This window comes from Quercus robur, chromosome 5 (genome assembly GCF_932294415.1).
Source record: "Quercus robur chromosome 5, dhQueRobu3.1, whole genome shotgun sequence".
Lineage (NCBI taxonomy): Eukaryota > Viridiplantae > Streptophyta > Magnoliopsida > Fagales > Fagaceae > Quercus > Quercus robur.
Genome location: NC_065538.1, coordinates 85,196,134 through 85,268,222, shown reverse-complemented (window position 1 = coordinate 85,268,222; position 72,089 = coordinate 85,196,134). Strand labels below are relative to the sequence as shown.

The 72,089-nt window shown below is 32.0% G+C and overlaps 2 protein-coding genes and 1 non-coding gene across 4 annotated transcripts; 1 reads left to right on the top strand and 2 right to left on the bottom strand.

Moving 5' to 3' along the window:
- The first annotated feature begins 26,323 nt into the window (after positions 1-26,323).
- Positions 26,324-53,387, top strand: LOC126727509 (calcium-transporting ATPase 9, plasma membrane-type-like). 2 transcript variants are annotated; one of them, XM_050433188.1, is made up of 33 exons: positions 26,326-27,090; positions 33,337-33,453; positions 33,538-33,577; positions 34,355-34,470; positions 34,560-34,691; positions 34,791-34,880; positions 35,733-35,802; positions 36,131-36,201; positions 36,344-36,427; positions 36,510-36,587; positions 36,667-36,738; positions 37,026-37,109; positions 37,233-37,315; positions 37,402-37,510; positions 37,596-37,651; positions 37,776-37,818; positions 37,929-38,012; positions 39,032-39,169; positions 39,333-39,398; positions 39,508-39,606; positions 40,578-40,688; positions 41,351-41,518; positions 43,324-43,383; positions 44,849-45,013; positions 45,177-45,293; positions 45,504-45,602; positions 47,677-47,814; positions 48,648-48,748; positions 51,020-51,065; positions 51,172-51,306; positions 52,088-52,195; positions 52,289-52,380; positions 52,945-53,387. In XM_050433188.1, exons 1-33 carry the CDS (start codon positions 26,902-26,904, stop codon positions 53,060-53,062), a joined length of 3,279 nt encoding a protein of 1,092 aa, XP_050289145.1. In that variant the 5' UTR covers positions 26,326-26,901; the 3' UTR covers positions 53,063-53,387. The 2 variants fall into 2 exon arrangements, with proteins under 2 accessions (XP_050289146.1, XP_050289145.1); XM_050433189.1 differs by lacking the exon at positions 41,351-41,518 and having other exon boundaries at positions 26,324-27,090.
- Positions 53,388-62,931: 9,544 nt separating this feature from the next.
- On the bottom strand, positions 62,932-64,622 carry LOC126728880 (LOB domain-containing protein 24-like). The gene is made up of 2 exons (XM_050434634.1): positions 64,467-64,622; positions 62,932-63,288 (listed from the first exon to the last, which is right to left on the bottom strand). The coding sequence occupies exons 1-2, from the start codon at positions 64,620-64,622 to the stop codon at positions 62,932-62,934; spliced, it is 513 nt and encodes a 170-aa protein (XP_050290591.1).
- A 4,197-nt stretch (positions 64,623-68,819) lies between these two features.
- Positions 68,820-68,891, bottom strand: TRNAK-UUU (transfer RNA lysine (anticodon UUU)). Its single transcript has one exon. It is a non-coding gene; the product is annotated as a tRNA-Lys (tRNA).
- Between the last annotated feature and the right edge of the window lie 3,198 nt (positions 68,892-72,089).

Below are 72,089 nucleotides of genomic sequence, written 5' to 3'. Positions count from 1 at the left end.
TTTTAAACGAATTGCATGAGATTGATTACATCTTCAAGTAAAATAAATAAATAAATTATATATATATATATATATATATGGGGGAATGGGTTCAAGTTATACCTAATATAACTTAATTAGAGTTAACCTTTTTTCAACCATCCATTCCTATTAGATCCAACAGTTAGCAATCACTTTTTACCTATCATAAATAAGTCAAAACTTTTTTTTTTCTCAAAACTCTCTCTCTCTCTCTCTCTCTCTCTCTCTCTCTCTCTCTCTCTCTTTGACATTGTCATGTTGAGGAAAAAAAATTAAAATAAAATTTTTGAAACATGTCTCCCCTACTCTTTTCTACAACTTTCGATCATAAATATTCTTATACATATCACAATAAAAGACTAAGAAAAAAAAATGAAAACTAAATTGAGATGAAAATCAGTATGTTCAATGCTTGAAATTGAATTGTTTGTTTTGTGTCAATAATTTCTAGATTATGAATTTTATGATTCTTTATTATTATTATTATTATTATTATTATTATTATTATTATTATTATTATTATTATTGGCCTTTTGTAAGTTTTAAGAACTTTTATATTTGAAAACGTCTGGCAGATTTAACCAGCTAGAGCCATAGATTTTATAATATATTATATTAGTTAGGATTGAACTAATTAAAAAAAAAGCGCTCACATTAAAAGAAAATGTATGTGAAAGGTTTTAGTGGTCACAACCTCACAGGTAAGGGATGATTTTAGTATTTGGATGTAATGGTTTGAAAAAGTAATTTGAGTTTGGAAATATTGAATTTTGAGGGCAAATAATGAGTTTAACCACACAATATGTACATTTATTGTGCATAACCTTCTTTTAAGTCCTAGAGCATGATTTCATATTAGTAGGCTGTGGACTTTTGGTTTTCTATTTTGAGGTTTGTAAGATTTGGTAATGAAGTTTGTAAAAGTTTCTAAAATATGGTGTTTTTTTTTTTAATAAACTTTTGGTATGTAGAAGAAGAAAAGGTATGTTAAGAGGCATGAATTGGATCTCTGTAGATTTAATTTTGATTTAAATCATGAAATATGCTATTAGTAATTCCTTTTTTTGTTAACTATAGTCTTGAAGTGAGTTATGATTAATTGATTGATAATCAATGTGATTGACCAATAATTTAGCTTTATTTGTTCTCAATTCATTAATATCAAACATGCTCTATCTCTCTCTCTCTCTCTCTGAAAAATTGGTTAATTTGGTTTGATTTTTAGACAATTTCTTATTGATATAAATTGTGCTTAAGAATGCAGAATACATGCTATATATGTCCTATGAAGTTAGATATGAAACTATTATTTCAAGGTAATAGATGGACTTAACTGAAATTTTACATGATCAATAATATATTTTATAATGGATCATGGCAACATGGTTGAGATTCTTTACAAACTACAAATGAACTAAATGCTAAAAGAAAGCTATATGTAATAGATGCCACCAAAGTATATTGATATTTTTATTATCATATTTGACACCAAAGTATCTTTATATACTAAATGCTTCAGAGACACTTATACCAATTTTGCTCAAGCTTAGTAGAAAATATGTATATGTAAATGTGAATTATATATGTTTCCTTATAAAATTTGATGTCTAACATGTCATAAGTATGTTGTTTTTATGTCTTTCCTGATATTGTAAATGTTTATCAATTGTTTTTATGGAAATAAATAGCATGGTAGAAACATAAGTAGTGTGCATTTGTTTCATCTAATAAAAAGTCTTTATTTTGAACTCTAATTATTAATTATTAATTTGTTTTTTAATTCATTGTAGTAATTTTTTTTACAAACAAGGGTATCAGACCTTTTTAAGTATTTGACTATTCTCTTGAGTATATACAGTTCCTCAATCTTACACACACTAGGTTTTTACAGAAAATAATCCATTGGGGTGACCCCAAGATATTGGCAAGAGGTAATCCAAAACCTCATAGATATCATGTGGTTTTAGGAATCACTAAGCCATCTCAAAAGGTTACTCACTATAGCATTGAACAAAGTGAAGATATTTAATATTTGCTAACTAACTAGTGTATTGCATAAATTAGCGACTAATTATTTTAAAAATGATTAGAGAAGGGCCACGTGCCACACTTGAGGGCAAGTATAGCCTCCTTTGGGCCTCTAGTTTGGGCCACCCTACTCTAGTTGAGGGCAGCCCATTGGTATACAGCTTGTGGCCTTTTAGCACGAAAATTTTATTTGTTTGGGTAATTAATTTGAAATTAAGAAAAGGTTACAAAAAATCATAGAAATTTGTTGGAACTACTCACACATCCATCAAGATCAAGCGAACAGTCTCGCATTATCAGTATGGATGGAAAATTGATTACACTTTTTTTAAAGAAATTATTAGACATTATATTTGGCCATATTTTTTGGAGGACTTTTCAACATTGTTAATAAATTTAATTGGTCATCGAGACAAGTATTTGAATGTCACAACTCACGACCAATCCTCTATTTTTTTTTTATATAGAAAATCCGTCTAAGTCAACAACCAATCTGCTACAGATATTACTAATGACTTTTTTGTTTATAGATATCTTGGAGTTCAATTCATTGAATATGTGAGATTCTTTTTTTTTTTTTGAGAAAGAAATATGTGAGATTCTTAGTGAAGGGAATACACTTGAAATTTCCAAATATATGAGAAGCAATAATAGAGAAAAAAAAATATGCGTCAAAGAAAAACAGTCACGCAAGATAATATTTATATGGTTTGGCAATTTTCCTACATTCGCAGAGTTGTAAAAATTTCACTATTCATAGAGAAAAATGTAAGATGTGACAGTACAGTTTTTTCTTTAAAAAACAACATACAAAATCCTAATCTCCAAAACAACAGTTTTTTATCTTGCACATAGGATTCACAATAGGCTACAAAATAGGCCAAAAAATTTTCCTGGGGGCGTTGCCCTCTAGACCCCCAAGGAAGCTTTTCCATGAGCTCTCCACTACATGGACTAAGCTTCAAAAAATCTCTCATTAAAAACCGTAGCAATATTATTTTGGGTCGGATCATAATCCGAATCAAACATAACTAAGCTCTACAAAGTTCAATACATAGAATTGTAGGTTTTAAATTTTGTTTAATATTTTAATAGTAATAATAATGGGGAAATGAGATTTGAACTCTAATTTACATCATAAAGAAAAGCAAAGAATGTAACCAAGTTACAAAACTCTTAAGAGATTTTCGATGGTTTGATTAAAATAGAAAAAAGAATAATTCATCCTTTAGGCCCCCAGAGGAAAACAAATAAAATTTTTAAAGCTAATGGATTTGTGGACTTCAAATAATAATAATACTATAATAATGTTCAGATTAAAATCAAAATAATATTAGCAATAATAAACTTGACCTTTAGCTATAGTCGATCTCATAAAGTTAGAGATATGCATTGAACCCATCAACCCATGATCCAATTTGTCTTGATGTCTTAGGTTGGTGCGTTATGTTGGTTTCTAGATTTTTTTTTTTTTTTTTTTTAAAATCTTGGATTAGGTCAAGTTTGTGTTGATAAAATTTTCAAACAAAGTATCCCGACCTAACTCACACTATTAATAGTTTAAAATATATATGTATTTTAAATTTGTTAGTTTGGATTTTGGGGTTTGGTTTAAATTTACCAATTTGATTTTTCTTTTTGTTGGTATTTTGATGCTTAATTTTGATGAAATAGAAATATTATACCAATCATGTAATTTGCAATAAATTATCTAATAATGAACTTAAATAGTTGAATGAAAACCATTTTTTTAACGATTTTAGGAACATAAAAAAATTTCACAACTTCTGAGATGGTAGGTTGTGATTGGTACAACAACTTTCACATTAGCCCATTAGTGACACTACTTTTATTAAGCACCAGTCACATGAAAGTATGAAACCTCAACAGTTCTAAAATCTTTCATGTCACTAGACTTATTGCTATTTTTTTGATAGGCCTAACAAAATAATCTCAACCAAATCCCAACATGTTGGGTTGGGTTGGGTTGAGTTGATACATAGAGCTATCATAGTTTAGGTTTTAGCTTAAAGAATTTTGATTCCGAAAACAAGTAGTGACATGTTAAAAATAAAAAAAAAACCCTCAAATCCAACCAAATTGATCCGTGACTTTTGTCCAATGCTCTAATGTACTAAACAAGACACGAGAATGACATCTAATAAGTTTTAGACACATATCTATATTGTGTCCAATGCGCTAAAATGCTGGATACAAGCCAAACTACCCCAAATAGATGTATATAAATATTTATATTTCCAAAAACGTTCATTTACCGATCCTTTTCATTGCAATGATAAAGCCCAACTCATCTGCCCATTTAGGTAAAGAATAATACTAGGGCCAAACTTTGTCACAACTTATCCACACGGCGCCAGTTGGGTCGAATATTGTGGTCCTAGCTAGTATTTTTGTTTGAGTAAATAATGGTCCAACATTACCCGGATAAAGGGAGCCTATTTATTTTAACCATTGCGGTGCAATGAAGCAAGCGCGTTGGGACCGTTGGGCTGCTTTGCGTTCTTAATCGGCAACCGCGTGAATAAAGGCTTGTGTCGTGGTACCCGCTGGATGGCCGGGTTAAAGTTAAAGCTTTGCGGTCTAAAAGAGGGAAGCGCGTAAGAATAAAGGGTGGAAGACTTTTATTTTATTTTAGACTTCATGTACAAGAGAATATGATCACTACTTTCTTTGTAGGTTTTCTTTTTTTATTTTATTTTATTAAATTAAAGTTTCTTCACTTTAAAAATGTTGTTGTCAATTGGGTGTTTAAAATAAACATCAATGGAAAGAAAAGTTTAGATATTTATTATTTAAATAATTGTATATGAGAGCTTTATATAGTCTAAAGGCCAATGTTTTAAAAATCGGATGGTTAAAAAAAAAAAGAAAAAAAGAGAGAGAGGTTAAAAGTTTTTAACTTTTAAGATCGGATCAAAGTTCGATTAGAAGTTGAACCGTGATACCTTAATAATTAATAATATGATCGAATAAAATAAACATATATAAATTTATCATTTTTACTAAAAAAATGTTTTAAGAGGTTCAAGTATATAAAGGTTAAGGATAAGATGAGATATTGTGAAGATGTTATGCAAGGTATGAGTTGAGTTCCATATAAGGTGTTTACTAGGTTCCACGTAAGATGAGATATTGTGAAGATATTGTAATACTTATACTAATACCTTGAATTTTTTGGATTTTTGTGTGGATTTGGATTGTGAAGATGTTATGCAAGGTATGTGTTGAGTTTCAATTGGGTATTTACTAGGATAATCTGGGATACATAAGATTTTATTAGGAGCCCTATTTGCAACTTAACTAGTCATTCTGGGATAATATAGACTCTTATAACGTAGGTGTGATTAGCGTATCCATGATTCTTTAGAAATGATATTAGAGTCAACCTAATAACTAGTAATGTCATGTGGCTCAGAGCTACTATAACAAGATGTGAATCCTACGAGGACATTTGGGATTTAAGCGGGAGGTGGTCCAAATAGAGGACAATTAATTCTCCTTGTTTGAAATTACAATACATTCATTGTAATTTCAAACAAGGATGGCTCAGAGCTACTATAACAAGATGTGAATCCTACGAGGACATTTGGGATTTAAGTGGGAGGTGGTCCAAATAGAGGACAATTAATTCTCCTTGTTTGAAATTACAATGCATTCATTGTAATTTCAAACAAGGATAATTAATGGTCATATGTTCAGAAGAGGAAAATTTATTAAACTTAAGAGTCGCACTCTAAAATAGGGGTCGGCGCAACCCAGCCAATGGTGCAAAAATGTTTATAACAAGTAGTATGGCCAGTGAGGATGTTTGACATATGTCGAAACGAGTAATATTATAACCACAAACTTTTTTACAAACTATTGAAGTGACAAATTTTTACTAATTTTTATATGAGCCCATCACTTATATCATTTTTTTACTTACCAATAACTACTTATCACATCAATGGTTTTTAAAAAAATTATAAAAAAAAGTTTTTAACTCTTTAACATTTTTTTATGTTGACACCCCGTTATGCCCCCTGATGGCTATTTTTGAACGGTACACGAATAACTTTAAAAATATTGTTTTATCTTTATTAGTGCTTAGTCTTCTGGGGAAAAATAAGTATACCAAGTTCATATATGTCAATCGGATATAAAATCACAAATTTTAAGAAAATATTGAAAAATAATGCCGTTCAATCTAAGTAAATGCTTCTCCATCATGAAGAGTGAAATTTCCTTCAATTTTCTTCTTCTTCTTCTTCGTTTATTTCTCCTCCTCCAATACCTATTTTAATAGATTCTTAAATGAGGAGCTTACACTTTTCACATTAATTAGTAATAACTTAAAGAGATACCAAACCGGTATTAATTAATATTTGTTTAAAAATCAATAATGTAACAAAATATATTCAAGCATATATTTTGTTACATTATTGATATTTAAACAATATATTATTGATCTCTAAATTCCTATAAATGATTCTAATTTATAAGCTTCGTTTGGTTGGGAGAGTAAAAAAGTAGAGGGATAGAAATTAGGGAGAGATAAAGAAGTGAAAGGGTAGAAGATATTTTAGTTTTCCTTCATGGTATTTGGTTGGTGGTGAAAAGTGGAGGGATGAAAAACTTTTTTATTTGATTGAGAAGATGGAAAACGAAGTTTGTATAAATTTACCCTCATGCCCATATTAGATTAAAAAAAAAACATTATTTTTTTATTAAAAAATTGTGTATGGATGAACACTTCATTAAAAAAAATCAAACAAAGGAAAAAACTAAAAGAGAAGTAATAGAAGAAGAAAATACAACAAAAGAAACGACAAAAGCAAAAAAAAAAAAGTCGCTCTGGGGGAAAATTTTGTCCAAAGTGGTTGGACTTATTGTCCCTCGTTTTCTCCCCAATTTTCTCCCCATTTTGGAGAGATTGCATTTTGGTGGGTCTAGGGAGAAAGTATTCGAACCCCGCCAATTTTCTCTCACATTTTCTCCTCGAACCAAACACTTCAAAATATGATTTTCTTTCCACTTTTCTCTCCTCCTTTTCCATCCCTCCCAAAACCACCCTAGCCAAACGGGCCTTAATGTTTAAAGTGATTGCTTTTAGATTTTTAGATGAAGTGACCAATTTTTAAAGTGACATGTCATCACTTCATAGAAACTAAAAACAATCACTTTAAGTTTAGAGTAATGCTATGTCAACAATATTTTTACAACAAATCTTTGGTAATAAGTTGTTACTACAAGTTCTAATTTAAGTCTATCATTGAAATTATTTTTTTGCCCATCAATAACAAATATTAATAACTTACCTCCTAATATTAATTGTGAAATTGTTGTGGATGTATCATTTGTCTTAAGTTTCATAGGGACATTTATTATTATTATTATTATTGGATTAATTAAAAACGGTCACTTTAAGTTTATTAGGGACTAAATTAAAATCAATTACTTTAAAAGTTAGGAACTAAAATTACTCATGAGCTAAACTTCAGGAACCAACGATATATTTTAGCCTAAAATATATAACTTTAATTTAATAATAAAATCATTAAGATTTTAAGGATTTTGCCGAGAGTCAATAGAGACATGTAGGGTTCAAATCTCCAACTTCATTGCAACTATTGAATAATTTAAATAAAAAAAGATTTAAAGAATTTTATGATGATGCTATTTCAATCCTTTCATGATGGGCTCCATAAGGATATATTGTTTCAAAAGAAGCTACAAAAGTTGAAATCAATTGGTTTTCACTCGTATCATTTGACTATGTTAATCAAATTATTGCATTATATTCCATAAAGAAATGTATATTGCCTTCCTTTTAATGTTCTAGAAAAGACTTTTTGAAAACTTGTGAAGCATATTTGAAGAGATTAATTATACATGTGATAATATTGTGTGGTCAGAGGAAGATTACATGTATTCAATATATAAGATAATTATCATTCTATTAAAGGGATCCTATTTTTCAAATGAGAAGAAAGCAAATCTGAATGGGTGGACGATTGTCATCCTTTCAATGTTGTTCTCAAAAAGACCTTTCAAAAGTATGTGAAGTGTATATGAGGAGACGAATAATATTTGATATAACTGCATGGTGAGAGAGAAAAGACATACATCCAATACATAAGATAAATTATAATTAGAGGGATCATATTTTTCAAATGTGAAGAAAGAAAATTTGAAGAGGTTGACGATTTCTCTCCTTTCAATGTTGTTCTATAAAAGACTTTTTTAAAAACGTGTGAAGTGTATATGAAGAGACTAATAATGTTTGATATATTGGTATGGTGATAGAGAAAAGATATGCATATCCAATACATAAGATAATTATTATTCTACTATTATTAGAAATTTCATATCATAGTCATCAATGACAAGAAAGCGAATTTGAAGTGTTGGATTGAGATTGCAGTGGTGGGGAGGAGAGATGGAAATATTGATGGCACGATTGGTGGCAACGAGTGGCCACGCTGCTAGTGCTGATAGTGTGTCTCGGTAGTGGGCTGGTGGCATCACATGATATGGCCACGGGGATGGGATGAATTTTCAAAGTGATAGTGGAAATTGAAATGAATCATAAACAACTACTTCCATATTACTGTTGACAATGTAAGTGAAAAGTGAAATCTGTATGTAATATTTTTTCATTGATCTACTGAGTTGCCATTAGCTCAACTGAATTATTATTATTATTATTATTATTTTGGTCGAATAAGTGATTTAGAGTCTAAACTTCAGTCTAATGATAAGGAACAATTATCAGGAATAAATACTATAGGTAAAAATTCGATCATATCGATAAAATAAAATAAATAAATCAGTAACACAATCTTATAAAATCTTTATAAAATAATTTTATGGTGCTCCACTTCATTCGTGCCACTTTTTTATTTGTTATTGCTGCTGTTTCCTCCTCTATAGCAAGTGCTGCGCAATTTCTTCAAACGGGATATATTCATGTTCATCCTCCTTTTCTGACACATTCAACTGGTTTACATTATCTTTGTGGAATCTGAATAAAGTTTATATTCTAGATCCGGGAATGTTTTTACTTCTACGTACGTGTTCATATTTTCCACACTGTATTCAGCTTTTCCTTGGTCAATTACTTTTGAAGTGGATTTGAGGTGTATCCTTGTAAGCTTTATCAAGCACCAACACACACTCAAAATAAAATTTCAACCTATAGTATCCTTTCCATAATGATATGATGATCTACTGCTGATTGCTCTTTATCATTAGAGCAAAGACACTAATTAATTTTTAATGTAAAAGTAGTTCGAATGAGATTTAGATGTTCTATTCAACAATAAAAGCATTTTTTAATTGAACTAACTAGAACCTGCTCTTTCATTTAGTTTTTGATCAAACAATTTAATCAAGAAAAGGAAAAAATGGGCCACATCACAGGTTCTTGACAACAAATAAAAGTTGTAAAAAGCTTTATAATTCTATTGACATTTCCTAACATTTCCAACAAAGATATTCAATGTTCAATTACGTTTCCCCTCTCCTATATTGTATTTATCGAATTAAAAAAAGAAAAAAAAGCATTAATATGTCCATTAGATATTGCAATAGAAAAGAAATTTAACTTTAGTGGTAGAACTTTAACATAAAGCTCTTTTTGGTGGATTATCAACACTAGCATTTGTTCTTAAAAGAGCTTTTTAGCTCTAAAAGCTCTTTAGTTATAGAACTTTTGCATAAAGCTCTTTTTAGCTCTTGGTTTGAAAAACTTTGCTCAATTGATACACATAAATTTATATTTTATAAATTATTATTAATTATAGGGTATACAACCTAATTAATTTTATTAAATTAATATTTTATAAATTTCTTGGATTACCTATTTTGTATGTTTTAATACATACCAAACTTCTTGTCAATTGGGTTTTATTTACTTTCTAAACCATAAGTCATATTTTTGAATATATAATTTTAAAGCCGAAAAAACTCAAAACTTAAACATTTTATAATTATAATAACACATTTATTAATATCGGATTGTCTTAATATTTTGTATGCATCTAAAGTATAAGATGATTACATAATTTAATGGTGGATTTGTTGAAAAATCAAAATCCCATAGAAAGTTGTTGAATGTTGTGATATTGATAAAAGTGACTTGAAGCTAATATTATTAATGTGTGTATATATATATATATATATATATATATATATAATACTTTAATTAATGGTGTTTTGAGAAATTTTATTAATATTCACTATCAGAATTAAAAATTACTAATTTTTTCTGCATGTTAATGAATATTTTTACACTTTTAGTTTAGCATCTAGCATTAGGAGTGACAAAAGTAAGAATATGTTTTTTTTAGTCTTACCCTAACATGTATTCAACAATAGTCCTACCAAAAATAAAAAATGAGGACAAATAATAAAAATAAAAGTAAGGATAATAAAGTTTATAAAAACACAGGCAATTATGATTTCATAAAATGAAGACACACCTTATTTCCCTTAAAATCAGTATATTATCTCTCTAGAGTGTACGTAATTGATTGGAGTTACAGACAGTTTTATTTTCGGAATGATTTGATTTTTTCTTATGTTTGAATATTTATATACTTTTTGTTTTGTAATATTTAATCTAAATTATCATTTTTTTTTTTAAAATCTAAATTATCAAATGGATCTATTTTAAATGAAAAGGATTCTAATATACCACATAAGAAATTATCCTAATCACTCACTTTTGTGGAATCTGAATAAATTATATTCTAGATCCGGGAATGTTTTTACTTCTACGTACGTGTTCATATTTTCCAAATTGTATTCAGCTTTTCCTTGGTCAATTACTTTCGAAGTGGATTTGAGGTGTATCCTTGTAAGCTTACAAGCTTTATCAAGCACCAACACACCTTCAAAATAAAATTTCAACCTATAGTATCATTTTCACGATGATACGATGATTTACTAATTGCTCTTGATTTACTAATTGCTCTTTATCATTAGAGTAAAGATATTAATTAGTTTTTAGTATAAAAGTAGTTCGAACGAACTTTAGATTTTTTATTCAACAACAAAAGACTTTTCTAATTGAACTAACCAAAACCTACTATTTCATTTAGTTTCTCAGTAAACAATTTAGTCAAGAAAAGGAAAAAAGACAAAGGAAAAAATGGCCGGGCCACATTACACTTTTTCTGTTTAGCTGAGGAGTAAAAAAGTGGGAAGATAGAAAATGGTGGGAGGGTGGAAAAGTGGGAGAATATAAAATATTTTAATTTCCCTCATTTTTGTTTGGTTGGAAGTCAAAAAAGTTGAGGGATAGAAAAAATGTGTTTGTATAAATTTACTCATATACCATTGTTAAAAATTATGCCCAATTATAACAAAAAAAAAAAGGAACAAAAATAAAAAAGCAATCACCCAAATTTATTAAAAAATAAAAATCATGTCTAGAAAAAAAAAAATCACGTCTAAACAAAAACAAAAACAAAAAAAGCACAAAAGAAAGCAAAAGGAAAAAAAAAAAAGGTAAGAGGCAACATCCATACCAGAAGAAAAAAGGAAAGAAGGAAGAGGCAACATACAAATCAAACCAAAAAAAAAACAACAACAACAACACACTAGACAAGCCCATGTGCACTGCACATGGGCATTTTCATCATTTACCTATCAAACTCTCTCACTCAGTTTTCTCCCCATTTTGGAGAGAAAACTTTTTGGTTAGTTCAGAGAGAAAACACCCAAGCCCCACCATCATTTTCTTTTCTTCCCCTCCCAACCAAACACTTTCCAAAGAGTTTTCTCTCCTCCCTAAAATTAGGGGTGTGCATGGGTCGGGTTGAGGGGATTTTTTGACCCAACCCACCATGGTGGGTCAAAAAAAATTCAACCCGACCCAATCCATCATATAAGTTCAACCCAACCCAACCCAACCCACATGGGTCGGGTTGGGTCGGGTTGAACCCATGGGTTTGACAAATTTTTTTAGTATTATTATTAAATTGAGTAGAAAAAAAAATATATATATTAATATATTAAAAAAACCTAAATATTAGTATCAATGTAACTCTTTAAAGGCAAACAATACTAATAACAAAACAACAATAGTAATTTATTAGGATTTGTGTGAACTAATTGACTTTTATATAAGATAGGAAGAACTGGCTATTTGAAAAAAATTTATTAATTATATAATATATTTTATATATATATTAAATTAGTATTAGTAGGAGGAATTGAGGAAATGCTGCTCTACAGCTGTTTTTTTTTAATTATTAAATATAATATATATATTAATATATATATATATATATATATATATATATATAAGTGCCCTACAATTGATTTAAAAAAAATTATTAAATATAAAATATATTTTAAATATATATTAAATATGGGTGGGTGGGTCGGGTCGGGTTTGGCGGGTTTGTAATTTTATGACCCAAACCCAACCCGACCCGTCATAAAAAAAAAATTTGTAACCCAACCCAACCCACCAAGCCTTAAAAACCGACCCAACCCGGCGGGTCGGGTTGGGTTGGGTCGGGTTTGGCGGGTCAGTGGGTTTTCTGCACACCCCTACCTAAAATCCACTCTACCAAACACACCCTTCGAAGTGATAAAAAGCTTTATAATTCTATTGACATCTCCTAACATTTCCAATAGAAACATTCAATGTTCAATTAAGTTTCCCCTCTCCTCCATTGTATTTATCAAATTAAATAAATAAACATTAATGTGTCTATTAGATATTGCAACAGAAAAAAGTTTAACTTTAGTTGTAGAACTTTTGCATAAAGTTCTTTTCTGTGGATTATCAACGCTGGCATTTATTCTTAAAAGAGCTTTTTAGCTCTAAAAGCTCTTTAGTTATAGAACTTTTGCATAAAGCTCTTTTTAGCTCTTGGTCAAAAACTTTGCTCAATTGATACACATAAATTTATATTTTATAAATTATTATTAATTATAGGGTATACAACCTAATAATTTCTATTAAATTAATATTTTATAAATTTCAACGTTGAATTACTTGTTTGTATGTTTTTAACATATACCAAACTTCATGTCAATTGAGTTTTACTTACTTTCTGAACCATAAGTCATATTTTTGAATATATAATTTTAAAGCTCAAAAAACTTAAGACTTAAACATTTTATAATTATAGTAACATATTTATTAATATCAAATTGTCTTATTATTTTGCATGCATCTAAAGTATAAGATGACTATATAACCTAATGGTAGATTTGTTAAGAAACAAAATCCCATAGAAAGTTGTTGAATGGTGTAACATTGATAAAAGGGACTTTAAGCTAATATTATTAGTGTGTGGGTATAAAATGCTTTAATTAATGGTGTTTTGAGAAATTTTATTAATATTCACTATAAGAATTAAAAATTACTAATTTTTTCTGCATGTTAAAGAATTTTTTTCACACTTTTACATTAGCATTTAGCATTAAGAGTGACAAAAATAAGAATATGTTTTTTTTAGTCTTACCCTAACATGTATTCAACAATAGTCCTATCAAAAATAAAAAATGGGGACAAATAATAAAAATAAAAGTAAGGACAATAAAGTTTAAAAAAACACAGGCAATTATGATTTCATAAAATGAAGCCACACCTTATTTCCCTTAAAATCAGTATATTATCTCTCTAGAGTGTAATTGGTTGGAGTTACAGAAATTTTTTTTTTTTTTTCCCTGGTATGATTTAATTTTTTCTTATGTTTGAATCATTATATTCTTTTTGATTTGTAATATTGAATATAAATCATCAAAAATGGATCTATTTTGAATGAAAGGATTCTAATACCACAAAAGAAATCCTAGTCACTCACTTTTCTCACTCATCCTTAACCTCTCTTTTGTTCTAGGGTCCCATCACTAAGAAACCCTGGTATTTGTATTTGATTTAATTTCTGGACTACTAGGCTCTTTTAACACGAAGTTTTTACGTGCAACCAAATCCCCAAGAGTTCAAATTGGATCAACACCTTAATTAACACAGGAATATACAGTACCCTAAGCTAGCGAAAACTAAGAAATACAATAAATAAATAATAATAATAATCAGCCAGAGTATATGTTCTTTGCTTAGAAAGTGAGTTTCTATTTATATTGGAAAGTTGATACGGTTTTTGACTGTTATTATGTTATTCTCTATTAACACCTTTGATAAGAGATTGCTACTTCATTCATCATGTGTTAATCATGTGCTATTTTGTCATCTTTGTAGTCTTTTGTTGCACTTGTTGCATCCACAAGGTGCCATGTGTCAGTAGTTTTTATTTTATTTTTAATTATAGAACTAACAAAATGATACTATGCCATACTGGTCCCCATGTTTATCGATTCGATCCACCAAAGAAGACAAGAAAATGACAGAGCAACTCTTGGCACGTGTATATATATATATATATGTGTGTGTGTATCAGCAGGGCTAGTTATTATAATAATGGTGTTCTCTCATCTATCTTATCTAGAGCTTTACTTATTATGAGTATGGCCCTATCTCAAACTTTATAAAACTCATCGTCCCCTACACGCATTTGCTTCTTCTTCTCGCTAAAGAACATGCTACCCATAAAGTCTCTTTACTACCAACTCGTAGCTTCTTTATATCTTTGTTTAACTTTACGCTTCGATGGCAGTTGGCAAACTATACGTCGCCCATCACAAACATTGAGTAGGCTTAGGGGAGGAATAAAAAGAGAAAGGTGAAAATTCATTTAATGCGATCAATTTACTCTAACCTAATTTAGTAATTAATAATCAAATAAAAGGAAAAATAATTAATAATTAATAAAAGGAAAAACGTAGAAAGATCCCTTGATGTTTTAGGTCAACAATTGTGGATGGAAAGTTGTCTTATACACTGATTTTCCTCAAAATGCATTGAAGAATAAGAATTGACTAGACATTTAAGGATAAAATATTATTTAGGTGCATGCACTTGGAGAAGTACAAATTCTAACATGACCTCATCAAAATAACAAGGGTTAGTGAGGGTTAGTGAGATGATGAATGATAAGTATCATCATTGAAGGGAAGCAACCTGAATTGCCATGGTAAGTCCCCTTATGATGTAGAACAAACCGCTATGACCTTCATGGAACATAAACGGTGCCTAAAATCGTGCAAGGTAAAAAAACACTAGTAGAAATTATTTGAGCGACAGAGTTAGAATTGCATGAAATTTGGTCTTCTGATCAGTAGTCGTTGCTCTGTCACCATGTGCACCCTGATTTGGGCGAATTTCTTCATTTAGGCTTTGAAAACAGTAATTTTGCATTTTTTAGTAATTTTTGTTTTCTTAATAATTTTTTGCTCAAAAGTTAGAATAAATGCCCACTTGTTTTGAGATGACCCTTAAGGTCAATAATTTATGATTTTGTGAATTAGGGTTTCAAACGGTTTCCTAATTGTCCAAGAGTTTTACTTCTTTAAGTATTTATATATTTTGTAGCCTTCAAAGACAAACAAATTATTATTAATAAAAATTCAAACATTTGTTTATTGTTTTCTCAAGTAGATTCCAGACCTATTGCATTTTGTATTGAAGGAACCCCTCATGGATTTGATATTTATAACCAGAACAAACAGTTTAATTTCTATTCCATCAAATAGGGCATCACTTGTGCTTTCTTCAAGCTTTCGCGATAGCACCTTATTTGATTGCTTAGCGATAAAGAGGATAGGGGACTGTCGAGATAGCTATTAGGTTTATCATTGTCTTTTTGTCCATGAAGTAAACAGATTCATTTGACATATCATTGTCTTCTTTGCTGCAATAGTACTTGTCAAATGTGGAAAATTTGGGATGACAATGAGACAAGGTAGGGTATGTGCACTAATTTTCCTCTAAATGCACTGAGGTATAACAATTGACTAGAAATTTGAGGATAAAATATTATTTATTTAGTGCACGCAATCAGAGGTTCAAAATTGAGGCAAATCTTGAATCCTAGATATTTAAAATAATAAGAATTAAGATGGGCCAATGAGATGGTAAAAGATAAGCTTTCATCATTGAACGACAAGCAACCTGGATCACCAGGGTAAGGTCCCATAAGATTCATCATTGAACGACAAGCAACCTGGATCACCAGGGTAAGGTCCCATAAGATTCATCATTTAATGGGAAGCAACCATACTTGATCGCTTATTGATAAATGTGGTAAAGGTGTCGAAATAGCTGGAAGGTTTATTATTATCTTAATTGTCCTATTGAGAGCAATCGTATTAGTACTTGTATATAATAGAAAAATAATCAAATTTTAGCCAATCAAATACAAACTTTACACACATCAGGCCATGCAAAATTGTGTGAACAAAGATAAACAATTTTAAAAATTAAAAAAAAATTGATAATTTAATTAAATGTAATGTAAAAATAAATAATCTAAAAAGTGAATATATATATATATATATAAATAGAAAAATTAGGTTTTTAATTATGATAAAATAGACAGAAATTTTTGCACAGTTGATGCGAAAGAGATTGATTTAATATATCGCTGTCTTTTTTGTTGTAGTACTTGTCAGATGTGGAAATTTGTGTCTACATATTGATAAAACTTAAATTCATTCATGACTTTTGTAAAAGATTTTATTTTGGGTCTTTGTGTACTTTTTTTCTTCTTCAAATAATTAAAACTAAAAACTAAAATCTAAATAATCATTTCAAAATATATAGTTACCTCCACCACATTAACCAATAAAGGAATTTGCAAAGTAAGGGAGAAAGTGAAAAGAGAGTCCATTGTACATCTTAAACAATATAGTTGACTTTGTTAAAGGAAGAAGAGGGAGCAATGCTCTCAGAGAATGTAATAAATTTCCTTTATGGAATGCATGAAGCCACTCACTCATGACAAAATATATTAAAGCTGTGGATTCCATTTATGTAAAAGTCAAAAGGAGGGAGCAATGCTCCCGGAGAATGTAATAATTTTCCTTCATGGAATGCATGAAGCCACTCACTCATGACATAATATATTAAAGTCGTGGATTCCATATATGTAAAAGTGGTTTCATAATATAATCTTTTTCACTAATCCAAAGAAAGTTAACTTGTATATTCCAATCATGAGAGAAAGTGTAATTCATATATATAAAAGTGGTTCCATAACATAATCTTTTTCACTAATTCAATGAAAGTTAACTTGTATATTCTAATCACAAGAGAAAGTATCTTATAAACCAAATATGAAACAACTGTTTCATAATATATAAGGTTTACATTTATGCAATAATGTAAGTCTCACATTATTTTTTTGTTGGTGTATATCATTGTTGGCATCAATTTGTTAAATTACTCATGCACCCATGCTAGCATTTGCATGCACACACATGCAGCAGCAGGGCAACTTCGTAGAAATTTCCTGTACCTAATTTCTTGTTTTTCGCAGTTGAAAGCCTAACTTCTTGTCTTCGCACTGTAAAACTCTGTTTGCAAATCAGGGCTTCTTTTTCCCTTATCTTTGCATATTCTTCCTTACCTTTTCTGTCTTTTGACTCTTTTCTTCTCTTTCTCTATCAGATTCGGTAAATGATATTACAAAACTGCTTTCACTTTTGACTCAGGAGCTTAGTTTGGTTCATTTCCATGGGCATAGAATTATAATCCTTCTCCTTCTGCTTCACAAGATGCAAACCCCACAAAAGCTTTTCCTTTTCCTTTTTTCTTTCTTTCTCTGTGCTCTCTAGTCCCACCTATCTTCAAAAACATAAGCAACCCATTATTTTCATAGCCAGATGAAAACGAAACGCACCGACACTTGTTTTATTTTCTTAAAGCAACATTTGTGTTTTTCTCGTTATTGTACTCTCCGTCTCTGTCGACTACTGCTTCCGTTGTTTTCAAAGAGAGTGGTGGATCCACCAACCAACCATATATGACTTTTTTTTTTGTTTTTTTTTTTTAACCCTAAAATTTGTACTTTCCTTCTTTTTTCACATGATCACGTGTTTATTTTTCTTTAGATAATAAGAGGCTATTTGGTTAACTGAAAAAAGTGCAATATTTTGTATTCAGTTTTTTGTGGGATCCAGTATTAAAAGAGTGGTTTGGTTTTAATATTTGTACTTAGTTTTCATTTTCAGTATCTGAAAAGTTGGATTTGAATACAAAAAATGAAAACAACTTTTCAGCGTTTTCATTTTCTATGAATACGAATATAGTGGCATATTTGTAAATATTATGAAAACACAAATCTACCTTTTTTGAGTGATGTGAGTGTGTGTAAGTGAGGAAAATTATTATTATTTTAAATAGAAAACAATGACCAAACCTGGGTATAACGCATTCTATATTCAAACTATGTATTCAAAACTACTTTCCTAACACTATTAAAAATGAAAATAAGTGTTTTTTTTCTTTCTATATTTAGATTTAAGATTTGAATATAAAATATTAGAAATGAAAAGTGGATACACCACTTTTTGAAACCAAACAGGCGAAGCATTTCAAAAGTTTTGTTTTGGTTTTTGTTTTTAATTTGCATAAAATATAAAAACTACTCTCTAGAGGTTTGAGCAATTAGGTCGTACCAAAACTTTCCAAAAATATCTAATTTTGCTCTCTAAGCACAAATTAATACCATTTGAAAATTTACTTGTTCCTCCGAATTCCTTCTCCATTTCTAGCTGTTACTTATTTACAATTGGCTACCAAACCTTTCTTCATGCATATAATTGCCATAATATAATCAAGACAAGTTATTGGAAAGAAGTAGAAAATTTAGAGGAACAAGGAACTTTAAAATTGTATTAAGTGATATTCATGCCTAGGGAGAAAATTTAATATTTTTGAAAATTCTTGGTATTAACTTAAACCTTATGAGTGATTTTTGTATTTTACTTATTTATTTTTATAATTCAATAATTATGATAGGGAATGATGATTTGAGCTCAAGACATATTCGTTGAAAATATAAAAAAAATGTTAATTCAACTACAAAACTCTTGCATCAATTAAAGTTAAATATGATGATAATTAGGAGAGTTTTAATAGCAAAAATATTTTTATTAATTACATACAAAAAAAGAAGCAGATTAGATTGTACTTTTGACTCCTAAAGTTTGAGATTATTTTTATTTTAATTCATCAAGATTGATTTTGTTTCCAAAGTAATCGTTCCATTCATCTCTGTGATTGATCTGACATTAAGTACCAACAAAACAACCTTATTTATTTATTTTTGTTTTCTATAAAATTCGTCTTGACAAGGTTGAAAGGATCATCCTGAAAACAAAATCAAACCTAGTGAATCAAAATGAAAAACACCAATTTCAAGGTTCAAAATAAAAACACTCCAAAAACTTTAATGATTAAACAACAACTACAACAATCATTAATAACAAATTTTTGGGGTCAACTATAGGTGCGTTTAGATACCGCTTATTTTATTGAAAACTGAAAATAATAAAAAGTTACTGTTCACGCGTGGGGTATTGTTCATATATCTTGATGCATTGTTCATGTCCCATGAACAGGACACCAAGCGCTGGTCAATTAAAAAAATAAAAAATAAAAAAGGGAGGGGCTGAAATGCAAAACGTCCAAACGTGGACGTGATCCAAACGCTCACTATGAATGATCGATAAATTAGTTAAAGTCTGTCACAGATATTCTTTACCTCCTTAATATTTTACTTGAAGTCACATTCTCTTTACTCTCTTTAGTCATTTGAGTCTTTTTTTACCTTTCTTTATTCTTTCAACTTGGATCACCTCACCTATTCTGACTCATACTTCAATAGTTCTTCTTTAAATATGATTGAACAATCTGGAATAACTCACCATCATCTCTTAATCAACAGTAGTTACCTCAATCTTTAAGCATATTTAATTCAATAAAATAAAGCATATAAACAAACTTTCTAGAAATGAATATGAAAAGAACATAGTGGTTCCCTATCTTTTTTTTTTTTTTTGAGAAACAAACACTTAAAAATGCTCTTTCATTTTCAATAATAATATCACTAATAATTCCTCTTGTCTTATCTTCCTCTCACTTTACAAAACAATCGCCATGATCGGCAGTACAACTCTTGGCAAATCGTTTGCTTCATTTCTATACACATAGATTCTCATTCTCTCCTTCTGCTTCGCAATATCCACACCGGCCCCCACAAAGCCACTGGTTCTCTTTTCTCCTTTCGTTCTTTTCTCTGTGTTCTCCTCCTTAACCCATTGCTTTCACAGCCAAATGGAAACGAAACGCACCGCTATCCTGTTGTTTTGTTTTCTCCTCTCGTTCTTTCTCTGTGTTTTTTTTTGATTTGTTGTAGGGTTCCGTTTCCGTTTTTCTCTCTTATGTTGACTGTAGTGCATCCGCTGTTTTTCTGATAGATTGGTTCCAGCAAGGCACCAACTTTTTTTTTTTTTTTTTTTTTTTTTGGAGAATACCAAGGCACCACTATGAGTTTTCTTAATGTTATTTTATTATTTTTAGGGTGGTATTTCTATATTTCTTTCCAACCGACGGTGTAAAAGATTGTTTCCCCAAGATTTTAAATTTACTTTTTTCAGTTTATCACGTGTTTATTTTTCTTTACCTAATAAGCATGTCAATTTTTTTTTTTTTTTTTTTAATTTTTAAAAGGTTAATGTTAGTTGCACACATTCATACATTAATACAACCTTGAAAATCACATGTTTAGGACACCATTTATGTTATAATTTTGAAAAAAAGGGAAATTGTGTCTCGAAAACACAATTTTATAATTTAACTAAAAATCATGTCTTGAACACACGATTTCAATTGACATGGGGAAATTAGCCCACATAACAACACTTGTGCATAATTTAACATTACAATTTATATAATTCGATAGTTATGATAAGAGAAAAGAACATGAACATTTTATGTCTTGTTGAAAACATAAATAAGTGTTCGTTTAATTACAAGACTCCCACATTAAATCAAAGTTAAATATATCAAGAATCAGACAATTGCAACAATATAAATTAAGCCATTATATATATATATATATATATTAAAAAAACAAAAGATTAGATAGTACTCTTGATCTCTAAAGTTTGGGATCATTTTCATTTTAATCTATCAAGTTTAATTCTATTATCGGAGTGATCCCTAAAACAACTTATAATTGTTTTTTTTTTTTTTTTAAATATAAGATAGAAATTCTAATTTAGAATAATTTAAATGTATATGTGTGTAAAGTTCCTTTCTAAAAACTTGAACTTAGGCCTTTACCCCTACACCCTATACCCCACAAGTGCTTATACTTGTAAAGTGACCATCGCACTAAGGATGTGCGGTGGTTAATTTTTCTCTATTAAACTAATACAATATACTTTTCTAAAATAAAACAAATAAGAATAAAAATTTTAATAAAATAAAGCTTGTAACATTTCTCAAAAAAAAAAAAAAAAAAAAAAAAAAAAGCTTGTAACAACTTACTAAAAATGAAAATGAAAGTTTATAAAAAAAAAATGAAAATGAAAAGAAAAGAATATATGTGGGCCCCATAAAAGATATAATAAGGCGGGAAGGAAGTTTCTGCGAAATTTCGCAGAAAAGACTTTATTGTTGAGAGGAAACTTCCTCTTAAATTTCCCATACCACTTACTTCTTGTCCTCTTATCCTCTCCCCCTCTCTACAAATAATCTCCATGATCAACCTGTTCGGCTTTTTTAGCAAATCGTTCTCTCCATCTCTGTGTCCCTTATCTTTTTTCCTTATCTTTGCATATTCTTCCTAGCTTTTTCTGTCTTTTGACTCTTTTCTTCTGTTTCTCTATCAGATTCGGTGAATGATATTCCAAAACTGCTTTCACTTTTGACTCAGGAGCTTAGTTTGGTTCATTTCCATGGACATAGAATTATAATCCTTCTCCCTCTGCTTCACAAGATGCAAACCCCACAAAAACTTTTCCTTTTCCTTTTTTCTTTCTTTCTCTGTGCTCTCTAGTCCCACCTATCTTCAAAAACAGAAGCAACCCATTATTTTCATAGCCAGATGAAAACGAAACGCACCGACACTTGTTTTATTTTCTTAAAGCAACATTTGTGTTTTTCTCGTTATTTTACTTTCCCTCTCTGCCGACTACTGCTTCCGCTGTTTTCAAAGAGAGTGATGGATCCACCAACCAACCATATATGACTTTTTTTTGTTGTTGTTTTTTTTTTTTTTAACCCTAAATTTTGTACTTTCCTTCTTTTTTCACATGATCACGTGTTTTTTTTCTTTAGATAATAAGTGGCTATTTGGTTAGATGAAAAAAGTGCAATTATTCGTATTTATAGTGTATGTTTGGTTTCCACTTAAAGCTGCGTTGCGTTTCTGAATCGCGTTTTTGTTCTTTTTTTTTTTTTTTTTTTTTCACGCGTTTTGTTTTGGAGTAATGCGGTTACTGTTCATTGAACAGTAACCGCAATTGTTGAATTTCTGCCGTGAACAGTGTATATATGTACTGTTTACGGACCCACAAATTACACTTTTCAGCAACTTTTTCATTAAAAATGGGTCTCACGGTACTATTCACACATTTAAAATTTATTTTGCTACAGTGTTTTCAGTTTTCAGTTTTCAGTTTCAGCAAAATAAGTTCTATCCAAACACACCCTAATATTTTCAATTTTACTTGGGATCCACTATTAAAAGATTGGTTTGGTTTGAACATTTGTACTCAGTTTTTATTTTTAATATCTTAAAAGTTAGATTTGAATACAAAAAATGAAAACAACTTTTCAGCATTTTCATTTTTTATGATTATTTTCAGTTTTACTTGGGATCCACTATTAAAAGATTGGTTTGGTTTGAACATTTGTACTCAGTTTTTATTTTTAATATCTTAAAAGTTAGATTTGAATACAAAAAATGAAAACAACTTTTCAGCATTTTCATTTTTTATGATTATGAATATAATGACATATTTGTAAATATTGTGAAAACACAAATCTACTTTTTTTTGAGTGATGTGAGTGTGTGTAAGTGAGGAAAATTATTATTATTTTAAATAGAAAACAATGACCAAACCCGAGTATGATGTATTCTATATTCAAATTATGCATTCAAAACTACTTACCAAACACTATTAAATATGAAAATAAGTTTTTTTTTTTTTTTTTTTTTTTAATATATTTAGATTTAAGATTTGAATATAAAATACTAGAAATGAAAAGTGGATACACCATTTTTTGAAACCAAGCAGACATAGCATTTCAAAAGTTTTTGTTTTGGTTCTTGTTTTTAATTTGCATAAAATATAAAAACTACTCTCCAAAGGTTTGAGCAATTAGGTCGTACCAAAACTTTTCAAAAATATCTAATTTTGCTTTCTAAGCACAAATTAATACAATTTGAAAATTCACTTGTTCCTCCGAATTCCTTCTCCATTTCTAGTTGTTACTTATTTTCAATTGGCAACCAAACCTTTCTTCATGCATATAATTGCCATAAATATAATCAAGACAAGTTATTGGAAAGAAGTAGAAAATTTAGAGGAACAAGGAACTTTCAAATTGTATTAAGTGATATTCGGGCCTAGGGAGAAAATTTAATATTTTTGAAAATTCTTGGTATTAACTTAAACCTTATGAGTGATTTTTGTATTTTACTTATTTATTTTTATAATTCAATAATTATAATAGGGAATGATGATTGAGCTCAAGACATATTCGTTGAAGATATAAAAAAAAAATGTTAATTCAACTACAAAACTCTTGCATCAATTAAAGTTAAATATGATGATAATTAGGAGATTTTAATAGCAAAAATATTTTCATTAATTACATACAAAAAAAGAAGCAGATTAGATTGTACTTTTGACTTCTAAAGTTTGAGATTATTTTTATTTTAATTCGTCAAGATTGATTTTGTTTCCAAAGTAATTATTCCATTCATCTCTGTGATTGATCTGACCATTAAGTACCAACAAAACAACCTTATTTATTTATTTATTTTTGTTTTCTATAAAATTCATCTTGACAAGGTTGAAAGGATCATCTTGAAAACAAAATCAAACCTAGTGAATCAAAACGAAAAACACCAATTTCAAGGTTCAAAATAAAAACACTCCAAAAACTTTAATGATTAAACAACAACTACAACAATCATTAATAACAAATTTTTGGGATCGACTATGAATGATCGATAAATTAGTTAAAGTCCATCACAAATATTCTTTACCTCCTTTATATTTTACTTGAAGTCACATTCTCTTTACTCTGTTTAGTCATTTGAGTCTCTTTTTACCTTTCTTTATTCTTTCAACTCGGAGTACCTCACCTATTCTGACTCGTACGTCAATAGTTCTTCTTTAAATATGATTGAACAATCTGGAATAACTCACCATCATCTCTTAATCAAAAGTAGTTACCTCAATCTTTAAGCATATTTAATTCAATAAAATAAAGCATATAAACAAACTTTCTAATAATGAATATGAAAAGAACATAATGGTTCCCTATCAGAAGGGAAGCTTCTGTGAAATTTCACTAGGGCATATACTAATAATATCACTAATAATTCTTGTTGTCTTATCTTCCTCTCACTTTACAAAACAATCGCCATGATCGGCAGTCCAACTCTTGGCAAATCGTTTACTTCATCATTTCTATACACATAGATTCTCATTCTCTCCTTTTCTCCTTCTGCTTCGCAATATCCACAACGGCCCCCACAAAGACACTGGTTCTCTTTTCTCCTTTCGTTCTTTTCTCTGTGTTGTCCTCCTTAACCCATTGTTTTCACAGGCAAATGGAAACGAAACGCACCGCTATCCTGTTGTTTTGTTTTCTCCTCTCGTTCTTTCTGTGTGTTTTTCTTTGTTTTGTTGTAGGTTCCGTTTCCGTTTTTCTCTCTTATGTTGACTGTAGTGCTTCCGCTGTTTTTCTCATAGATTGGTTCCACCAAGGCACCAACTATGAGTTTTCTTAGTGTGGGTTTGGATCCATCAAGTCTACGTTTTCCCTTCTTCATCTTCGTCTTCTTCTTTTTTTTTTTTTTTTTTCAAGCAGCAGTTGTTAACCAAGTCAGTAGTGAAAAGTGCATCTGGTTCACGGGTCCCATAAACTTCACTTTTTAACAACTTTTTTATTAAAAATGGGTCCCACGATACTATTTACGCATTTAAAAATAAAAAAATTATTTTACTACAATGTTTTCAATTTTCAATTTTAGTAAAATAAGTTTTATCCAAACAGACCTTTAGAGTTATTTCATTTTATTTTTAGGGTGGTATTTCTTTCCAACCGACAGTGTAAAAGATTTTTTCCCCAAAATTTTAAATTTACTTTTTCACTTTATCACATGTTTATTTTTCTTTACATAATAAGCATGTTAAATAAATCTTTCTTTTTATTTTTTTTTATTTTTTTTTAAAGGTTAATGTTTATTGCACATATTTGTACATTGATACAACTTTGAAAATCATGTGTTACATTAATATAGCCTTGAAAATCATGTGTACAAGACACGATTTCAGTTATAATTTTGAAAAAGTGAAATCGTGTCTCGAAAACACAATTTCATAATTTAACTGAAATCATGTCTTGAACACACGACTTCAATTGATATGGCACAAACTCACAGTACAACACTTGTGTATAATTTAAAATTACAATTTATATAATTCGATAGTTACAATAAAAAAGAAGGACATGAACATTTTATGTCATGTGTTAAAAATATGAAGTAGTGTTGGTTTAATTACAAGACTTCGGCATTAAATAAAAGTTAAATATATCAAGAATCAAACAATTTCAACAATATAAATAAGTCATTAATTATATATATATATATATATATATATATATATATATATATATTTGTATGTAAACAAAAGATTAAAAAGTACTCTTGACCTCTAAAGTTTGGGATTGTTTTCATTTTAATCCGTCAGGTTTAATTGTATTATCAAAGTGATCCTTCCATCCATTTTTCGTGATAGATCAAACTGTTAAAGGTCTGTTTGGTAATATTGTTTTAGTAACGCTGTTTAAGTGTTGTGAAAATACGTATTGTGTTGTTTAAACAACGAAAATTGTAATTTAAATACCTCTACCAAACACCCCTTAAGTAACAACAAAACAACCTATAATTGTTTTTTTTAATAGAAAAACAACCAATAATTGTTCTCTATTAAATTAATATAATAAATTAATTTTTTTTTAATAAAATAAAGCTTATAACAAGTTACTAAAAATAATATGAGAAGAAAAGAATATGTGGTCCCCAATGGTAATGTCAATTATAAGGCGGGAAGTTTCTGGGAAATTTCGCGGGGGTTGAGGCCGATAGACTATATTGTTGAGGGGAAACTTCCTCCTAAATTTCCCATACCACTCTTTTTGTCATCTTATCCCCTCTCTCTTTCTACAAATAATCTTCACGATCTAACTGTTTAGCTTTTTTGGCAAATCCTTCTCCCGATCTCTAATGTCCACAGAATCTTTTTTTTTTTTCCGTCGGTTGCGGCTGATTAGTTAGTCACGCCTTTTTTTTTTTTTTTTTTAATTTTTTTTTTCGAATTTTATCAACCAAGTAATACACTACAACAGCGCTTTCATTTCGCCACAAAAACAGCTGTGTAATTGTTCATCGTCGTTTGTATCAAAAAAAAAAAAAAAAAAAAAAAAATCATCGGTTTACTGTTTCTGTTTTCCGTTTTCCGTTCTTATTTTCGATCCCTCAGCTTCCGCTGTTTCCAAATCTCTTAACAGAATACCTTTCTCTTCGGTCGGCGCGGTGGGCCCCCCTATTAATTTCTCTCTTCTCTTTCTTTCATTTCTTTTTTTCTCTAGGGATACAGCTCGCTGCTACGAGGAAATTTGCGTAGCAGTGTGCCATCTCTCTTGCGACAGGAAAAAGACACGTTTTATTTACCATTATGGCCTCAAGTGATTCAAATAATGGCAACCACCGCCACCGCCACCACCACCACAATCACCACTATCAGGACGAGGAGGCTGGCAACGGCCCTGGCTCCGCCAAGTTTGCGGACTATGAATCGTCGGGCGATCCCTTCGACATTCCGCAAACCAAGAATGCCTCTCTGGAGACTCTCAAGCGATGGAGGGTAATTACATTACAATGCCATTGTTGCCTTTTTATCGTTTTATATTTATTTATTTATCTATCTATCTATATATGCATTTAGCAATGTACTTTTTTAGGGATTTATTAATGCACATGTTTAAAACCGCGTTCACACTCGGTCTTTTTAACCCGATGATAAAGAACAATCATCATGGAGTTTGGACACCATAGGTTAATGAGTATGGATTTGAATCCTGCCTACGCGTATCTTGACCTGGTGATAAAGAGATGTTATTATTGAGTGATTCCATAAGTTAATTGTGGATTCGCGTATCTTAGCTTGATGATTAAAGAGAAATCATAGGTTACCTGTGGGTTTGACTTTTGTTTACGCATGTTTTGACTCGATCATAAGGAGTAATTATTAGGGAGTGAAGCTATAGGTTCAAATCTTACTGTATCTATCAAAAAGGGGAATGTGGAAATTCAGTTGGGATTTGTGTATCTTAAATCATAGGTCAACTGTGGGCTCGACTTCAGTCTACGCTTGTTTTGATTTGACGATAAAGAGGAATTATCAGGGAGTGAAGTTATAGGTTCAAATCCTATTGTATCTATAAAAAAAAAAGGGAATGTGGAAATTGAGTTGGTAGATTGCATGGGCTTCGAATCAAATGAAATTTGTGCATTTGAATTAGATTTTTTTGATGAAAGTGGGGCATGAGTATGGTTGTGCTTAGAAAAATTAAGGCGTTAAAAAACAGTATGTAAGGTCGTATCCATATTTTTTCAATGAGAAATGATGGAGAATAAGGTTGTGAGTTTGAAATCCACTGGCGTGTATGTAACTTATGAATAATAATAATGACCACTTGCATTTAATAAATCAAACAAGTACTTGGTGAGAGATATGCAGGCAATGAGAGTAAGGATTATAGGATGTCACATATATTTCATCATTAAATTGTTGATATGTATGCATGTAATATTTTATGTTAGTATGCAAGTATGCATGCATTTTTATATTAATCACTTAAAGATGAATTTGGTTTTCTTCAAATTTAATGTGCAAGGTCTCTGAATTTGCGATTTGTATTTGTGGCTAAAAAATTTGGCTTAATTTTACAAATACAAAATAGACCAATAGGTTCCAGTCTAGAATGCTGCTGCCTTTAACAACTGCAGTGTCTACTCCTGCTATTAGCTTAGCACTTGGTAGTTGTAGAAAATGGTACTATCTAGTTATTTAGAAAGGTAGATAAATGTTCAACTGTTTTATGTTCAAGGTTAAGCGTGACCTAGAGAATCATCGAAATATGGAGTTTTCTAAAAGTTAGAAGATAAGGTACATGTGAACTGGACACGAGTCAAAAAGGAGATAAATTGTACGGTTATGCTATGTAATTTTGTTCACTTTCTTAGATGTGTTGGAACATTGTAATTTGAGGTCTTGATTGTATTGCTTCCTAAGTACACCCCCAGTGTACTTGGGTTTATTTTCTTTCAATAAAATTTTCTCATTACTTATATAAAAAAAAGTAATTTACTTCACATATGATATTCATCTTCTTTCTATTTTAGTCCTTGAAATTTAAAAGTTTCCTATTGTTCTTAAAAAATTTAAACATGTCAAGTTAATCCTTTTGTTCCTTTCCCATTAAGGGCTTCTGAATAATGTGCTAGACTTAGCAATAGGCACTCAAATTATTTCTGTACATTGCTAGAGGGCTCAAGCAAAGGAGAAGCCTGGCCGCCTCTACATTTTTTTTTATTTTTTATTTTATACATCAATAGTTGGGGGGTGGGGAGATCTGAACTCTGGATTTCTCCATTGGATACACCATTAGGTGCCAATTGAGCTACAAGGCTCTTGGCAGCAGCCTCAACAATTCCAGCAGAGACTGTAATATAGATTCAGTATCATGTGCTTGTAGCATGGCTTGCCTTGTGTTGCAGATGTAATCAAGTTTTTGGGAGCAATGACTGCAGGGATTTTGGTTGGTTCAAACTTGATTAATTTGATCATCTAAACTGGTTCATTTGGGATTCTATGAATGCAGTTTTCTCTGCTTAAATTTGGATTAGATGTAGTCCTGATGGTTAAAAAGTATCTTTATGATATGGACCCTAAATAATTGATGTTTGATGCGGAAAAGCATTTAGAAAGGCTGGATCACTTACTAATTCATTGACCATTCATTTGTATGTTGGGCTTCCTTCCAAGCTTTGACACATCTTAGGGTATGCTAGGATTTTTCTTAAGCTTGCTAGCTTTGGGCACAAAAGGGTTCATTGACAAAAATATTCATGTAGTGCTGGCATACCTTGAGGTGTTGCTAAGGATTGCCTTTATGGAGTCATAAAAATGATTACCTGTATTGACAGAGCCACATTTTTTTATTTTCTCTTACATTCACTGTTTTTTTTATAAGTAATTTTCTCTTCTCTCTTAGATTCACAGAGCCACATATGTTATTTTTTTATATATTCTTCAAGTGTTTGAGTTGCAAAGATTTTTTTTTCATGTTGATAACAGTTGTCAATAGTCATCTTTATGGAGACTAAGCTTGATCACTAAATATGTGGGAGTTAGTACCTCTAAATGACAAGCATCATAGCGGTTTTCATATGAAGATCATAGGTGATTTTTTGAGGTTGATGAAAACTTTCATTGGTGATTTTCTAAGCCCTTTTTTTAAAGATAGACAAGTGGAAATATATGGACAAATAAGATACAAAATGAAAAAAAATGTTTAAACATAGGGTTGGAGCATTTGTGAGAGAGTGATCTGATTCAAGTCTAGGGAAGGAGTGAAAGAGGTAGAGGAAGACTTAAAACAACACTAGTCGGATTATTAAATAAGGACATGTAAATTAAGTAATATAGAGTATAATTTTGGATAGGATATAAATAGCTGAGAAGAATACATGTGGCTGATTAAGATTAGTTTGTTGGGGATCCATAGTAGATCCCAAAGTTTTGGGACTAAGGCGCACATTTGCTTTTCAATTGGTCTTCTATCTTGGTTCTTCACATAAAGTAGATATTCCTTTGGATGTCAGCCTATAGCGTAAACTCCTTGGAAAATGACTAATATTTGTATTGAGTTGTAAATTAAAGGCTTCTGTGAAGTTTGATGTGATAATAAAGAATGAAGATTTTCAGCATCTACAATTGGGTGAATTTGGGGTGGCATTGGCATAACGCGGCATGGATATGTCCAGGTGATGATGGGTTAAACAATATCTTAATGATGAAGTAAATGTTATGCTAAGATGTCTCTGAACCTATGTCTAGATTAAGACACATTAAAAAGTAATAGAATTTCACCTGAGGGAGAATCTATTAGAATTAAGGTTAAGTATTAAATTAACCTTTTCCTAATAGCTTAAGCTTTTGGGACAAATGGTAATTTAACATGGTATTAGAGTAAGAGATTCTAAGTTTGATCCCTAGCTTTACTCCTTCCCACTTAAAATATTAAGAATCTCACATGTTGGGCCCCACTTATTAAAGGGGGAGTCTGGGTTCACACGTGAGGGAGAGTACTAGAATTAAGGTCAAGTGAGTATTAGAATTATGGTTAAGGGATTAAATTCACATTTCTTAATAGTTTAAATTTTTGGAACAATTAGTAATTTCACAGCATGATGGACAACATTTTTGATGTTCCTCTCTCTCTCATATATATATATATATATATATATTATCAACTTACATGCTCACAGAAATAAAAGGGTGTTTGTTAGAGAGCATTATAGCATGTCTCTTATGTTGAAGAAAGATTTGTCCCTCTAGACTAGTCTTTCTTAGATAGGAGTTTTGTGTTACTCCTATCAAGGGGTTTCCATCTATTTTCCAGCTATAGAAATATTTCTTGACTCTTAGATCAGTGATGTATGATCCTTGAGCCTTGATTGAAATGTTTGAGTGCTGCCCATATCCTGCGGAGTATTTTAATCTCTGCCTAGCCCGGGCTAGGCTAGCATCCACATTTAATTCTTGATTTTATGGGATGGGAATAACAAAGCTTTAAAGGAGGCCGAGGAGTGGGGGTTGAATGAGGTTCCCTTTGATTTCATACTTTATATTTGTGACAGAGCTATTTGCATGGGCATTCTGGAAGAGAGATGATTAAATTTCTCAAATTGTGTTGGTTGAGGCTACCTACCAATCACTTCTCCCAAACTCCATAGAAGTGGGAGTTTTGTGCATTGGGAACAAACTTTATGTATTAATTAAAATATCAGAAAAAGTGGTAGATTTGAAATATGGAAGTGGCTGGTGTGGTTGGTGCTTAGATGTTAGGAGGGTCTCTAATGGTGTGAGCCTGTTGAAGCATATTTGGCATGGGGACTACCTTATATTCTGATTCGAGGCGGGGGATGGCATAAGGGTCTATTTTTGGCATGATTGTTATTGTGGGGATGATACTTTTAAGAGCAGATACTTGGAGCTTTTCATGATAGCTGGAAATAAAGATGCTACAGTTGTGGATTACATAGATGTTTCAAATGGCACTGTGTATTGGGTTCTGTTTTTTCCTACATGCAGTTCATTACTTGGAATCAGAATCTGTTAATCTTTTCTTTGAACGTATTGTTTCAATGAAGGTTTACCAGGGTTTTGCAGACCAGGAAATTTAGGCATTTTCTAAAAATCGTGGATTTAAAGTCAAATTTTATTATAAGATTTTAAGAAAAGGGGATGAAACATATTTTCCCTGGAAATCAGTTTGGCATGTTCACTGTGCTCCTCATGTGGCATTCTTTGCTTGGTCAGCAGAAAATGGTGAAATCCTAACAACTGGTAACTTGAGGAAATGAGGTATCATTATTATAGATTGGTATTGTATGTGTAAATATGATGGGAGTTGGTTATCCTTCTCTTCACTGGGAAATTGCTAGGGAATTTTGTTGTCTTATTTTGTGCTTGTTTGGGGTGTGTTGGGTAACGCTGATGACTGTTCTTGAAGTTATGGCTTGCTGGAAAGGTGTGTTTGCCTATTTGGTAAAAAAGAAAGATTTGAGGGATCATTCCACAGGTGAAGGTTTACAAAGAATTAATGCCTTTTTACTGGAATATTTGCTCCACCCTGACATCATGTCTTAGAATTTTATTTCTGCACTATTTTGTTTTCCAATACGTTCATATATTGCTCAAACACTGATGTCTGTTTTGTATTCTAGTTCTCATTATCTTTGGGCATTGGTGTAGCTTGTGGTACTTGGTCTTTTTTTATTTATTTTAGGCAATAAGACTTTTATTGAGAAAAAATTAAACATCATGTTCACAATGGTGAACACTTTGAACAGGAAAACAAATACAAAAAGATCAAGAGCTAAAGGAAATAGAAACTAAAAAATCAGATGCAGCAGTATAGTTCGTACACCCCCAAACACGAGCCCAAAGAAACAGAGTACGAAAAAGGAGACATTTTAGATGTTCTAATGTTCTTGCATTGTCTTCAAAAATGTGGGCATTACATTCCTGCCAAACTAACCACATTAAACATGCGGGGAACATATTCCAAATGGTTAAAAGATGCTTTCCAAACCAGTTTCTCCAAATAAAGAAAAAAAGCTGATTGACCTTGGCATTACCCACTGGATCCTAAACACTGCAAAAACTTCACACCATAAGGCGTGAGTGAACTTACAATGAAGAAGAATGTGGTCCACTGATTTCCCATTGCAGCAATATAAGCAACACCTATTAGCCATAGACTGACCTTTCTTAATAAGATTATCAATGGTGAGTATCCCATCATTAGCTGCTGTCCATAAGAAGAAAGACCCCCGTTTAGGCACCTTAGTACGCCAAATACGCTCCCAAGGAAAGGTATCAGTGTTAGGACTAGATAATAGCTTATAAAAAGAGCGCACATCAAAAACACCAGACTTAGTCAATCTCCAGACCAGCTGATCATCCCCCTCACCCCTAGGCAAAGAGGAATAAATAAACTCAAAAAAGGAATAGACAGTGGCTGCCTGCCAATCCTGAGGACCATGATAGAACAGCAAATTCCAGCTCCTACCTCCTTCTGAAGTAGATACAACCAAGTCAGAGACCCATGCTTCTTTAGATAAAGAGCAAGCATACATAGTAGGAAAGAGTTCCTTCAAAGGAGTAGGCCCACATCATTGGTCTTATTCCAACTGCATATGCGAAATATATATTTTCTTTTACATGCTGTGGTTTGTTTAACTGTAGCTTTTAGGTTATAGAAACATTACGTTATTTTCTGCTTGGAATTTGGACTAAGAGTGTTTTGGTCCTTTACAGCAAGCGGCATTGGTGCTAAATGCTTCCCGCCGATTTCGTTACACTTTGGACTTAAAAAGGGAAGAAGAGAAAGAGCAAAGAAGAAGAATGATTAGATCCCATGCACAAGTCATAAGAGTAATGTTTTTAGTGCTAACAAACATTTTAATTTATTGTTTTGGACTCTTATTATTTCTAATCAATGAATACTTCTTGTTTTAGGCAGCAGTACTTTTCAAACAAGCTGGAGAAAATCAAATTGGTATATCACTCTCTGGAAGTTCTTCAGCAAACTTCAATTTTTTTTTTCTTCTTTGGCTAATATTTTCTTGATGGTAGTTGTTAATTTATATGCTTCTAGTTGGAAAAATGATTTGTGGTTTGCCTTTCTTGTTCTTTTCTCCTATCATTTCTTATTGATGTACGGTATATTATAACATATGGAATTTACGAGAACTGTGGAACAGAAATCTTTTGCATTTATGCATCGAGCAGACAGAGATAGAACTAGGGTTTGATGAAATATATGGGACAGATGCAAGAAGAATTAATTACTTGCTGCTTCTTGTGCTGCATACATTTATCAATCCTTTTTATTGGTAGTGCTATCTACAAAATTGTCAATCATACTTGAACTTCCTGTGTGTAATTTGTGTGACTATTTTAATGTCTTCGCATTTGATACACTGATACATTATTTATGGTAGCTTTTAAATGAGAATGCCGATGTTAGAACCTTTATCTGTAAAGACCACTATCCACAAACGAACTATTGCTAATTTATGTAACTGATGCATTTCTGAAATTATCCAGACTCTATTCTACCTTCACTTTATTGTACTACTATTGGAATTAAGATTAATAATCAAGTGGTAATTTCTTCTTTGTGCTTAGGTGGTTTTACAAATTAATTTGTGTGCTATTATGTAATACAGTTGACCTAAGGTTGTTATAACCCTAGATTTATATTTGATTTTCTTTTTATTCATATGATTCAAGTTTCTTATTCTAATTCTGAACTTGTGTTTGAATCATTTAGTAATAGGTCCCTCGGCTACACCCTTAACTCCAAGTGGTGATTATGGAATTGGTCTTGAGCAACTTGTTTCAATTACCAGGGATCACAATATATCTGCTCTACAGGACTATGGAGGGGTAATTTGTTTATGAATTGATTTTGCTTTGTTTATATGATTCACTCTTGTAATAAGCTTACATCAAGCAACGGTCACATCCTTCATCAGGTTAAAGGTGTATCACAATTGCTAAAATCAAATCTAGAGAAAGGGATTACTGAGGATGAAACTGACTTGATAAAACGGAAGAACTCATTTGGATCAAATACTTATCCTCGGAAAAAGGGGCGGAGTTTCTTGGTATATTATATTACCAGAGTTTGCTTCTCTTATTTATTGGCTAGATTTTCCAGTTAGTAATATGTAGCTATTCCTTTAATCCTGTGCTTTTTCCTGCAGAGGTTCCTTTGGGAAGCTTGGCAAGATTTAACCCTTATCATCTTGATTGTAGCTGCTGTGGTGTCATTGGCACTTGGAATTAAAACAGAGGTGTGTTTGGTGTTTTTATATATATTTTTATAGATATTTTCATTGTAAGGAGTGTCAATTCATGGCATTTGTTTTTTGAAGCATCCTTATATAGGTTCTGGGCTGTTGTGATTTATATTTCATATCATGTGGAGTATGACCGTGTCTCTAGATGCAAGCAAGGTCTTAAACTTTTGGGGGAATCTATCTGGATCTGTGTGATTTGGAATTGATGATACTCTTTGGTATGCTATGATACTGTATGAAGCCACTAAGGTGAAACACAAATTTACCACATCAATACACAGTTTGACTTCATGTGATCATTAATCTGAAAGGCAATAAAGATGCAACTGCATATTTACCTTGTTAATGCCCCAAAGTTAGTTTTGTTCATCTTACCCTAGAACTACATATGCTTCTTTATGAAAAATGTTGGAGGTCTCTAAAGAGTTTGTTGTGCAAACAGATAAAAAATGTTCAAGTTTAGCATCTACTGGGATGTTCAGATAAGCACCCAGCATTTTAAATTTCCAGTTAAATCTTCAATTTGAGGAATGTATAAATTTCAAGATGCAGCATTTCTATGCAAATAAGGTGATACCTAAAACCCAACTTGCACAATAGGAAAAACTTGTTGGACCTCTTCCACTGGAAAAGAATGCTTATTTTATAATATTATTTTATATTTTGTCACAATCAAACTCTAATAGTTTGTTCTTCCCCCTCTCCTACCTCTATTCACTTGTCTTAATGGTGCTTGTTCATCTGGTTATCTTGCTATGTTTTTATCTCCATTTTTTTTTTCCGTTTGTTTTATTACTATTTTTTAACTGAGGTATTCTCTATCTTGTATTTTAAAATTCTTCACAGGGTGTGAAAGAAGGATGGTATGATGGGGGAAGCATTGCCTTTGCTGTATTTCTTGTTATAATAGTCACCGGTATGGAATTTGATCTTATCATTGTTTCCCTACTTGAATTTGTCCGTTGCTGTATTTCTTGTTATAATACTTTGTTCTTTTTTTTTCTTTCTTTTTTTTTTTTGGGGGGGGGGGGAGCATATGCATATAATATTTTCAGATTGACTTGACTGGTAGGTCCTCTTTGTGTCGGTTACAGTACACAAATTTGTAATAAGAGTTGCAGGCTTGCCTGAACCTGTCAGTGTAGTTTGGAGCTCTTCCTATTTTAAAAATGAAGAAATTTTGGGTTTTCCTTTATATCATTTTTTACCAGGCTACTGATCCTTTTTCCTCTTTTGGTAGCCAGCTGTTAGTGATTATCGACAATCGCTTCAGTTTCAGAATCTAAATGATGAAAAGCGAAATATACAAGTGGAGGTGTGTACTGTTATAGTGTGAGATTATTGATATCCTTTTTCAGATGCTTAATTAATTATATATATATATATATATATTTTTTTTTTTTGATAAGTTAATTAATTATATATATATATATATATATATTCAAAACTATGTGTAGGTTATTAGAGGTGGTAGAACAGTAAAGATCTCGATATTTGATATTGTTGTTGGTGATGTTGTCCCTCTAAAAATAGGCGATCAGGTGAGTCACTTAATGATTTAGTTATTCTTCCGGAACATCAAATTGTCTCTATTACTCAAATTACTTGTTTGGGTTTACATAGGTTGCTGCTGATGGCATCTTAATTACTGGTCATTCTTTGGCGATCGATGAATCTAGCATGACAGGCGAAAGCAAGACTGTGAGTGATTTTCAAATTCTTGTGGTTCATTTATTTAATTTCTCATCCTTAATATTCTCAAGTACAACTTCTCTTTCAGGTTCATAAGGATCATAAAGCACCCTTTTTGATGGCGGGTTGCAAAGTAGCAGATGGTTTTGGTACCATGCTGGTAAAATATGTTGTGTTAATTCATTTTGACTAATGTCCTCACAATTTGATGATTTTCATATGGTTTTAATTAAAGCATCTCACATGTATGAATAATATCATACAATTGATTTTATCCTATGTACTAAATATTTTATATTGTTGTGTACTTGTATATTATAAATCAATTCCTTATTTTACTAACAAAAAGAATTTCCTGCACTTCATGTCTCAAGAATTGACACATGTAGTTTCAATAACAAATTTCACCTTTACAAATGAAGCTTCACCTTTTTAAAACTATTGTAGGTAACTGGTGTTGGGATCAATACAGAATGGGGATTGTTGATGGCAAGTATCTCAGAGGATACTGGTGAAGAGACGCCCTTACAGGTGTCCACCTCAACCCCCCCTTTCCCTCCTTTCCTGAAGCCCCTAAAAGATATTACTTTGTCAATACCTTACAGAAATTGGTGTTTTACAGCCTAACAATATCTTAAGGTGACCTGTATATAGGTGCGCTTGAATGGAGTTGCAACTTTTATAGGCATAGTTGGGCTTTCTGTAGCTGTTTTTGTGCTTATTATCCTTTTGGTGAGGTAAAATTGTTGTCATTAAATGGTTCATATCCTGTTATTAGAATTGAATGCCATCTCACCAGCTACAATATGATCTGGAATTTCAGATACTTTACTGGACATTCAAAAAATCCAGATGGAAGTACCCAATATGTCCGTGGTGTGACTAGTGCCAGTAAAGTAGTAGATGGAGTCATTAAAATTTTTACTGTTGCAGTAAGTTCATTTTCTGGATATTTGTTGTGGTATTTAATTTTTTTTGTTTTTGGTTGTCTTTTGTTACTAATTATGGAATCATTAGGTCACCATTGTGGTTGTTGCTGTGCCTGAAGGGCTTCCTTTGGCTGTTACCTTGACGTAAGAACAAGCTACCATTCTGTTTCATACTGTAACCATAATGGAGATGAGGCTAATCTGTTAATATTCTTATTCTCTTTGATTCTCTTTGTAATATTGTTTCTGTACTTCAATTCTATAACAGCCTAGCATACTCAATGCGGAAAATGATGGCAGATAAGGCCTTGGTAAGTAGCTCTTTAAAAGTTGTATTTATGTAACTATTTCTTTTATTCTTTATTGTTTAAATCAAATTTTATGATTGTAGTGCCTTTTATTTACACCTTTAGATATGCAGGTGCGTAGGCTTTCAGCCTGTGAAACTATGGGCTCTGCAACAACAATTTGCAGTGATAAGACAGGAACATTGACACTTAATGAGGTGTGCTTTCACTCGCAAGCATTAATACCCCATAGGAATGGTGACCATATTTAACATGTCTCCTTTGGATATAGCTTGGTTTTGTATATCTTTTAATAACCCCTGGAAAGATTTTTCAAACCTGTCTTGGATATGCCAGGATACGCTGCTTATACATTAGTGATTTGGAAAAATGGACTTTGTATTTTCTAAAATCTAAATCTTGGTTAGATGTAAGAAAGAATCAGCTTCATTTGGTAAATAAATTACAAAAAATATAATGTAAAAGGGGATGGGGCATAAAATTAGATAACAAAAAATGAAAAGATAGAAGTGTTTCTTTGAAACTTTCACATTGTCAGCAAATTCTGGACAGTGTTGGGAGGGAGGGAGAGAGAGAGAGAGAGGATACTGTCTAGGGGCAGTGCCCTATTAGGAGTTACCATTTATGAACCCAGACTATTCAGAAAAATTTAGCAGCATTAAGGATATATTCCCAAATTTCCTGGATTAATGAAGAAGAATGATTTGTCTTTGACTATATTTGAACAGTCAATACCACCATGTTGATGAGCAAAATTCCAGGGCTTTTGATAAAAGGATTCATACTTTTCGCTTGGTCATCACTCCTAGGAGAGATCTCCATTATAAGAAATGACTTAAATTGTTGCCGAGGTCCACTTTTTTACCTTAAAATATTGTCATTTGTTCTATCTGTGCTAGTCTGCTAGATAAACTCTACATTTTCTGTTTTTCTCTACAACTTCATTTTTAGGGCTTTTTTCTAATTTTTTATTATTATTTATAATTATTATAACTGAAGCAATTTTTTACATCAGTTAGTCTTCTTGTACTATTTCTCATAGCTTTACTGGGAGGTCATATGTTTATTTAAGAAACTTATTATGCGCAGCTATTAATATATTTTCCTCCTGTTTTTGTGCAGTTTGCATTGCAAACTCCTTAAGTTAATTTATAGAAGACCTGCAGTTATCGAGATCTGTCTAATTGCTCTTTTAATTTTGTCTCTTGCATTACAGATGACTGTAGTTGAGGCTTATGTTGGGAAAAAGAACATAAATCCACCTGATGAATCTTCACAATTGCATCCTGTGGTATCCTCTTTGCTGATTGAGGGCATTGCACAAAATACCACGGGTAATGTTTTTCTGTCTAAGGTTAGTGTGCCCCCTTTTATGTCATGGCAGTAAATTTCTTACAATAACTTAATTTTTTTTCCTCATACTTTATCTGGGACTCTTTGATAATGAATTTGTTGATTTTTAATGTGGTTACCCATATAGCGTCAAATTATGCCATTGACTTCCTTTTCTTGAGCAGGATGGTGTAGGTGTAGAGGCTTCTGGTTCTCCTACTGAAAAGGCCATCCTTTCTTGGGCAGTCAAGGTATCAATGTTTAGTGAACTAGAATCTTTCCCTTTTTTTTTTTTTTTTTTTTTTTTTTTTAAGTAGTTTTACATTTGAAGTTCATTTTTGTATTCAATTGGTACTGCAGTTGGGAATGAATTTTGATCTTGCGAGATCAGAGTCGATGATTCTGCAGGTCTTCCCTTTCAACTCAGAGAAAAAGCGTGGTGGTGTTGCAGTAAAGCTGGTGAGTGGTTTATCCTGAGGCTCATATTTTGGCTTAGTTGATTGCAGGTTTTAAACTCTGCTGTATTTGTGTGATGAGGAAATATGATAATAGTTTATCAAAATACAATTCTGTATGTCACTTAAAATGGAGAAACCCAAAGCAACCCTGTGATATGATATTTTGTGACAGAGCTGGACTGTCTTGATCATTTCACTATGGTTGGCTATCTCAACCCAAACGTCAGCCCAGCAAGTCTTGTCTGCTCTTAGATGGTTTTGGGTGTAAAAAGAAAGCGGAATGCTCAAAGTTTTGAAGGGTGTCAATGGACTATTATAAACTTAAAATTAGTGTTCCTTCAATCTTTGTATGAGTGGATGCAAGCATTAGGCTCTGTTTCTTTTTCATCTCTTCTAGACTTGATTGTTTTTTGTACTTTGAGGCCTTGGTTTTGCTGTACTCATAGTATACTTCCTGTGTACTTGCATTATACAATTTCGATCTTAATCAAATCTGTTATTTATCACATAAAAAGAAAGAAAAAAATTTACTTAACATGGGATCTTTTGTATGCTTGAATATATGCATGTGGAGATATGTAGAGATGCATATCCCTAGAGCCATACAAGGCTTCAAGAAGATACCATTTGCTTTCAGGCCTTCTCATTTTTAGTAGAGACTACTTCATAAAACATCTGATACATGATAATTGTGATGGAATTAATTTAAATCACTACTCAAGCCTCCAAATGTGAAAATAATCTTTTTCAAAAGTTCACACTTGAAAATTTTCATAGGTCTCCAGTGTGAGGTGAATAGAGATTACCACTTAAGCCAACTGGTATCTTTGATTCTACATTTAATTTTGGCTGAAACTTGGATAACTCCAGAAGTGGGGTAAACTTCAGAAGTTCATGGAAGATTGGAGAAGATCTCCTTTTGCATAAATCACCTATTACTAATGAGATTCCACTACTTATATTTTATGGCAGAATGACTCTGAAGTTCATATACATTGGAAGGGAGCAGCTGAGATAGTTCTATCTGCATGTACGGGGTATCTTGACTCAAATGGTTGCTTACAGTCCATTGAAGAAGAGAAGGTAAGGACTAGTGGTTTGTTGCTGACAATAATACTTCTTTAGGAAGCTTCTAAGAGGATAAAAATAAGGGGACTCTATGTTATAAGTGAAATAAATCTAAGTAAATTTAATTTATATGTACATGAACTATGGTTTTTCATGTTGGTATCAGTCAAAGTATTGATGAACCTCTATAATCTGGGCACAACTTGGTTTTAATAGGCAGGTGTGATTTTCATAAACTGTATAGGTCATAAGATAATATAAGATATTGCTACAGAAGATTGTCATGGTAATGTGAAATAATATTAAAATTTTGACTTCTATTCTAAGTAAATCTTTTAATTTCTTGTTGGGTAGAAATGCTTAAGGGTTTTTGTATGAATTGGTTTATTATGCCCATGCATTAGGTATGTGACAATCGGTACACATGCTGGTCTCCATGGCATGCTATAAAGTATTTTTTGATCATTGAGATAGCTCATGTGGGACATTACCTCTTGGACCATAAATTTGAGTGAGACTGTTGAATATGATGTGTTGCATGAAATGACTACTATTAGCCAATGTGTTGAACCATGATTTGAAAGATATCATTCTCGTTGAAGGTGAATATTGTTTAACATTGTGTACACAATTGTAAGTAAAATTTTGGTATTATGCCTTCAATTTCTTTTTTGTAGGAAATTTTCAAGGCAGCTATTAATGACATGGCTGTGAGAAGCTTGCGATGTGTTGCCATTGCATACCGATCATATGAATTAGACAAAGTTCCTGCAGATGAGGAGAATTTAGCTCAATGGGCTTTACCTGAAGATGACCTTGTTTTGCTTGCTATTGTTGGTATAAAGGTAAACATTAAGAAACAAGATTCTCAAGATGCCTTGCATTATTGTCCTTGATGTTTCTTTCATGAGAATGAATGACTCTATTGCTAATAGACTGGCAAAACTTCAGAGAGATTTCGTGTGTGGGGGGACTTCGGAAGAGGGTACTTGGATGGGATCATTTACTAGATCAATAGTCTTCCAATGGGGGATGGTACTTGGATTTGATTTTCGCTTGAAATATGGTTTGGGGACTCTTGTTTAAAAGATGCTTTATCTAAACTGTTTTGATTGGTAGTAGACAAGAATGTTTCTATAGGCTCTTGCTTGAGTAGTGTTAACAGCTGTAATCTTCAGTTTAGCTGGCCACCTCATGATTGGGAGTTGGGGTTTGTGGTTACTCCTTTGATCTGTTGTATTTTAGCGTACCTTCTAGACAAGGGTAGGATTGAATGTTATGGAAACCTTTAAAAGCAGAAAGGTTCTGTGTCTGTTCTTTGTATGGTGGTTGAGGGGTTCTATAGGGGTTAATTTTCCTTGGAGAAGTATCTGGTGTGTTAAGGTGCCTCACAAGGTTTCATTCTTTACTTCGGCACTGGCATTGGATAAAATATTACAGTGGATTATCTTCAGAACCAGAATATATGATTATAGGCTGGTGTTGTATGTGCAAGAATGGTGGAGAATATGTTAAGAGCATTGTAGCTCAATTGGCATCTCCTGGTGTTTCTAATGGATACATCTAGGGTTCAAATTCCCCCTTTCCCATTGTAACTATCAAATTAAAAAAGAAAAAAAGAAGAAAAAAAGAATGGTGGGGAATTTGTTGATCATCTTTTGCTTCATTGAAAGATGGAGAGAGATATATGGTGGCTTTTATTTTCTTTGTTTGGAGTATGTTGGGTTATGCCAAAGACTGCATTTTGTGGCGATTTGGTGAGAGCGTAATGGTAGTACTTTTGATGGGTTTGAGTGTGCAATTCATGTTATCAAGTAATCCTTGCTAATATGTTTGTTTGAGTGGATGGTTGTCTTAGGCAACATCACTCCTGTTCTTTCCTAGAGTTCTTTGCTTGCAATTGACTGATTTCTGTTTATGGGAAAGTCTAGCATTGAGCTTTTTTGTTTTGAATGAAGATTCCCAAACATTTCTGATGTATAATGCTATTGCTCTTTGTAGTCATGGTAGGAAAAAGTTATGACTGTAAGAATGTTTTTCAATCATATCCCCTGATCTTGAAAAATAATTCAAATTAGTAGGCTGCAATTGTTGGTCTTTGAATACTTTGCATTTGCAGCAGAGAGATACGAAAACGATAAACAGCCTTTTTAAAACTTGCATATATCTCAATCAGTTCATTACACTTTTGGTATAGAAGTCAAAAGTTAAACCCAATTGTTGGTAGTGCTCACTATGCATGCATGATGGAGCATTATGAAATTCATTTACCTCATTTTCCTTCCCCTTGTTCTGTCTGGCTAAAAGACACTTATTAAGAATCCAACTTTTTGGTAATAAGTATAAATTGTTGTTTTATTTGGAAGTAGGGTTCATCAATTATATTTTGTAGCTGAATAGTTTTTTTATATATGCTTTTATATAACAGCACCTGATTTATGTGATCTAAATTCTGTTATTGCTATTGCAGTAAGGCATGGCCTGACTCTTCTTTTATTATTGTTGGTGTTTTGGTCTGAACAATCAACTTGTTCTTTTTGACTGCATGTTGTAGTAATACCATATTCTTGGGGCATTCTATTTTCATCCAATGGCAAACTCTGGCCTTGTTATACTCTTCACTTTAACTAGTCCTTTTGACTACATGCAGGATCCCTGTCGGCCCAGTGTCAAAGATGCAGTGAAAGTGTGTCAGAAAGCTGGTGTAAAGGTAGCATGTCACATTTTTGGTCTAATATGCAGTCATTACATCATGATATATTTTTATGATATAAGGGTAACTGGAATGTCTAGGTCATATTCTCAGGCAGATCATATGGTGTCTTAGTTTGTAGTAATGACAGATTTGAATCCATATGGGAAGCAAATTTTAGATCTAGTTTCTTACATATGTTTGACTGTTCAGCAGTCCAAAAGATCAAATGGCTAAAATTAAAACCAATGAAGTTGTTGCAATTTGATATTTTGCTAGCATAAAAGCAACAATTCCGCATTTTGAAAACTACACAAAAAAAAAGAAAAAAAAGAAAAAAAAAAAAGAAAAGCCTCTATATAGCCTCAATAGATTGGAGTGACTTTTGGCGTTAGAGCATTAGTCAATGCTATAGTTAGTGGGTTAAATAACTGACAAAATATGGAGTGAAAGGGCTAGAGCTTGTTCTAATTAGACAAACCTTTAAATACATAACGTAGTGTTTGGTTTGGAAATCAAATATATCCTTCACATCTAGATTTTTGAGAATGCGATGCTTGGGGATCTAAATGCTTAGGAATGCAATTATGCCCATGTTTGGTTGAATTAGAAATTTGATTAGATTCTCAGGGTTGAGGGTTTCTTGAATCTTCCATATCTGATTGTACAAGTCTTGAATCTTCCATATCTGATTGTACAAGTCACAATTGTAGGGGTTAATTTCACATGAAGTACAGTTGCTCCTCTTGATAATTGAAACAAAAAATTGTAGTTATTGTCCTTCATGTGAATTTACCCCCCTACAATTTTGACTTGTACAAAACAATATTTCAATGTAATCATAGGGAAAGAAAAAGTTAGACCATCATCTTCTTCATTCTTGGCTATGAGGAAATGCTGGTGATAGTGTTCAATCCTCTAATTTAATCTTCCTGATTTTTTATTTATTTTTCATCTATCTGCCTCTCTTCTATAGATACTTTTCTATCATAAGGATATGTTTTTCTGATTGGGGATTGGTTAATGCTGGAGCAAGTTGTGTATCTCTGATGTTTGACCACATAACTGGTGCTATGCATTAATCACACCATTTCGGAAATTGTGGTGTAAATTAAAGCAATTTGTATTCATTTGAACTATTGGACTTGGATTCATATTTTCCTGTAATAAGTAATAATCTCCGCCTTCCACAATCTAATGCTCTAAAAGATTAAAATGTATATGCAAAGCTGTCAAATTAGATAAACGTTTGCATCATGCATTTATTCAACTTGAAATTAATTTTAAATCAACTTTGGTTCATCTATGAGGGGTCCATTGGTAGGGCCTGTGCAATTGTATTGTATGCTAAGAATATGCACTACGATGAGTATCTACCAATGTTGTTTAATGATTATAGTTATGTATTTCCATGAGATAATTTCCATTATGAGGAAGGTATCCAAAAATGACCTGTGGGAACCATTTTTTTCTTAATATATAGGTAAGAATGGTCACTGGAGATAATCTTCAAACAGCAAAAGCAATAGCTCTGGAATGTGGAATACTTTCTTCAATTGAAGATTCTACTGAGCATAATATCATTGAAGGAAGAGTGTTCCGCGAATTTTCTGAAAAAGAAAGAGAACAAATTGCCAAGAAAGTCACGGTATGGCTTTAAAAGAGTGATTTTTCTATGTTTATGTGCATTTACTATGGACCTTCACTAAGTATGACTTTGTCCCCTATGGTGATTACAAAGTCCTAGAAATGTTTCTTTAGGTTTTGGTTGATAAAAATATATTTGTTGTTAATTTGTAACTGATGTATAGGTAATGGGGAGGTCTTCTCCTAATGACAAGCTCTTGCTCGTGCAAGCACTTCGTAAGGGAGGAGATGTTGTTGCTGTAACGGGAGATGGCACCAATGACGCTCCTGCACTTCATGAGGTTTGTCTTTATTTATATTTTGAATTTGGAAGCTTTGACCTTTCTGTCATTGCGTTTTTCCTTTCATTTTAAAACACATGCGCCAAAGTGGTTTGTGTAGTTAATGCAACTTTGACATGTATTCACTACAATGTATATTTCAGTGTACATTATAAAGTGACAATGATTTCCTAGTCATTGTTGACCGCATTTTTACTATTTGTACTTTAGGCAGATATTGGTCTTTCTATGGGCATTCAAGGAACTGAAGTTGCAAAAGAAAGCTCAGATATCATTATCTTGGATGATAACTTTGCTTCAGTTGTAAAGGTTAGTATGCAAATTTTTTTGATTTAAATGAGCATTTTGTAAAATATATTGTATGTATTTGGAGGGATTGAATTATACGTGTTATTTCAATCCAAACCACTTAATGCTTCTGTGTTTTCTGTTAAATGTATTTGGTGTTGCTTCTATTGCATTTGGCTATTTGGAGATTAGGTTAATATGAAATAAACTGTATAGCTCCAAAAGGTTCTACACTTCCATTTTTAAGTTACCATCTATACAAATCTTAAGGTGAATGTTTTCTACAGGGCATATATCCTAGAGGGACTGCCTCATGTACTGAGGCATGCCCTACAAGGAAGCCTAATGCCTTAGATGTTTTCTTTATGTGCACACTAAGCTTAGTACACTTTTGTAATCAATATTTGACATATGTTTTTCTTTGATAAATAAAGTACTTATATTGAACAGAATGCAGAGTACAAAAGCTTTGTATGAATTACAATTTTAAATTTTGATTATTTACAAATTCTAAAACAGAACAAGATGCTATCTTTGCCAAATCTCAAGTTTCTCTTTCTGAATACTCTTTGAATGGGCATCGTGCATCTCTGTGACGTACTCTTTTTATGTTTTCTATGATGGAGTTCCTAGATTCTTTACGCTCCTGCCATTGATACAACAGCTTTGATCTTTTTACTTCTATCATAGTATTTCCTAATGCTATCATTCAATCTTACATATCTTGTAACAAAGATTGTTTAATCTTATGGAATGACCATTCAATCCATAAAAAATTCTCCTTATTCACACATGCCAAAGAGTCCACAAGATGCACAAAGGAGTTGCATTTTAAGCTTTAGAATTTCAGTGATTCTAAAGCTTCTGTGCCTCCTGTCTAATTTAAGCTACCAGAAATCTTTTGATCATATAAAAAGTGGGCTTTTATTTCATGAACCAGACTTGATAAAGAGTTAGCAAGTTTTGAAACATCAATTACTAAGGAAGACAAGGTTTTTATTCTAATAATGAGATCCCCAAGTGGGTTCTCGCACCTATTCACTGCAACTTCCATTGCGTTCCTTGCATTACCGGTCTGAGGACTTCCTGTAGAGTCATGACTGTTATATGGAAATTGCACGCTCAGTGATAAGATTGTTCCATGTTTTTCAAACAAATATGCAGGACATGGAACCCAGCAAATGAGAACTTTAGCATGTGAAATTTCTGATTGCATTTTCTACAATGTGCCTGACATGGAATTAATAACGAAAACTTCTGCTTACATTAATTTGTAGCCCTAACATATCAATGGGCTATAGTGTGAAGGCTCTAGCTTCAAAGCATGGTTGTGAAACCCAGACAAGTCATCAATATGATTGAGGGTTCAGGGACTGTTGGGTCATGGTTGAATGGAAAATCTTCTACATTATACATTTTATTTTTAAGTATATACTCGAACTAATAAGAAATTAATGACTGCTTATATTTAAACCATTTTTTAAATAGGAAATAGCATTGAAAATTAATCTAATAAAATAAATATTCAAAATATAGTTCCATTTTGGGATGTCCCAAAATATAGTCCTATTTGAAAAGTCAATGAACACAATGACAATATTGATTATTTTTTAACTTACCATTTTCTTTATTTAAAAAGTCAATATCCCTCTCACCGGACTTACATCCATCTAGGTTGATAACCATCCTTGGAAGCTGTCTACTTTCATGGAATCTGGCTTTCCACAGAATCCAATATGAATTTATGAGATTGAGTATGGAATTTAAGATGGTTTTACATTGACCATTAACCATTGCATCCCTTTTCTGGTCTTGGGTCCGATTGTGCTAAAATGTGAGAGACTAAGCACTTGGATTAAGGCTTTGTTGAGTAACCCATGGTTATTGTAATTTATACTGCTTTTCTAGAACAACTTGAGAAGTTATTTGTCAAGGAATAATAGGAAACTCTTTGACATGAGGATTTGCACTTTGTTTAATGATATGTACTTCTCTTTTTTGTAGTTGGTATGGGCAAGAGTTTTGAACTGAAATCTTCCCTAGAATTCATATTTGTAATTTGTGTCAGATAATCTCCTTTGTTCATTCCATGTAGGTTGTCCGCTGGGGGCGTTCTGTCTATGCAAATATTCAAAAATTCATCCAGTTCCAGCTTACGGTTAATGTTGCAGCTCTTACAATTAATGTTGTAGCAGCAGTGTCCTCTGGTGAAGTTCCTTTAAATGCAGTGCAGGTTTCGCCTCTCTCTCTCTCTCTCTCTCTCTCTCTCTCTCTCTCTCTCTCCAGAAGATGGTGAATTTATAATAATTTATTATGACCTTGTTTTGTAGTAGACCTTATGTCACATATGTTGGAACTTTCTTGAATTTGATACATGTGGGTAGGACTAAGAATCATGCAATAGAAGGTCCAAAATATCCACAATTGTCAATATTTGGGTGTGGGCTTTTAAGGAAATGTTTCTCATGAATTGTTTTCTATAAACTGACAAAACATTCATGGGTTTTCTACTACTGCATTATTGATACATAACCATGGGGCTTTAACACTCAATCGGTCCCTTCATTATGAAAAATTATCTTATGAGATGGTCTTATAAGACATCCCTCTCACAACATGTGTGGGTCAGAGAGATATCTTTTGAGACCGTCTCATAAGATGCCTTCTCCTTCATTACTGCATTTTCTCAACTGTAAGATGATTTCTTAATCTTACTGCATTGATGTAATAGGGATGGAACAGTTGACATTTTAAATTTATTTTAAATTTGTTTGTTACCCAAACTCTTCCTAGATAAAGGCAAATGTTTTTGGATCTTTCTAGGTGAAAATGATAAAGTTTTGTGAAAATTATTAGCATCAAGAATTTTTCTCTTCTCTGGGAGAAGTTTTGAACCATCACTCAAATATTTGAATAAATCAGGACTCAGTATTTTGTGGGTTGTCTATGCCATCAAGGCATTGGATTAATTATTTGCTAGCAGTTGGGAAATTTTAGGAATATAGCATTTAACTGTCCCTTATTGTTACCAAATGTGAAGTTGATGTGTATGTCTTCTTGGCACAGCTTCTATGGGTTAACCTTATCATGGACACTCTTGGAGCACTTGCTTTGGCTACAGAACCTCCAACAGACCACCTTATGGATAGAACACCAGTTGGCCGAAGGTTTGCACCACTGATCCGTGTTGATTGTGTAGTATCATATTTGCATTCAGTGCTCTTCAAGTTTTGTAGTATTCTTTCACTCAATGGCACACATTATGGCCATTAGCTTTATTTTTTTTTATAGATGTAGGTTGCTCTTATACCTGTTAGGGTGAGCCTAGTGGTTGGAGGCATGGGATGAGCTGTAAACCCAGACATCTTGGGTTCAATCCCCACTAGGAGTTCTCTTGGATTACCTGATACACGGTTCTGACGGGTGGGGTCGTGTATCCGTGGTTTACTCTCCAAGGGTGGATCCAAAGGGTTTTGCCTTGGTGAGGTTCCATGTCATCAAAAAGAAAAAGAAAAACATAGGTTGCTCTTATTGCGTCTTGTTTGTTGTTGCTTATACTTCGTTAAATACTATGGATTGATACTTTTCTGGGCTCAACTCACCTCCCATTCTCTCCATTTTGTGGTCCAAAATATGCACATTATCATAACTTGGAAAATAGAGAGGCACATCTTCTTTCCTGGCCAAACATGGCAGGCTCCAGTTCTTTCAAATTTCTCCATGAAAATATTGTACCCATTGTTCCTCTACAACCTTTTTGAACCTAAACAACTCTCATATTGACCAAAATGTTTCTTCCCTTTGCAGTAATGCCATTTTCTACTTCAAAATTTTCTTTGTCAAACTCTTGTTCTGTTGGGTCTGAAAGAGCAATATGTTCTATAATCTCTATTACTCTTTACAATTCCTTCCATTTTGGGTTAATGGAAGCCATTATTAGACTTTGTCTATGTTGAATCTCTCTTCCTCCTGGTTGCAGAAATAATGCTTGACTAACTTTTGGGAAATTGAAAATTGGTTATTCTGGGTGAAATTTACAAACCAATGAACCACAGCATGCTTTAGTTTTTTTTTTTTAATTGTTTTTTTAGGGATTTTTTTGGGGGGGGGGAGGGGGGGGTGTTACAGTGGAGGTCATGTGAAGGGCATGAGGGGTGGACAATGTGGAGGGGCATGAGAAACAGAGGGTTATGCAGAGTAGTCAGCATGTTGTTCTTGTGGCAGCAGAGATGGTGATTGGGTTGGAGGAGGTGGGAGAGAACAAGTTTAAAGAGAAAGGGAAGCTCAAAATTTATTTTCATCTTCTAATTTGAACAGCTGTTATTTTGTACTATGGATGGGACAGAATGAGAATAAAGAGAAAAAGAGTGAGCCAAGCTCTACATTTCTTACAAATATTTTCAATTGTTGTGATTTCTTTTGCCATCTTGGTTTATATTATTTTGTTTTGAACTATGTGATAATCGAAGGTCATACTCAGTGCACAAACCTCCCATTTTGCGGGGTCTAAATGCGGTCATGATAAGTAGCCTTACCCCCAATTTATTGGAGAGGTTAATTCTTGGACTCAAACCTGCGACTTGTCACATTTGGTGGCAAGCACTTGTCGTCGCACCAAGTCTAGACCTCTAAATTAAAATTCTGTTGGTACCTAGAGGAAAATGGAAGTTATAGGTTGATTTTTCTTTAGGAATGTATTATGACCTAGGTGTTGGATAAATTATTTGAATTTAGTTTAGTGATAGAATAAGGCTTCCTAGATAGATTAGTATTGTTATTTATTTGTATTCAAATTAATTCCTATGTTTTAGGATAGTTCCTATATTTTAGGATTAGTTTCTATGTATTAGGATTTGTTAATGAGGTTATTTCATCTTTGGCTATTTATGTACGTTAAATGCATTAATGAGAATTAAGCAGAAAATTAACCCAAAAAGTCTATTCTCTCTCTCAAGTTCAAGAGATTGGTCATTTCAAATTGACTATCTATTATATTCAGTAAACTATCCCGGTTCACAACAGAAAGACATTGTTGTCGAATCTTCCTGCAAAATGTTTAACTTTACAAATAACCATGAAGGGTTCCTCTCCAACTAGAGGGGTGACGAGTAGCTATCTATATAAAAGCTTTGAAAGCCTCATTCATTATTTTTTTATTTTTTATTTTTTATTTTTTTTACTTTGCTTTTTCGAAAAACCATTTTAAGCAATGCTTATTTTTCATCATTCTCTGCTTTGAAAGACGGGAAAAAAAGTCCCCGCTTCCCCCTTACTTTTAATGTTCTTCCTTTTTATTTTTGTCCATTTTTTAGCTTCACATTTCAATAATATATTCAATTTTAGGGGTTTGTGTGTGTGTGTGTGTGTGTGTTTGATTGAATCACTTTTTGATTGATATGATATGATGTGGATTAATGATCTCATGTCTGTTTTCTTAGGGAGCCTCTTATAACAAATATAATGTGGAGGAACTTACTCATACAGGTACCTGTTCTGTTCGAAGTAGTTTTTGTTGGAATGTATAATTAAAGTAAATGGTTATCTAGCTTTATGGATTGTTGCCATATTATTCATAAACTTGTTTTTGCAGGCTGTTTATCAAGTAGTCGTCCTCCTTGTCCTCAACTTCGCGGGCTTGAGCATTCTTCGGTTGAATTCTCTAGATAGGGAACATGCAGTTGATGTGAGGAATAGTCTGATATTCAATGCATTTGTCCTCTGCCAAGTAAGTAGGCGATTTAATGAAAATAGTAGATACCAACTTTATGAGTCTGCTTTCAAGTAAAACCATCAGCTTCAATATTGAGAGATTATACATACCAAAAAAAAAATTTCATGAGAGATTATACGATAAAATAGGATATGCATCATATTGATTATGGTTTAGTGTGTGAGAAATGCCAGTTGAAACTTGAAACACCCATTACCATTGAATAGAAAATCATCAAATAATTTTAAGCTGATTTTTCAATGTCTCTTTTTTTAAAAACGTTTTTAGGAGTTGATGTTTCATTTATTTCAATTGCTACAGAACATTAGATTTGTTTGAACATGGCCAATGAACTTCAGCTAAAATGGTACTTCCTCTTTCCATATTAATAGGATGGAGGGTGAGGTGGGTTCAAAATCCATGGGTGCGCGTGTAACTTACCAATAAAAAAAAAAAAAAAAAAAAGGAATTTATAGACCAAGAATTGAGTTCTGGAATCACATAGAATTCATACTACAATTGAATGGCAGATATTTATATTCAGAATTTTTAAAGAATAATTTTGAAATTGAAAATTGAGCCAAAAATTAGGGCAGGAAAATAGAAATTTGTCAGCCAGTCTAATGGTTGAGTAAACAAAGAAAAAAGTTCATCGCAAAATTAGTGTCTAGTTATATCTGAAATATTATAGTACTATTAATTGTTAAATATGGGTTTCAATGATGTGAAGAAAACTAAACTTTGCCTATGCCAAAGTGTGCAGTTTCAGTGAGTTTGCTAATTGTTCAAATTACAGATTTTCAATGAGTTCAATGCTCGTAAACCAGATGAAATAAATGTCTTCAGTGGAGTTACCAAAAACCGCCTTTTCATGTCAATAGTTGGAATTACCTTTGTACTTCAGGTGATTAGCCATTATGATTGTTTAACATGCTTTTATTTTTTGTACATGCATGTTTACTTGGTATTTATAATGCTAGTCCTTACTATTTTGTAGATACTCATCATTGAATTCCTTGGAAAATTTACATCAACAGTGAAACTCAATTGGAAGCAATGGCTTATATCCATTGTTATCGCTATAATCGGGTTAGTTCAGTCATTCAAAGTGGTCATTCATGATATCTTACAAGTTTCTTTTTAAAGCCATGGGAGTATCTTGTTTCAAGGATCTGATTTTGAATCTCTCCATGGATCCTATACTGCATGTTTAGCAATAAAATCATTTGATAATGGTTCTAACTTCTAACTGTAGGAAATCTGTTTATGGTGGAACAAAATAATTTTCAATGTCAGCAAGATTTGTGATGTTTTCTGAAGATTTGCAAAACTGGGCTCTTTTAACCTTTTTTTTAAAATTTTTTTTGGCTAATTAGAGAATTCTGATTAATTGACACCAGAAATGAATACAAAGAACACACTAACTATACATCAAAAAGCATACAACAAAAGAAGTATGCAGTTCTATCCCCAATGCACTAACCAAACCAGGTGGAAAAAACACAAGGGAGCATAAAATGATTTTACATTTGTTCAAACTAGGGAGCAATTTCTTTTTTTCTTGAGCAATTGTGCTTGTGGTTAGAAGTTCACATGCAAGGTACTAAATGATTTTACTTTTATTCCTAAACTTTTGCCTTTTACTTCTGACAGCTGGCCTCTTGCTGTGCTCGGGAAGCTTATTCCAGTTCCTGCCACTCCAGTCTCCAACTACTTCACTCGGCCAATCCAACGATGGAGAGCGGCTCGTAATGCTCGTAATGACATGTGAACAATAGTGATGAAGTATCTGTTCATTCTGTGGCCAAAAAAATTATAATAAGTCTATTTTGCGAAAATCTAACTTTACTTGTAAACATCTGACATATCACAAATTATTGTTATTATTTTTTTTTTTTTTTGAGAATGTGACAAGTTATTATATTTAGAAATCATTTGTAAAAGAGTTGTATTTATTACCCATTTTAATCTACGCAAAACTGTGGATGTGTAAAACTGTGGATTAGCGTGTGGTAGTATTTATCCTTTGTAAAATTGGCATTCTTTTGTTGTATGTGGAGTGTAAATGAAAAGATTTGTATAATGGATTGAAATTATTTGAACTGTCTTTAACCTTTGGTATTATTTTGCGAGATTGAGCCATTGATATACTCAGAAAAGCATTGCAAAACCAGCATTAATTTGACTTAAAATAAAACAAATTAGGTGAAAATGTACTTTGGATTCCTACATTTTGAGTCAATTTTTATTTTGGCCCCTACTTATCTATTTTATCACTTTTAAAGCAATTACATCAGCTTGTGTATAAATTTTTCCATTTTACACATTTAAAACTTAATTTTTCTATTTTATACACTTATTTTTACAAAACACCCATATCAGTTTGTCTATTATACACATTTATTCAAATAAAATATTCATTTCTTTACCTACATCGCCACTGACCCACACCCACACCCACAATCCACACCGGTATAACACTGGAATCCACACAACCCACCGACAGAAAACCAGAAAAACAAACCCAGCAAAATGGATCAAAACCCATTTATCAAGATCGATGTCTCGCCTTGAGCAACAAGATTGACGCCTCTGGTGGCGGTGGCGATGGTGAGAACGAGAAACAAGATTGACGGTTTACATCGACACCTCCAGTGGCGATGGCGAGAAGGAGAAACAAGATCGATGCCTTCAAAGGCAAGCGGTGGCGATGGCGATGGCGAGAGACATTCAACCCCAAACCCACTTATCAAGCCCATTCAACTCAAAAACAACAAGAAACAAAGGAAGAAAGAGCGATCGGCGGCGACGGTGGTGATCAATGGAAGCTAGACGAAGAAAGATTGACGAGAAGAAGAAAGATAGATGACATGAGAGAAAGACAGAGTTATGCGCCTGAGTGAGAGAGAGAGCTGAGAATCAGGTACAGTGAGGAGAGAGAAAAAATTGTTAAAAAAATATATACACATGCTACAGTACCCATGCAAATAGCAACTTGCATTTATACACAAGTTTACACCCACTGATGTGGGTGTTTTTTTGCTCATATTGTGTAAAATGAACACCTTTTTTCATTTTGCACAATTTTACATCAACTGATGTAATTGCTCTTAGTCTCTAAAAGAAAAAACACGTTTCATTTTAGTCTCTATCGTCATTCCATGAACAGAAATTATTGATATGGCAAACGAAGTGTATTATTTCATAGTAAATACTAACGTGACTATTAAAATAGTATTAAAAAAATTATTTGATATTTAAAGTATTCCACATCAACATTTTAATTTAAAATTTTAAAAACAAAGAATTTCTAATTTATCAATTTTAATTTAAATTGAAAAAAATAAAAAATAAAACAAAAATAAAAATTACTTTTTGAATTTTAAAGATTGAGATTTGTTAAGTAACTTTATCAATTTCTATCAAACTTTCTTGGCAACCAAACACAACATAAAAGTGAAATCTTAAAAACTCAAAACAAAATCTCCAAGCTCTCTCTCTCTCTACAAAAGTCTCCAAGCTCAAGGTGAAGGTGGAGGTAACTGAAAGTGGGTTTCGGCTGAAGGGACTAACTGAAGGCAAGCTCTCTCTCTCTCTCTCTCTCTCTAATTCCATGGCCGAAATCCCAACTCTCTCTCTTTCTAAATTCATGGCCGAAAATCTAGCTTTCTCTCTCTCTAACCCTTGGCCAAAAACCCAACTCTCTCTCTGGCCAAAAACTCAGCCCTCTCTCTCTCTCTCTCAACCTTGGTTTAAAACACAACTTTCTCTCTAATTGCTGAAAAAAACTAGGTGTAGGTCCAAAAAAATATGGGTTTGTGTTTGGGGCCGAAAAATCTGGGTTTGAATTTTGTCTGTGTAATTGTTGAATGTCTTTGGGTTTTGTCTCTGTGTAATTGTTGAAAAAAACTGGGTTAAGTTTTGGGTTTGGGTTTCGAAATTCTGCCTATGTAATTGTGGGCATGCCTTTGTGTTTGTGGCTTATGATTTTTGTTGACCTGGGTTTTCACCTTGTTCAAATCTGGGTTGGTGAGGAGGGTTAAGGTTCGGTCAAGGGGGTTTTCTGACAGAAAGAGTGAGGTGTGCTGGGTTAATGGTTTTGTGGGAATTTTGTTCAAATTTGGGTGAGAGTTGTGTTTGTCGTTGGTATGCCTGAGGGATTGAGCTAGGTTTGTTAGAATTTGTGGGTATTTTCAAAGTATGATAAAATAATAATAATAATAATAATAATAATAATAATAATAATAATAATTATTATTATTATTATGGGAAATGCTAACGAGTGCCCTTAGGGCACTGGTTAAGAATCCAGTTAAAGAAAGTTTTTATGGGAAAAAAATAATAATAATAATGTTTCGACAGTTTTTTTCATTTCCGGTAAAAGTGATGTCAGAACTTTTCTAAAATGGATTGTTAACAAGTGCCCTAAGGGCACTCGATAGCATGACCCATTATTATTATTTGGCCCCAAATGTTATTAGAGAGCACTATCATGCATCAAAGCAAATAAGAACTGTCCTAAAGAGAAACAAAGATTAAATTGGCAGGGTCCACAAAACTTTAGAGTTTCCAATGGAAAACCCTCAGGTCATAAACTCATAATATAGAATGGATTTGCTGCACTTTCTTTTCGAAGTGGGGTTCCAATTTCCAAACTCTTGGTAGCATGGGACGTTTACAAGGCAGTTATTTATTAAAATGAAAAATGTTTCATATTTTTTTTGGTGTGAAAAATGTAAGTCAATAGAAACAATGGAAAACATATTCTACATTCAACAGAAAAATAGAACTCAATGAATAGGAATTTGTTTTCCATTTTTAATGTGCTTTTAAACAACGGAATATGTTTTCCCTAATGCTACATTGTAAGCCAATATCATAAATAATTGAGATAGTCTAAGAATACAATTGTTTGGCTACAATTTTTGTCACAATTCTAAAGTGGTTTATTGTGAGTGATAGGGAAAACTTTTGAGTCAATATGAAAATGATTATCCATCACTCATCACATCATTAAGTTGTAGCATATGGCATGGCTTAAGGAGAATTGCAAATAAATTTCTAGTTTGCTCAAACCAGTCACTTAATTATATACTCTACAAATTTACAAATCATAAAGGGATCATAAACTATACTATTTATTACACTTCACACTATAAACTTTGGATTTTCATCCAAGTTAATAGCAAACTTGATGTCAGGGTTAGGGCTGTCCATCAACCCGTTTGGCCAAACCCGGCCCACCCGTCCTACCTAATTTGACTCGAAGGCCCACGGACAGATCCGAATGTCGATACAGGTCAGGTGTGGGTCAATTAATTTTAATATTCGGTTTTTTGGGTCAGTTTCGAGTCCCTTGACTTCTAACCCGTGTAAACTGACTTGCTCGACCCAGAATTTTTAAAATGAAAAACCACGACGATGGGTCTCTTCTAGGTTTCAGTTTTAAGCAACACCACCACCACTCCCTCCCCCATCACCAACACATCCATCACAAGATCAACAAATTTTTTTTTTTTTTTTTTAAAAGATAGAACTTTTTTCTACTGACCCACCATCAAAATGCACAGATCAGAATATTAATAGGAGATTTCAACTTGATCAGAGGAAGCTTGTGGGGTTTGAGACTCAACCAAGGATGGCGAGTGCAACGAAGACACAACAATGTCAAAAATAGGCTTGTGGAGTTTGAATTAGCAACGCCAGACTGGGCAATGTCAACAAGGAGGTTAGGGTTAGGGGCGGCGACAAGGACCAACTTTGTGATGGCGGCACCAAGGAGGCTAGGTTAGGGATTTGAGTGAGAGATTAGAGAAAGTGAGAGTGAGAAATTAGAGAAAGTGAGAGAAAATTTTCAGGGTGCAAAGTATAACAAAGACCATAGATTAGAGTGCAAAACGTGCATTCAAAAAGTTTAGAATGCAAAGAGTAATTCGGGGTATAGTTTAGGAGGGTAAAGTGTAATTTTTCCTATTATTTGTAATATTAAAATACTCTTGCGGAAATAAACTAAAATAAAATAATCTAAAAAAAAAGAAAAAAAAAAAAGGAAGAGAACCACTTGTTGTTGTTGTTGTTACTTGTTACTCACTATGAAGGAAAGGGACCACTTGTTCTAGGGGAGAAAAACTTTGAATAGGGCTCCAATATTGTGGAGTAATTCTTATTTTCTTTTGAAATCATATAAACCTTCCTTGAATTTTATTTTATTTTAAATTTTTGATTTTGATAATTTGATAAATAGGAGAGGGGGGATTCGAACTCAAGATATTTTCATTGGAAAAACTAACTAGCTAGTTGAGGCAAGGCTCTTGGCGATCTTTATTATCAATAGTCTAAAAAAATTCAAATCCTAGTTTGAATACTAGGATCTTCATAATTATATTAACTCTATATAAAACTTAAACTCTCTAACTATATCTTATTCATTTATTCTCTTTTATATATAAGGAAAGGGGATTTAAATAATAGCTATTAGCCATCACTTTGAGCACCCTCTTTTCTATTACTAGTCTCACACTTTCTTTTTCAAAATGAAACCAGTTCATCATTATCCCTCCTCCAATCAGAATTTAGGTCATTGTTTTCAGTCACATCTTTTTCACTTGTATCATCCTCCTCATTGATATCTATACAAACAACATCCTCCACCACACCTCTTCTGTCACCCAAAAGAACCATCTAATCCTTGCTATCATCCACCACAATTTCATTCACATTGTTCATTCCTAGACGTGGCAAAACGGGCGGGTTGGGTTGGGTCAAATGGGTTTGTGGGTCAAATGGGTCGCAGGTCAAAACGGATTATTTTTAAACGGGTTAATCGGGTTGCAGGTCGGGTCGGGTTTACCCGTATTTTTCAAACAAGTTTTTATTTTATTTTTCAATTACAAAAACAAATCAATGACAACCTAATTAGAGAGAATGAATAAAATCAATTAAGCAAATGAATTGCACTTAATGCCACTTGTTAATATCCTTCCAATTTTGATAGTTTTGAGCATGACAAAAATTATTTATAATCATAAATTCATAATGGAAAAAGTCTTTAATATTAATAGTTCACTATCAAAATGCATATAATTATAAGTTTACATCTTCAAAAAGAGATAGATCTTAAAACAAACAAAACAAGCCAGCAAAGTAACAAGTTATCGGTCTTCTTAAGTGCACATGTTCCTGTTGTATTTAAAATAATAGTAAAGTTAGATTACTTAAATTAAACAAAAAAATATTTAAAAATAAACATAACATATTAAGTAAAGAATAATAAGTAAATATTTTATAAGAATTATACCTCAATCTCAATCTACTCAACGTTGGTAGCAGATTCAGCATTGCAAATATTCATACTTGCAAATTATAGCTCAAGTTGGCCAATTTTGTCAGCATCTTCATCTACAATACAATATTTTAATATAACTTAATGTTCCATGAAAGCAAATCAATAAAGAATTAAAATTGTATAATTATGACTATAAAAAATGTAGCTTCAAATCCATATAACCAACTTTTAGTACATAACGTAGCTTCCACATTCTCAGGTAAAAGATGTGATCGATATGGAGTAAGAATTTTTTTCCCAACTGGGAAAGGAAGCTTTGTGGTTCACTGGTTTGGTTTGACTCAACTTTTTCAAGTTTGCCATTTGTGGCTTTGTGCATTGTAACATTGTTCATTTGTTTGTGCTTTTGGCTTTGGAGTTTGGACAATGGACTACAGCTTAGCTCAGCTGAATGAGATTTTTTTTTTTTTAATGGTTGTCTACTTGTCTTGACTCTTGAGTCACTTGACAGCCTTGGCCTTTGTGTTGTGTAACGTGTTGAGGACCTTTTGTCTTGTCTAATGGCAATTGATTTGGCAAGGCAAGCATTGAAGCTAGGCTAGCAGCTAGCTTCTCAAAAAAAAAAAAAAAAAAGAAGAAGTTAGGCTAGCTAGCTTTTATTGGTAGTCATTCTCTCTAATATATAATATATATTGATTATTAGTTTTGGTACTTTGTGCTTTATGCACTTAGTATCAGGACGTAATTTAAAATTTTTTTTAGCGAATTTTTTTAACAAGTCGAGTCACGGGTTATCCCGATCGGGTCGGGTTGACCCACAAAAAAAATCAGGTTGGGTCACGGGTCAACCCATTTTTGTTTCGGGTAAAAAAAATCGAGTTCGGGTCAGGTATTTTTCAGGTCGGGTCGGGTCAGAAAATTCCGACCCGTATTGCCATGTCTATTCATTCCCCTAAAACCCTTCTTAGAAGTGAAAGAGAAGTGAAACATTTTCGGCTTGAGATTATGGCCAGGTGTGTGTGAGAGACAATAGAGAGAGGTGGTTTGGTGGGAAGAACTTAGCTTCTTGAGGATTCTTGGTCGTACAATATAGGTGAGGAAGAAAGATAGATAGAGAGAGATCAAAAATAAGTAGCTGGGTTGGGTGAGAAGAATTGAAAGTGAGAAACCAAAGTAAAATGAAATGAACCAAAAAGAATGGCGAAATAGAGAATTTGTTGCAGAATGTCAGCCCCTTACTAGATCAGACTACCAGTACAAGATGAGATGAGAATAAATATGTACAATCCAAATGTGACTTCTTTAGAAAAATGTGTAGATTATTGTCGTTAAACCAAGAAATTATGTGACCTCTTTAGAAAAATGTGTTTCTTAAAGTTAAAGCTCTTTTCTTGCTTGACGAGACACAAGAATGGACAATTTTGATTTAATAGCACGTCATATAATGATATATAAGGTTGTGTTTGTTTCCATTCGCCGAATGTCATTTTTTATATAATGCTTATTTCACGTTCAAAATGTATTGATATATAATACTTGTTTGTTAAAAAGAAAGTGACTGAGACACATTTATTGAGCCAATTTTCACAGAAAAGCATTATTAAATTTGTGCAATCAAATTCATTAATATAGCTATATTGAATTTAATTCAAAAAAGTTAAGGTTACTATAAATTTTATTGAAATTACTTTTAGAATAGATAATTTGATGTGAGTATTGAAAAGTGATTTTGTAAAATAGAAAAAGACATCACCAACATCATTAGATCTGTGTGTTTCAATACACAGATGGTGTTGCTTTTTTGGGGTTATTTGTTGTCTGTATAAGAAGGGTGTGTTGTGTTTGGTTATCAAGAAAGGTCACAAAAAGAAAGAAAATGAATTAGAGATTAATTTGTTTTGGATGTATTGTGTGATTGGTTAGCAAGAAAGTGACAAAACCAAACAAACAAAAAAATCCATACAATTATTTTTTTATTTATTTTTTGTTTAAATGAGGAATTATTATTATTATTATTATTTTTGTAATTTTTAATTTTTATTTCTAATTTTTTTATTGAGTTAATGGTAGGAACAAAAAATGTAGAGATCAAAATAGTATTTTTGCCAATAAAAAAAATAGATTCTTATATGATTATATAGATAAATATTTTTGCACAAGGGTTATAAAAAAAAAGAAAGAAGTAAAATTGATTGAGGACACGCAGCATCCAAAGAGATTGAGTGTCATTACTTACAAAATGTAATAAAGTCTAAATTTAATTCCTTTTTTTTTTTTTTTTTGTTATTACATCTAGCGTTCAATTGTTTTGATAACATATCTGTGATTTAAATTTTATTTAATCACAGTCTTGGACTAATTTGTTGTAAACAAATTGTTGAAAAAATGTTTTATATAATATTCATGTGGCTTACTAATAATTGTGCACATTTTTTTTAAGAAGAAATCATTGTGCACATGATATGTGATTTAAGATAAATATAGTCATATTTATATTTTTTTTACCTATAAAAAAATCTAAAAATGAGAACATAAAATATAAGAAGAATTCTTTAAATGATTCTAAATATAAAAAATAATGATGTAAATTTTTTTATTTTTGTTTAGCTTACATAATATATTCATGGGAAATTCATTGGTTTATAAGTACAGTGAATTTCAATGATACACTAGGCAACTCAGCAGTCAGCACTGCAATAGCATTGTTGCCAATACCATCTAAACCTTGGTTTGAGAAAACTGCTACTTCAAAATTCGCTTGAGAGAGAGTACAAAGGAAGGAAAAGATATTGTCTAATTTAGAAAAGAAAAATTATTAATACTATTAGTAGAGTGATTTCTAATTTTAAAATGAAGTTTTATTCTAAAAATATATCTAATTATTTGTGATAGTATTATTATAGTACTCTTATGGAAATAAACTAATAAAATAATTTTTGCCAAAAGAGAAAGGGAGCCGAATGTTTGTTGTTGTACTGTTACTTGTTTGAGCAAGAGCATTGTCTGTAAGTTTTCATTTATTTTAGGATAATAATCTACTTTTTTTTTTTTTTTTTTATTGTACGTACTCACCTCAAATTATCAATCATACACTCTCCTTTATTTAAATAAAATAATATTTTTCTTACAATTTTTTTTAATATTTAACACCTACCCAGCCGGCCCCACCTACCTTTAAACACATGCCAACTCTTTCTCTCTTCTCCTCTGAACCTTCTCTCTCTTTCTTTTTCTCATCTTCCGTCTTTCTTCTTTTTCTCTGAACGTTCTTCTTCTTCTTTTTCAATTTGGATTTGACTATGGGCGTTGATTTTGAGTTTGCAATTTCAATTTGATTTTGGGTGGTGGTTTTGGGCGGATTGGGTGGATCTCTCCGCTGTTGTGGGTAGATTTTAGGCAAATTTCTCAAACTTGAACCAACCTCACTGCCACCATCATCACACTGCTGCCATTATCACACTGCCGCCAATAACCCAAGAAAGCCCAGTTGCAGCAACCCACCACCGCCACCTCCGATCTTGATGTAGCGCCGCCATGGCCCTCACTTGACTTCATATGGGTTTTGGTTAATTTTGTGGTTTGATTTCATCTGGTTTTTGCTGGTTCTATGATGGGTTATTGCTGATTTTAGTTTTTGGGTTTTTGTATTTGGGTGGTATTGCCTTGATCGTATCGGTGGTTGAGGCTAGGGCAGGGGTGGTTTTGTGGTCGGAAGAAGACAGAGGGGAAGAGTAAGACGAAGGAGAGAGAAAAAAAAAAAATAAAAAATCATTTACACATGAACAGTGGCTGTGAATATATGCACAATTACACAATTTTGCAAATGAACATGTTAGAGATTGACTAACGTGTGTAGTTTTTAAGCAAAGATATATAAAACTCAACACTTTTTCCATTTTACACTTACTGATGCAAGTGCTCTGACTTACTAGAAATGGAATGAGACCACTTTGCTCTAGTTAGGGGAATATAAAATAATATTCTTATTCTATTAAAAGGACATAAATTTTGGATTCTTTCTAGAAATTTTTTTTTATGAAAGTTGACTTTAACTTTCTCTTTTTGTATTATTAGTTTTGTGCACTTCTTAATTACTGTCATTATCCTAAGAGACATGTAGATTGATGTAAATATTTCTTTTTTTTGTTTAGTTAATATGCTATAAGACAGTTGGTAATTGAATGCAACTAGTTAAGTATTTTCAAATACCTCGAAAACTAAGAAGAAAACAAATAATACAAAAGAGAGAGTTCAAGTGATTAATTAGTACCACCTCAATGACATAATACACGAATATCTAAATTATCTGTAATATCCTTACCCTCACTCGTTGATAAACTAAACTTATAATTTGCTCAAAATTCAAAGCCACAAAAAGTATTGGAATAGTTGTAGTCTTCAAGTAGCTGTTGATTTACGTTGGGGAAAGGATCTTGTTGACATGAACTGAGCCATAAGGGCTGATCTTCACCTTCTTGGGCAATAGCATGAATCATTTGCAGCTGCTGCATTTGTTGTTGTTGTAGTTGTTGTTTTGCATTATGAAAGTCTATTTCACCCTTTGTCTTCACTAGCTCAGACTGAGCCTCAATTATTTGTTCTTGGAGTTGAGAGATTATCCGAACACTTCCATAGACTGGGTCTTCCACACGTGAACTTGCTTCGAAAGACATGCAATCCGCTGCCACAGCTCGTAAATGCAGTGGAAGTTGCTGCAATGCCAAGTGATGAAAAAAATTAAAACCAGCTTTCTTGTTTTTTTTTTTTGTTTTTTGTTTTTGGGTAAATAAACTAGAGAGATGAACAGCTATAAGGGACTAAATTTTGAAGTAATAAATATAAGTAGCTTAGTTAAAAATGCACTACTAATCAATTTCAAAGTAAAATAATTCTGGGATTCTTTTTTGTCAAATGAAAATCATTAATTACTCAGGGAATTTAATTTGACAAAGAATCTATTTCAAATGATGTTGCTCTTATGCTTTGTTGTGACAGGTATTAAAATTACACTTGTTAAAAGTTGACAAAGAGTATATATATGGAAAATGTCAAACGGCTACAAGAACTTAAAAAAAAAAAAAAAAAAAAAAAAAAAAAAAAAGATCCATTAGGAGTAGAGTCAAATATTAAATTAGTTGCTCAAATAACTTAATTCTAAAATAATAATGAAGATTTTTCTCAAGTGTTGTTTCAAGAAAATTTAGGAGGAAATGGTATTAAACAAATTTGATATTAACATAAAATGATGAACTCAAAACTTACAATGATAGGAAGAAAGAGGAAAGTAAAACATGTTCAACATTCATATTGATTATATAAATGATTGTTTTATTTATGTGTATGTGTTGAACCTTCTCTCCATTTCCTAGCACAAAGTAAGAACTGAAGAAGAATACTACTAACAATAGTTGATAATAACACAAAACATATCATCTTTGCATGCATTATTATTACAGTAAGGTTTTTGCTCTTAGTCATGAATGTCGATTCTGTAATGTACTTTGTATTTAGACAATGGGTAAAATTTGTTTACCTACTAATATACTGAAATAAAAGTAAAAAAAAAACCAATGATTAAAAGAAAACCTAGAGTACGTAATTACTTAAATAAATAAAAACTAAATCAGTGTCATTTGTTATCTTCTTTGGCTATATTTATCAATCAAAGATGCATTAAAGAAAGAATCCATTAAGAAACATCTTAAAGATATCATTAACACCATCTATGTGATTATTTCCATAAGATAGAAAGCTTTTCAGTGAACTACAAACAAGCTGAGATATTAATCCCTCCTCTATATTAATACCATTGTATTAACTAATTAATAAATGAAAAATATGTTACTAGTAACATGTGTGTATATATATATATATATACATATGGTCATACCTCTAGCATTTTGGTAGTGTTGCTAGCACCAAAGATTTTGTGAACACAAGCAAATCTTTGAGGATTGGTTGGTGGAAAATACGGTGCAAGAACACAATCTTTAGGGCATCTCCTTCTCAAATATTTGCAAGCTGCACATCTAGTTGAATGGGACATTGTCAGATTTTTGAGAATCTACTCAAAGATTTTCTTTTCGAAACTTCTAATTATTCTCAAGAAGAGATTTGGTTTCTATATATTTATAGAGCAAGACTTAGGTACAGTGTTTAGGTATTGTTCTTTAAGTTCCCCCTTTTAAAATTCTACTATGTGGATTTTTTCTCATAGGATGGAAATATATTTTTTAGTTAAGTAGCCACATGGCTAAATCCTAAGAGGGGAACCTAAGGAACAACAACTAAGATATTGTACCTAAGTTTTGTCTATATTTATATAAGAGCAAGACTTAAGTACTGTATTTAGGTGCTGTTCCTTTGGATTTTTTCTTAAGATTCTGCTATGTGGTTTTTTCTCATTGATGGAAGTGTATTTTTTAAATTAAGTAGCCACATGAAACAATTTTAAGAAAGGAATTTAAGGAACAACACCTAAGATATTGTACATAAGTTTTCTCATCTATGTACTCTCTATATAATGGTGACACGTTTATATAATGGTTTTATTCTTGGAAAGCCAACAACGGCTACTTTTCCTAAAATAGCGTCCACAAATAAGGAAACTTTCGTGAAGCTTTAGATTTCTCCTTTATCAAAGAAAAAAAAGCAAAGGTGGCGACCAGTAAAAAAAAAAAAAAAAATTATACTAATAAATTACATAACCAATAAAAGGTCAAACACTACTAAAAAAAAAATTCTATTCCATATAATTTCCTTATGAAACAAAAGGTAAAAAGAGAATAAAATAGTTTTTCTTAAAGAAGGCCAGCCCAATATAATATGAGTTTTTATGCAAAAACCTTAAATGGGCATTTGTGTATTTCAATATCACTTAAAATTAACTTTATTTATTATCCATCAATTTACTTAATGTTTTGTACGATAAAATTTTTATTTATTCAAAATTCATTGTTCTTACTTTTTTATATCAATGAAAACATTTGATTGATGTTATAGATATTACAAATTTTATTATATAGACCTTATAATTTGACGTGTTGCGAATTAGAATAAATTGATTTAAACATTAATTTATAATGTTGTTTAAGTGGCACTAATTTATTCTTGCCAAGTAAATTGTAAGTGTTATGTAGTTTTCCATTTACTTAATGGTGATTTGGTTTGATTTTTATTATTTTATTATGTATATATTTTTGGGAAAATGTTTAAGCTGTAATAAATTTTACTACAAAAAGCTTTAAAAATGATGTGAAATAGAATGTGATTGGTGGCCGTTCAATAAGATAATAATTGAATATTTGAATTACTTCTTATTATTGGTGATGCAACAATTTGTAAGACTCATGTAATAAAATTTATAATAATTCTAGCATCAATAATTTTTTTTGGTCTTTTTAAAGGAAAGTGCTAAAGGTACTTATTATATAAAACTTACAAATTAATGTGAAAATATATGTCATTATTTCAACTACTTAATAAATGAATTGATGTTTGAAATGTGTTTTGAAAATTGGTAACACATCATTCTGTAAGCTCCATACGATAAATTTTGCAATATTCCTAACAATACTCATTTTTTAAAAGTAGAGGGGGGAAATTAAAAATCACTTATTGGCCCCCACATTATGGGGGCATTTCTCTCATGGGCAAAGCCAAAAGGGGGAGGGGGGCTACCCTTGTGACTCCTCCTAAAATTTCATTGTAATGTGCCAAGAGGGTCTAGCAGCCCATGTTTCAAAGGAATTATGCATGTTTTTTGTGAAGTTACACAAAAATAAGTGACTCTGACACATGAAAAAGAAAGGAAAAAAAAAAAGTTCATCTCAAACACCAAACCAAATCACCTTTTCGTCCATTTCAATATAGTTATAAGTAGCTTTGTCTTGTCCTAGTTTTTCAACTTTTTCACTATTTATTTACTTTTTTTATCATTATTTTCACAATTTTCACTATTCATGATACTTTTCAGAGTACTTTATTGTTGAGTAATACTACAAATTTTACTACTTACGTTTTATAAATTGGCCAATCACAAAAATTAATTTCAAACATTTATTCATTATATTGATTAATTAACACTAATCACATTTTTACCACATCAGTTTGTAAACTTCTTATTGTAAATTTTTGTAGCTATGGATTGGTTATTTTTGTATAGTTATTTTAGTGATATGAAATATATTAATATTTTCTTACAAATGTTTATTTAATTTGTTATTATAATCGATTAATAGTTCTTAAGATTAATTTCACTTTTAATATTGTTTTTTAATTTTGCTCCCTGCAGACTAAAATCTTGGTTTTGTCTCTGATTTTGTCTAATAGGTGAAGTGATATTACATGTAAATTATATATATATATATATATATATATATATATATATATATATATATATAAAATAAACCCTTCACATGGAGGTGTACCCCACTTTTATGGGACCTATCCCATGTGAGGGACTGAACACTTGAAAGAGATACACGATAAATTTTATAATAGTAAGGGGGGCCCTGGATCATAGCCTAGGCCTACGCAACTTTATTTTGCACGTGGCTGCTGATTGTGTGCATTCTTAAGCTAAAATTCAAGATGGGCTGCGGGGCTGATCAATTGGCTTTATACAGTTGAAGAGATTTTTGAACAAAAATTATTCGGTCAAACACTTCATGTGTACGGCGACCACTTCTAGGCCGTACTTAATTTACATCTACTTATGTCATATCCTATGTATCTTTTGCGCTTTAATTTTTGAGATGTGGTACGTACATAATATTTTCACAATAAATTATAGGTGATTAGTTTTTATTGGTTTAAATTTGAACCTAACACTAACATTACTTTTTTGTCCCAACAATAACAACTAGTAATAACCTACCACTTATGATTTATTGTAAAAATATTGTGAACATATCATTTCTCTTCATTCTTTTATACAAAAAATTAAAGTATATAAATAATTGCTTTGTTGAGACTTGAGTAGTTTAATCTTTTATTGCATCTTTACTTAATTAATGAGCATTACAAGTTAACTTTAAAAAATAAAAAAATAAAATAGGGTGCATGATCTTTTATTCAAAATACATATTACAAGTTAACCTTTAAAAAAAAAAATTATTAATAAAAATTTTGGGTGTCTGATATTTTAGTTCAAAATACATTAATTTCATTGGTTCCAGTTAACTTAATTGCTAATTTCGGCATATCTATCCTTTTCACTTTAAGAAAAGTAAATAAATAACTACTTTGTTGAGTTATCTAATATTTCATCACGCTTACTTATTGAGAATTATAAATTAACTTCTTTTTTTTGGGGGTACTTGATCTTCTAGTTCAAATTGCATAAAGTTTGGTTGGTTCAAGTTAACTCAAGTTACTCAATTGCTAAAGTATTTTGGCGTCAGATAAGAGATATGTGTTTAAATATTGCTTAAACCAAAAAGAAAATAATTGATATCTTGATCTAATGGTAAAACATGATTATGGAGTAAATCATTATAAATTTTCAATCCTAGCTACCTTATTTATCCACCAAAAAAAAAAAAAAAAAAAATACAAACTTTTACTTTACTAATTTATGTGACTGCAAATCATTCATGTTCAAACTATGTTTAGGTCTTACTTAGAACATCAATTAGGAAAAATAATTAAAATGAATGTGTTTTATAGCATGGTTGAGATGCATTTTGAGATTCATTGTATTAATGTTTGATGTAAAAATAAAAAAATGGGCATGTCTCATCTTATGAACAACTTATTGTTTATTAACTTAAATTTCAAAACTTTTTAACAGTTTAGACTTTAAAATCAAACTTTAAGAGGTTAAGTTTTACTCTCAAAACTTAAGAGGGTTTCGTGGTTTACGGGAAAATTATGTTGCTCAATACTTAGCAATAAAAAAAAAAAGAAAAAGAGATCAATAGGAAAAATTGCTGTTGTCTCTAGGTCTTGTATTGAGTTGTGCCCACTGAACTGAACCGTTGAAATGGAATACTGAAAAGATTGTAAAGCTTAATTCTTGCCATTGAGTATTTTTTTTTGTTTTGACTACTCTTTTTGATGGTGATGCATAGACAATATTTGGATAGGTAAGTGTGAATGACGAAGGGATTGTTGCTAATTTGCAATGCAAGAAGAATCATTTTTTTACATAGCCAATTGATTATTTATTATAGAATACTAATTTTAAATTTTAAAAACCAAAAAGAAATTACTACATCCAAATGAAAATATAGAGAGGAAACGCCGTCTGTGGGGATCGAACCCACGACCACGTGGTTAAAAGCCACGCGCTCTACCACTGAGCTAAGACGGCTCTGTTTCTCTTATTACTTTATGAATTAAATTGCACTTTTTTAGTTTTTTGCTGAATGAATTGAATTGCACTTATAAACCCACTTCCCGTCTCTATGATCACTCACAAGTAGATTTAGTAGTTTCATGATCCTTTGTGTATTTTCAATTTGCATCACTCAATGGTGGTAATAAAAATTTTAGTTTTTAGAAATCAAAAAGCTACTTTATTTATTTTAACACTACACTTTATAATACACCTAAGATTTTTTTTTTTTTTTACCACTTCATTTAAATATTATTTATTTATTTATTATTTTTCATATATATCTCTTTCTCTCTCTTCCTCTGTTTCTCTTTATCCTTTGAAGTTATAACAACTAACAAGCCAAGAACAACCACCCGCAACCACCATGCACAACCCACTGCTAGCAAACCCAACTACCACAAACTCACCAACCATACCACAACCACACTATCACCAACAACCACATCACAACCCAACAACCCAAATTAGCTAAAAACCACCACGCAAACCACTCGGCATGACCGACCCACCCACCACACCCACAACATGATCCACCACACACACCACCTCCACAAGCCAATCAATGACCCACCACCACCACAACAACCCACAACCCAGTCAACACCAATGAACCCAATCCACCAACGAACCCATTGGCAAAATTTGTGGAAGAAAAGATGGAGTAGACCTATCGAGATCCAAGAAAGAGAGAGTGAGAGGATTAGTTTCAATCGAGAGAGAAGAGGGAGGTGTTGGCATGAGAAAAAAAAAAGAAAAAAGAAAAAAGAAAAGAGAAGAAGAGACCCTCGCACGACAGAGAAAAAAGAGAGAGGAGAGAGAAAAAAGAGATTTTTTTATAATGAGAAGTGGAGACAAAAATGTTGTAAAGTAATATATATTTATATTTATATTATCCCTTCTTGCTACAATGTGTTGCTGTGAGTGTGTGTTCCAAACGCTTTTATTATTATTTATTTTCTAGTTGTTAAGGATTTATGAGTAAAATAGTTGTTGGGTAATAATGAATAATATAGCCATTGAGATTTTATGGGTTACTAGTAACCAATAACTATCGACCATTATTGTCATGACTCATGAATAGCCAAAATTATATCCATCATCACAGCCTTTCATATAAATCATATTTTACTACTATATATTTAACTATACACAATTCTATTATATTTCTCTCCCACATATTTTTTTTTATACAATTTATATACATTTTTTCTAAGAAAAGACAATAGAGGGTTGTTTTTGAACTTTCATGAGTGAAAGTACATCCATCACGAAAGTTGACTATATAATCTATTTCTGGGAGGTTGTTTGGCCTAAAGAACCAGTCACATTAAGTTTTACTCCAGGTGGCATGAAACAATCTTTAAGGACAACGTTTTCGTTATGTGATTCTATAGTATTGTGAGATTGTTCTAAACTATCTTTATTTTATATTCTTACTAATTATTTAGGATATTATTTTTTGTATTAAAATTTGTTTATTCACTAAAATATTTCCAACACAATTAACTGCTAGTCTTGGTAGTTCACCGTAGCAAATTGCAAAAAAAAAAAAAAAAAAAAAAAAAAAAAAAAAAAAAAATATGAGGCTTTGGGCATCATTGATGTTGGGCATTTTTTGGAGTTCGAGGTGTTAAACGTAGCTTTATAGCTTTTTTAAAAATAGCATTGGAATTGTTTAAACTCTCAATAGACCATTTTTAACAACTCAAACATTGGGTCAACATTTTTATTATATTATAATAGGGTGACTAGGTGTGAACAAAGAATGAGAATACATGAGAAAAAGAAAAAAAGGTGTCTCTTAGAACACGTGTAATCCTATATGTTTTGAGAAAGATGTTGAGGAAAATTGTCTCGTAAATTGAAATTTAATGTCATTGGACTAAGTTTGTTAAGTGAGATTTTCTTATGCTCAACATGTGCCCAGGAACCCAAGTGTTAGAAAAAAGCAAACACTTCATATGACCTCATAAAATGATATTCAATGTCATTGGGCTAAGTTTGTTAAGTGAGATTTTCTTATGCCCAACACGTGCATGTCGTGACATTACCAGCTAAAGTGAGTTGGTTGGGTAAGATTGACCGCCTCATTGAGCATATTTAATATCCGCACAAGGACATGAGATCAGCACATTTTAAAAAGAAGGAAATACACCTTTAGACCATTAACCCACTTTTAAACGTGCATGGAATTTTGATTGGTTTGTTTTTCCAAATTCGTGTTTAATGTGTTCACATCACGTAGAATGATAACAAAAAAGTTCATCAGCAATTTATATTTGGGGTTTATGTTAGAGATATATTAGACATATTAACTAAATGTAATAGGCCTAAGTCCACTCTTACTTGTACTAGTAGTTTAGGGTTTAGATGCCTATAAATACTCATGTTAGGATTCATTGTAACACATGTTTTGTACTACACTCTTATACAAAAAAGATGTGTAGCCCTTAAGGGATTCTCCCGTGAATGTAGGTTGACAAAGTTGAACCACATAACCCTCGTGTTCTCGGTCTTCCTATTTTATGCTTCCCCTTCCACATCAACTTTAGCATATACAACATGGTATAACATATCGTGTTGCTAATATATTTAACATGGTATTAGAGCCAAACTTGGTTCTTGACATCAAACAAAAATCTCTAACAAACAAAGAAGATTCTCACGTGCACACCACCATTTGAAGTCACACATACTTGTCTGCAGGATCTTGCATCCTAGGCATCTCACAACCACCATGGCTCAGTGTTGTGTCAAAATCCAACAACCTAACAAATCGTCACTTACCTTCTAAGATTTGTGCAAATTGAGGCTTTGCCTGATGAAACCAACACCACAGATGTGCTCCACGACCTCTCGTGACCAAAGCCTAGGAACTCGACCTCCATTGGCAGCCGCACATGCCACCACGCGCGGACAATGGCTTCGGCTCCTTCTCTCACACACCCCCAAAATTCTCGAATCCCAAATAGGATTATGGTCACACGTGTCGCTCAATCGGCCTTGTAGGCATAGTTTTAAAAACCGGATTGGACCGGATCATTCGGTTCAACCGGGAACCGAACATTAATCCGGTCCAATTATTGTTAAAAACCGAAAATAAAAGAAAAACCATTAAAAACCGGAAACCGGTACGGTTAAACCGGTTTTTAGCGGATCTTCATTAAAACT

Excerpts from the sequence above, each read along its gene's own strand:
- LOC126727509 (XM_050433188.1), top strand. The coding sequence starts at position 26,902 with ATGGCCTCAAGTGATTCAAATAATGGCAACCACCGCCACCGCCACCAC. Across the intron at positions 36,202-36,343 it reads AGCGAAATATACAAGTGGAG|GTTATTAGAGGTGGTAGAAC; the intron begins GTGTGTACTGTT and ends AACTATGTGTAG. Across the intron at positions 40,689-41,350 it reads AGTCCATTGAAGAAGAGAAG|GAAATTTTCAAGGCAGCTAT; the intron begins GTAAGGACTAGT and ends TCTTTTTTGTAG.
- LOC126728880 (XM_050434634.1), bottom strand. The coding sequence starts at position 64,622 with ATGTCCCATTCAACTAGATGTGCAGCTTGCAAATATTTGAGAAGGAGA. Across the intron at positions 63,289-64,466 it reads ACACTACCAAAATGCTAGAG|CAACTTCCACTGCATTTACG; the intron begins GTATGACCATAT and ends TTGGCATTGCAG.